The following is a 69,602-nucleotide window of genomic DNA, read 5'->3' on the forward strand; positions in this document are numbered from 1 at the left end:
GTCATCTGGTTCAGCCTCTAGCTGAAAGCAGGGCCAGCTCAGAAGCTACAGCACAGTGGGGAGAGCTTGTCTCCAGATACTATTTTATAGAGCAGCCTAGATGTGACTGTGAGCTGCAGCTATCGCAGTACAGTGGAACATGAGAGAGCTTTAACCTTGCAACTCTGCAGAACTGGGGTGGCAGGCAGAGACCAGAAGCTGTCTTAGCACTCAAGTTGTCTTCCAGCAGCGCATCAGAGCACTCTACAGCAGTCTGTGTGACAAGAAGCCAAGTGCATTCCTTCTATGAACCACAAGGAAGAGGATTTCAACCCTTGGGTTTGGGCCACAGTAAACATGCATGGTGGGCAGCTGCAGGCATTACTTAGGAGTTCATCCCTGTAATAGACTTTGTTAATCTAACTACAGCGATCAAGTAATACTGAACATATTCCATATACCCATAGGGTGTATGTTAGATTAATAGGATTACCTGCTGCTGCTGGTAATACCATGCTGGTTTTATTTAGTACTTCTCCAGTGAACAGAAGGTACTTTTTAAAGGTGGGTATATATTTCTTAATCCCAGAAAGGGAAATAAAAGCACAGAGTCCATAATAAAGCCATTGAAGTGATAGCAATATCCCCACTTGCATGCTCTAACACTGCATGTTTAAGCCACACAACCTTCTCATAAGGTCCCAAAAATTACAGTGTCCTTATTGTCTTTTAGAGCCTATGGTCACGAATGACCATTTTATGTTCTGTGTGTACAAACAACACATATGTTTAAAATATTCTGATAAAATAATTGACTAAGTATAATGCTTTCTCTTTCTCCTTTGAAAGATCTTTTAGGGTCACAGCCAATTCCTGTGACTCCCAGTTTTAGATATTATTCTTCTAATATTAATAAGGTCATTAGTACTACTGGAACCCTGAAAACATCCTGTATTACCTCCTATCTCCTCTGTGACTCATAACAACACCCACTCACAGTAGCTTTCAACAAAGAAGAAAACTAATTCAGTGCCCACCTACTTTGGGCAACAACCTCTAAACCAGAGTAGCACAGACTTCATCCCACCCAATATTAGCATGTAGTTCAACATGTACTCTAAACAAAAGAGCGAAGTCAGTCATCAGAGGCCTCTAGAGAAGATGAGGAAGTCAAGATACCTCTAGGGTGCATTTTGTCCCACTTAGCCCAGACACCTATTTTAGCATGAATCTCTTTCTGGAGATGTTTCTCCCTACACAGTACACCTAGATACAACTAGCACAGTACAACTAGATGCCTGCTAGCAGATGAAGTCTGTTAAATGCATTTGCTTTTTCTGTATTGGCAGTTTGTGACCTACATGCAACACCAGGTGAGACGCAGCCTATGTCTGCTGCAAGCAGAGCCACAACTGCTAACCGTACCTCTGGTGTGAGGCAGAGAAACCAACACCTGACACGCAGCCCTCTAAAATCCAAAGTCCTCCCACAAACCTGAATTTTAGTTTTCCATTATTGCATTTATAAAATCCCCTTCAGCTTTATCAAATATCTCCAATACTTTAAAATATTTTCCTAATCGTTTCTTTGGCAAATCCATCTCCAGCCATCACAAGGCAGAAATACATTTGGTTCTATGATGATTTATACGTAAGAACTAAGAACTGGAAGCAGCACCAGAAGCCTATGCTACAACACAAGCTCTTTTGTAAAGGAAATTGGGAAATGTAGCTCCCTTCCCTTCCCTCTTCCGTTCCCCCTTTCCTTTTTCCTCTTTCTGCTCCTTTTTCCTTTTCCCTTTCCTTCCCCCTTCCCTTCCCTTCCCTTCCTGCAGTTTGGTACTCATGCTACAAAGGACATCGTTACATGTTCAGAAGAAAGAAGAGATCAGTTTGACTTGTTATACTTTTGAGAAGAGGAAAGACACGAGACAGCTTACAATTGTCCTTTCAGGAGAAGACAGGACTGGCATGCGGTTTCCTAAACAATTAGTGAATGAAAGCTCTGGTTTCATTAGAGACAAGATTTTGTTTTAAACCTAATTGTTGTAACTTTAGGCACACATTTCCACTTCCAAAATCTTGTGCTAGGAGAATAGACATTAGTTAGGGAAAAGATCATTCATTTCACTGACATCTAATTGATATGGGGGGCTTTACAGTGAGGATAGGAAACTGCTGAGTGTTTCATGGTGACAAATACAGCAAAGCATAGCAGAATTACCAGCCCCAGTATCAGGGTCAGGCGTCAGACTGGAACCTGGCTGGTATCCCTCATAAGCGGCCAGTGCTCCTGTTGGCTCAGATGGCTGCTGCTGCTGAGAAAGCAGCCACAACACATACAGGAGAGGTGAGCCTGGAAGAGCATCACTTCCAAACCTGCAGCCTGCAGCTGCACCTTGGCTTCCGAGCAACGCAGTGCCTGCTTCCATGCCTGGACTGAGAGAGTGGTGAAGGTGGAAGAGAGATTAAAGCAACGCAAGCATCAGCTACTTCACTGCCTTGAACATATTTGACTCAAAATCTCTACTCTTGCTTATGTACTACCTCTTGCATTGTCCCTTTCTCTGAAGCAGATGACTCAATTCCAATTTAATATTAATCATTTCTTGGAAAAAATTTTAGCAGCTGCTTCACATTTATGCTTTTTTTTTTTTTTTTTTTTCCTCCCTGGCATTAGGGAATGCAAAGACTTACAAAAGTTTAGAAGGAAGTTTCAGGATTAAAATAATGTTTAATTAGCAGCTCGTCATCTTTCAGGTGCACAACACAAAGCAAATGATAAGAATCGTGTTCAAGAATGATTACTGTTATCCCCATCTTACACAGAAATGAGGTGAATTAAATCATCTGTCTAATGACACAGTGTGAGATTCTAGATCTGTGCTATACCAACTAGGTCATACTTAGAAAGATGTGATTTTAAAAGATCCTGTATTTCCTACTGGAGGGAGAGTTACTACATCAGTCCATAAAACAGCTAATTCTCTCTTCTAACTCCTCATTGCTTCTGTTTAAAGGACTGCTGGCAAGTGGCAGGATGAAAGAATCGGAGTCAAGGAAGCCAGCATGCTCTGTGGGAGCAGAAAGAATTAAAGTATATCAGGAAGGATTCAAACATGAACAACCTGCTCATGGCGATGCCTCCCAAGTGCCTTCTTCACATCTGAGTCCAAAAGCTGAGTCTCCTTTTAGAGGATATATATTCAAAACCAAGTAAAATTCTTGTCCAAATTATTAAGTAGCAGCATATGACCAACATGACATGCTTTCAGTTTGTTGTGAGGCTTCTGGGGAGTGAAGCTAATTAACAAAGCACAATTTTCCTCAGCTCATTAAATAGCATTGCTCACAGTTCAGTGCATAATTCAAGTCAGCTTTCTGCAGTTCCTTCTGCACGTGGTTAATGACATCACCAGGACATTCCTGCTGTGTTGGTGGTCTTGAAGACCTGATCCAACCACATGTATCAAGCTAATGGAGATTTGTATTTTTTTAATTAAAGACTGATCTCTAGAACCGTTCCTATAACAGACAAGGCAGTGACACCTGTAAGAAATTGGCTTTCTTTCTTTTTCCAAAGCAAGTCTTCTCCTTTGGCAACAGCCAAGGAAGAATAAAATTGATATATCATTATTAACCACGCTAACACACCACTGTTTTTTCATGTCTATTTTTTAAAGGCTGCTGTTGAATCACTCAAACTATGAGTACCTGCTTCTCTTCAGAATTCATCTGAAAAAAGTAACATCCTGTCCCAAATACTTAACATCCAACTTAATAATAACTAAACATTAAATTAATGGTCAACCAAAACTCAACAGCTGATCCTGATTTATCATCCTCAAAGCCCTCTCACAATACCCTGCTTGTACAGTTGTGATAGCAAATCTAAATCCTACTAACTCGTTATTTGCAAAAGAAAAGCAAATGAATCTCCACTGCAGAGAATGTGCGGCAATGGCAAATACTAAACTCATCACTCTTTATGGGATTTTTTAATCAGCAAGTAAACTTATTTGTGGAGCAGTATAACATACTTTGTTACAAAACATGCTTCCTTAAGCAGGGAAAGGATATTAAGTCATGTAAGGCATAAATTATTTAACTTAAGGTAAAGAGATAAGAAAGGGAAAAGAAAAAAAATAAAAGGAGGAACAAGTTCTTCTAGTCTGCAAAGCTAAACCATGTGAGGTGTCCTGAGGTAATGACTGTACCTGAGGAATGAGATCACACTGGCTTTTACCTGTTCAAGCTTCAGTTAGAGCTAGACTGACCAGGAGTAGAAACAAACGTACCTTAGCGTTTTGAGGAGTAACAAAACTACATCAGCTTGGGTGCTAATAAAAACAAAGCTTCTAGAAGCTCTTTGTGGCTCATTCATCAACACTATCTCAAGGTATACTGAGGAAATGAAGCTGTTAAGCATCTCCCAAATCCATGTTTCTAGTTGGCCCAGCTGGCATGGTTGTATTCTGTATCTGCTTTCATTGCATGTCATTACCCCTTCAACATTATCCATGGGAGAAGGTAAAGTACTTCTGTGCTTGTACATACCTTATCCAAAGGGGATTTGATTGAGAACTTAGACCTTCAAATGTTGATCTTGTAGAGGTTTAAGAAGCAATAACCATAAAACCTTACAGCAACCATTAACTGCATTAAAACTAGTAGGCTTATCTTAGAAATGCAGGAGGAGAGCCCTGAAAATCCACCTGTCCACATTCATCACAGAAAGCACAAATGTGCCTTGGTAGTGACTATTAGCTGCTAGCTCTACTCGGCATTAAAACTTCTTGCAAAGTATCTGTTATTAATTACATCAAATACTTTTAGATTTGGGGAGCCTGATTTTCAAGGACAAGAATTTGAATAGCCAGCCAGATTTCATATGTGAAGAAGTAAGCTTAAATTCTTGAACGTATTATATAAATATATATATATATTTGCATTGATAGTCACAAAATTGAGGAATTTCTCATCACCTGAAGCCTCTTCTTTCTAGTGAAACTGGGTACAAGAGAAACCTGCTGTTGATCACTAAATGGTAGCCGAGGGAAAGAATTTATTCAAGTGTGCTCTACAGTTACTGTTTAAAGAGCACCTGTTTACACAGATTGTTCCTTCCTCAAATAGGAGCTAAAGGCTTACTTATTAGCATCTCAACCTGGTAGGTAGAGCTGGCTGTAAAAGAAAAAATATGTGGTACTCCTTGCAAGCAGCAGAACAGGTTTAAGTTTGCTGCTCTGTAGTTTAATCAGTTCAGTATGTTTACAGCAATAGTTTGCTTTGCAGGTACTTCAAATAGCATTTTGTTCTTGAGATGCACATAACCCAGTGAGATAACTGCATCTGTGCCATTATCACGGTGCTAGTTTGTATAAATGATTTCTGGATATTTTGATATTTCTATTGGAATGCTGCGTGAGTGGGGGTATGTACAGAAACATACAATTTTTCTAGTAAATATGAAGTTTTTGTGGAGAATATTGTGGAGATAAAATCAAGTTTAAAAAAGCACAGTATTTATTTTTCTGTATTGCATAGTTAAAATTCTGGCCACGTAGATTGAGAAGTATATTCTAGAACTATGCAACAAGCTTGTGGACATCAGCAGTCACAACTTAACGTTCTACATCTTACTATCCTTGCTATAGGATTTCACTGACCATCCCAAATTTACACCTTCTAAAGAAGCTGGATAACTTTAAAAATATTTGGCCCTGGTCTAACTTCTATAAGGGAAAAAGAAACCTAGGTAAGTGAAGTATGTAGCTAATGATTTACTTCAATTAAATATATATGTATATAAGAGTTAACTGAGTTCAGCTTCTAGCTTGTTTTTCAAATACCACTACTATTGTTTGCATCCCAAATGTTTGATTTCTATTAATTTATTTGTACTCTCAGTGTTTTACCATCTTCTCTTCTGGTCTTTGCAGATTTACCTTACTTCATACACATTTCAGAATGCTGCATTTTGATCATATGATTCTTCTTGTAGCATCCTGCTATTGGCCCATCTGTCACTTCAAAAATAAGCATGTTAACTTCAAAGGTCTAATGGACTAATTCATCATAGCCACTACCCAGACCTTTCTCTTTTATCCTTGATCCTCTAGGCTGGTATCCTACCAAAGCTATTACATTTCTTTGTTTGAACAACCACCTTTGAGAAACATTCCCCCTTTGCATATGGGAGTAGGCCATTCACAAAACCCCCACTGTTCTCTTTCAAATCCCTCCTTTTTCCTCATTATGATGCCTGCACAAAATTTTACTATTGGTCAACTGGTAAGCTACAACAGTTAGATCTACTGTACCAACTAATATGATTGTATATTTACTGCCTACCACAGCTGCTCTTGTATGTATTAATCAGTCAACCTCTGAGGCAAAGCGTTTTCCGTGCATAAAGACTAAGGGTTTCAAATAAGGAGAGTACTAAACATACAGTATGAAATATCATACATCGTACAGCCACTGCTACAGCGACACAACAAGTAACTTGGTAGCTTGAACTATACCTTGCTTCATAGAGTACTGTATCACAAGCTGCATTTTGTAGGGCTGGTCCACACGCTGAATATCTAAAGCTGCTTTTCAATCTGAAAAGAAACTTGCTTGTTCTTCATTTTGATGACTGTTAATGGACATTCCTCCAGGCTACACGTAGTTGTTTATCAATTAGACTCAATTTATATTATCCACTTCTGTTTCACCTGCTGGAAATGTTACTTAATGCCAAGTTCATCTCCTTGATGGTTGACCTAGGTGATCGTTGTGGTCTTTTCCAACCTTAACAATCCAACGATTCCTTGCTAGGAACCACTGAAGAGGTCTTAAAGCTACTGATGTATTTGTGCTGCCTGATTTCTGTTGTGCCAAGGATGGGAACTCCCTCACGATGAGCAAGGAATTTTTATCCCTTTCGGCTCTGCAGATGAACGTGTTTGAACGTAGCAGTAGAGAACATAGTGAGGAATCCCACAGCAAACTGGTGGGAAAATCTATTAGAGAATAAACAGCAAAATGACTCAGCACAAGCAGTGCCAGCTGGAAAAATGGTGGAACAGTTGTGGCAGGGGCAGAGCTGCTGTTAGGTGTGGACTTGGGGCCTGAAGGGTCTGTTGTGATGGGAGGAGGTAGGAAAAAGGCGTAAGCCCAACATTCTCTATTTCCAGTAAACTGGGTCAGTCAATAACTCATTTTCCTTGGGTACTTCCATCATGTTTGGTCACTTCCTCCTATATCATTAAGTCCTGCAGTGAAAGACAAGCAGTGTGTCTTTCTGGGTCACTGTGTGAATTGCTCTGCTTGCTCTTTAGCATTTTCTCAGTTTAACTGCTTGGTTTTATGACCTTGACCACAGCCTTTAATGAGAGCACGTAGGTCTGCCACGACAGGAATTACGGATCTGAGGTGGCAGAAGCCATTTGCCTCTAGATACGCTTACATAAACCACCTCAAAATCTTTCCAAACCCTCAAGGAACGTCTAGACCGCGTTATGTCCCCAAACACGCATTTCCTTGTCGCACAGGAACCAGCTCTTTCTCGCTCCCCCTGCCCCCAAACCGACAGACAAGATGGTGGCCACGGCCGCCTCAGCCTCTCCTCAGCATGGCCGACCTCCGTGCGCACGCGCAGAGGCGGCCCCCGAGCAGGTGGCGGCCCCGTGCCGAGTGCGCCTGCGCAGAAGGCAGTCCGCAGCGCCCCCGCAGGTGCACCTTGTCGCTGCGCGCACGCGCAGAAGAGCCCTACAGGTGCCCCCTCCCCCTGTGCTATATCTGAGTACGCCGCGGATCGCACGTATAAGCGGTCGCTGTACTCCTTCTGACTCCCGCGGATCCTTCCGCCGACACCGCAGACGGCACTTAGCGCTTATGGCTCAGCCCGCCTGACGTAGAGGTAGAAACGTCATGGCGCGTCACGGCCTCAAAAATGTTTGTTTTCCCGTTTAGCCTCATCTTCGGGCTATTTGTGAACGTGGGTGTCTCGAAGGACTCTTTCACTCGAAGCTCGGCGGAAGGATATTTCTTTATTTAACCGCCATAAGCTGAACTAACATTTCGAGGCGGGGCCAACGGCGCGGACACCGCCTCTCCGGTCCAATCACAGCGGGAGGCTTGCCGTTAGCTCCGCCCCCCCGGAGCGGAAGAACCAATGGGAGCGAGAGAGGGAGCGGCGGGGGCTGGCTGAGGGGTGTGTGCGCCAGCGCGGGGCGGCGGAGCGGCGCCGGGCGCAGCGGCTGTTGCCGGGGGCGGAGGGGAAGCGGCGCGTTCTCGGGACCCGGGCGCCGTGTGGCCGGGCTGAGGGCGGGGGGCGGCAGGTGAGAGGGGGAGGGTAAAGCTGGAAGAGGAGGAGGAGGGGAAGGAGGAGGTCGGCGTTGTTTGTGTGTGCGCTGGGGAGGAGGGGGGGTTTGGGGAGAGGCACCCGGAAGGCGCTCGGCCCGGCCGCCTCCTTCAGCTGCCGCCCCGCTCCGGCTGCTGGGAACAAAGGGGCGGCGGGGCTGGGTCGGGCCGACCGGCATTGCTTCCCTCCTCCCGCCGAAACAACAGTTCACGGCTCCGCGGGCGCGGCGGCGTTCCGAAGGGCGCCGAGGGCTCCGCGCGGAGGCGGGCGGGTGGGCGGCGAACCCCGCGTAGGGCCTGAGGGCCGCCCTTCTGCCGGCCGCCCCGAGGGAAGCCTCCCGATGAGCTAAAATGGTGCTGAGGCTCGAGGGGAGCTGGTCGCTGCTGGTCGGGAAGCGCTTCCTCAGCCTGGCCGGGGAGGACGACGGGCCCTGGGACACGGAGCGCGTGGCGGAATGGCCGTGGCAGGCGGGCAGGATCCGGGCGGTCTCGCACACCGACATCTCCAAACAGGACCTGAAGGTAACGGGGCGCCGCAAGGGGGTGGGGGCTGGAGGCGCCGGTGTTCGTGTAGCTCCGTACCTCGCACATACATCTACGGGCTGCGTGTTCTCGTGAGCCCTTCGTGATGAGCTGCCCCGGCTGACTGCTCGAGACACGTGCGGCGCTGGCTGAAGGCCCCGCCGCGCTCCGCTGTTGCCGGAAGTTCCCCGACTGGCGCTGCTCGCCTCCACGGCACGGTGACAACTTCTGCACCGCGCTTGCTTTGCTTGGCCTTTATTCTGTCCATCTCCCAGCCGTGATTTAAGACCTTGTCAGCTGTAAACGATTCGATTTCTCTCCAGGCTGGAGTTATCCAAACGTTTTTTTTTTTTTTCCCCCTTTTTTTTTTTTTTTTTTAATTTGAATTTATGAAATCCACGCGTGGCCTTGGAGGCTCCTCATGCTCTTCTTGCTTCGTATTAATGGTTGCTGATGGCGTTTTTCTGTGCGCTATCAGTTATTGCAGGCTTCGTGTAACTCATTAACTGTACGTTCAGGGTGGAAACCAGCAGGCTTTGACAACTTGAAGCTCTCAAGAGGCTCTTTGTCAGCTGTAGCCAGGAAAACTATCCAACCGTGTCTGAATCACTGCTGTAGGATACAAACTGTTTGCTAGGGACAAGACTCCCTTACAGTAAGAGAATCTTGTGTTACTCTTGTTTCTGTAAGGGACTTAGGCAGGAAACACTTGCACTTTTCCAGGCAAGAGGGCAACCTTTGCCTTTCTAACTCTTGAATGCCCAAACTTTGGGATGTGTTTTGGAAGCCTCGCGTTGTTGGTTGCTGAGCTTCTGTCAGGTGTCTGCAGCAGGGCTTTCCCCATGGATGGCTGTCCCCGAATTGGGGTGAGGAGGAGGAATTGCTGCAGAAAGCTCTTAAGGACCTTCTCTGGGACTTGAAGGAGGGGCAGATGCTGCTGGAGTTGTTAATGCTTTTCTCTGTGCTGTGGAGTTGGTAGAGGTTTTGGTAGCAGTGATTAACTTTGTGTGTTCTCCAGTAAAAGTGTTAAAGAAGCTGTGAAGTAGCTGATGGAGCCACGAGGAACTTTTTGGTACCAAAAATAAGTGCTGCTGCCTTTCTTGTATTGCAGCCCTGTGGTAGAGGACTGTAGGGGAAGACCCGAAGTAGTGATGGATTGAATAAAACTATCTAAAGGAGTAGAAGTAGATAATATTTCAAATCTTGCTTCTCATGTAACGTTAGGAAGCATTAGCTATAGAAATGGAGGATGGTTAATTACTTCCTACAACAATTTCTCAGCTGTATTTTCCTGTTTGTGCAGTATTCATTCTGCACACAGAACAAGCCATTCTGGTTCTGGGAGTTGTGCTGTTTGCTTATCTCGTTCACCATTTCCGTGAACTTGAAAATAAGTAAATTTATTTCTGTGCCCATTAGTCTTACAACTCCTGGGTGTGATAATGCCATTTGGTGTGCATGCTTCTACTTGTTTAGCTTTCCTGTAAGGGAAGAAGCAAAAGGGGAAGTCTCCAGGAGTTAGGCAGTTATACTTTGAGTATCATAGAATGGCCTGGGTGGAAAAGGACCACAATGCTCACCCAGTTCCAACCCCCTGCTATGTGCAGGGTCACCAACCAGCAGACCAGGCTGCCCAGAGCCACGTCCAGCCTGGCCTTGAATGCCTCAGGGATGGGGCATCCACAGCCTCCTTGGGCAACCTGTTCCAGTGCATCACCACCCTCTGTGTGAAAAACTTCCTCCTAATATCCAACCCAAACCTCCCCTGTCTCAGTTTAAAACCATTCCCCCTTGTCCTATCACCATCCACCCTTGTGGATAGGATAGCCATTCCCCCTCCTGTTTATATGCTCCCTTCAAGTAAACCACTTAAATGATGTATTTAAGATAGTGATGCTTGATGGAAACAGGGACACATACTTCTGAAGGTACAGTTCTCTAAGTTCCTTTAGTCAGGTGGAGGTTTATCTGTGCAGTTTCTCCTCAATCTTTTGGTCGTCTCCACTTGTTCTTATGAAAGAACAGTGATGCCACTGTTGAAATTGATCAGACTCTCCGTGTTTTTGTCATGCAGTGACAGCTGCTTTCCTCTTGAGCAGTTCATATTTATGCTTCAGAGATTTGTAGAGGTAAACACCAATTAAAAGCAGGCAGGAAATGACCTTCTTCACACTACTTACTACTTGGTGTCCTTCAGTGGCATGCTGTTACTTGTGCTCTCAAAACTTGTGCTGAAGTTATTCTTTGGGATTTGCTCGTAAAACATTTCTGGAAAAACAGGTTGTCTTTGTGAATAGTTTGTGGAAAAGGCTGTAGGATGCAGTCCTTGTTTGTTTGCTTTTTTTCCCCCCTGACTTAAACACGGGTGACAGAGCTAACACAGTTACCTGAACTTGACCAGCAGAGGCCTGTTTGAGATGGGAAGGTTGTAGAGTTAATAGGAATATTAATGCTTTATGTGACACTGATGATGACAAACCAGTTAACTACACTTACAAAATATTAAGTGAGTCTAGGATGACAGTGATGATAGAGTATCAGTAGAGATGATAGAGGAAGGCAACACTGATGCTTTCATTTAAATGATTTTTTTTAGAAGAAATTGTTCATCGTTTCTACCTTGCATGTGCTCGAATATTAAGGAGGTTAGTCACTCTTCTGCTTTATTCCCTTTCTGTAGATTTGTGTAGAATTTGATGATGAGTCATGGGAAAAAAGAAGATGGATAGAAGTCTACAGTCCCAAAATGAAGGTATTCCTTGTGGAGCAAAAGCTGGTATTGGCAGAAAGAAGATCTCATGGCGGTTCTATATCACCTGTCCAGTGGCCTGCAATGGCAAGTACACAGCTGGCCTTACTTTGGTTCTGCTCTTCCATCTTCTGAGGATAGTTGTGCCTGTTACAAGTGTGAATTTCTCAAGTGCAGTATGATTTGTGTTGTAAAGCCTTACGTGTAATGTGCAGGGAGACTGAAGCTCTTAGTACACAGCTAGGCAGAGCTCATAAGCATTTCTAAGTTGGTTTGTTTTGTCTAGGGATAAAGGGATGAATTTTCATGGTTTTACTTCCCTCCCAAACTTCTGTTTTGTAGAGTGTGAATCCCTTCTCCCTCTAGCTATGCATTTCCTGAAATTGTGGTTAAGAATAGAGAGAAAAAGGCAAAGAACAGATTTGTAAGGATAGCCTGTGTTTTTTATCTTAAATCATTGCTTTACTTTGCTTGAAGTACTGCTAATTCTTGAATGATTTCTGATCTGAGACAAAAGTAATGTGAATAACTCTTATATAATGGCTGACTGCCACAGATCACTTGTGAGATCAGGGTTTTTGTACTCATAAAAACGAAAGCTGCACTGTCCAAGCCAGAAATCTAAGCTTCCTGCAGCTGCCGTGCATGGCTGGTTATGCAGATCAGCCAGTAGAGGTGAAAAGAGTTTTTCTTGGTTAATGTATTCCACCAGTATAGTTTTACTTGACTGCTTTGGACATTGCTACTCTTAGAAGTAGCTGTGAACTAAATGAGGATGGAGACCTGCCCAACTTCTATTATGCTGAAGTTGTAGTCCATATTTCATGCTCTTAACTTTGCCTGGTATGAGGGATGTAGCATAATTTCTATTGCTGCTTTAGCTGAGGTTTGTCTTAAGCAGAGCTAATCCAAGCAGACATCAGTGGGAAGTACAGAGTGGGAGAGGAAGTGGAGTAATGACTCCTTGGCATTCTTTTCTTTGCCTCACAGTATTAGTATTTCTACTAATAGATTTGCTGATAGGACGTTGTGATGACCTGCTTATTTCTGTGCATCTAAGCTGTGCTGTCTGGGTACTCACCCATCTTTGTTTTATGCATGAGGTTTCCTTCACTGATGTGTTTAAAGGATCAATTCATGCCATGTGCATGTTAGAAGCTCACTGGAGGAGCCATGTAGAATAAAGTAAAGCACAACATTGAAACTTGCCTTGGCAAAGACTTTTTTTCCTCCCTTTCTCATTAAACAGGGAAGGAATGAAAGAATCACAAGAGCAAATCACAAAAAGGGAAATTATTTTGATAAATCTTGATTGCAGCAGTTGAATCAAGTATGTGATAAAGTGTCTTACTGAGAGTTGGAATAGCTCTGTACAACTCCTGTACTGCCCAGCTGCTCCTGGAACAACTCCTTGCCAACAACTGGAGCAACATCTTTTTTTTTCCCCCTCTGCAATGGTGTGTAAATGTACTTTCTGCACAGGGAGGAGTTGCTCTTGCTGCCTCTGGTGTTGTACCCACTCAGAGCTGTTAACTGAAGGCTAGACAGAGCTTAACCTTGCACAGGTTCATCAGGAAGAGTTCAGAAGTTTTCCAAAAGAAGTTGCTGTTTCATGGCTGTTTTTGAAGCTTGTGGTGTACCTGAAAACGTCGTTGTACTGAGCAGTGTGTACCTGTGAGGCTATCTAAGTTGTCACATATGCCTGCGTTAAGACTTGAGTACATTGTCAATGTTGTGTGAGCTTTGAGGACTGAAATGTGAGCCCAGCAGCAAGCTGCATTGGTCTGCTGGTTATTCCCCCGCTCTGCCATGCAGAGATGTGAGACCTGAACAGGGAAATGGACGCAAAACTAAATTTATTTCAATTAAAATGCATGAGAAATGAGACCTTACTCTGCTGCTTAGAAAATGTTTCTCACTTTTGTAGACTTACAAATCCTTAGTGGACAAAGCCGGTTTGGGACCAATGGTTTCCATACGCTATCTTGGTGAAGAGAAATGTGTTTTTCTTTCTAAAGACCTTCTGACACCCATTCAGGTAACTTTGTATGGCATTATAAAAATAGAGTCTAAATCTCTTTGCCTTGGTGTTTAAGATATCTGAAGTTAATGTATCCTAAATGCAGACTTTAGACAGGTGAGAACTTGGAGAAGATATCTATTGCCATAACTCTTAGATATCCGTTCTGAATGTGATGTGCGTGTCCAGGACACAGGCATTTAAGGCAGCTGAGAAGCAGTGTGCTGGGGCAGTCATTCAGCTCAGGTGACAGCACTTGCATCATGTTGATGATAGGGGTTAGCATGGAATATTTCCTTTTGTCTTCTGAAAGTGGCTGCTGTAGCTGTGACAAGAATTGCAGACATGTCTGGAATAAATCGTACTGCTTAATGGAAACACATGACTTCTAATCCTAAACAACTGTGGAGGCAGGCAGGATGTAAATGGGATGGTTGAATTATAATACCTTTATTGAGCACCCAGAGAACTTGTTAGTGGAAGTTAGGCAGAGACAGGTTGAAACAATTGCCCCACGTGACTGGCTGGTAAGGCATTCTGAGGAATAATATCTGCTGCTGATAAAGGATTTAACCTGCTGTAGAAAGCTGCTCCTATGACCTGTGAACAGCGTGAATGAAATGAGTGATAGGTGTCCCACATTGAGACTGCTGATAGTGCCACTGTTAATGTTCAACTACTTGGACCTGTTGGCAGCCAGCAAGTAGAATGTATTCTGAGAAACTAGCACAGGAATCACTTACATTTAAGTTACAGATGTGTTACGTGGGAGCCTCATCTCAGTACTGTAGTGGAGAAAGCTGCTTTTCTGGCTTCTTAAATAACAGCTCTTTGTCTGCTGGCTCCTGAGGCTTCTGCTGCTTACAAACACCACAGCACTGCTTCAGACAAAACAGTGTAATCCTTCTGTATTGGTGCTCTGAGCCGTTGTTAATAACTTGCTCTCCGCTTCTCCTTAGGAGTCAATTCTAACTAGGAGAATCATGTTGTCAAAGAGTTCAGATTAAAAAATAAAAATAAAAAAACCTAATGTAAAACATAGGAATTCATAATTATGAACAATTTAGGCACAGCTGCCTCTGCTTTCATTCTTAGGAAATTTTCTAATGTCTCATGAAGCACTGGGTCCTGGTGTTATCATAACACAAATTGAAACAAAACTTGAAATAGTTGCCCTTATGTCTGTTTAGAAAATATGTATTTGCTGCTTCTAAGAACTTAATCCTAAACTTAAAAATAAAATTGGTTTAATTGAACTTAGTGCTTATTAGCAAGGCAGTAAAACAAACCAGGTGATGTGTGCTTCTATGAACTGAGCTGGGAACTGAAGGAACACGCAGTAATGAGAAACTTGTTGGGTCTAGATGAACGGGTGGTGCCTTTATCTAAATACTCACAACTTCTTGTTAATCAGAGGCATTATTCTCAATACTAACTTACACGTTTTGCTTCTAAATAGGATGTGGAGAGTTCCAGGCTTCCTCTGAAGGACGATCAAACTGTCAATGAAGAAATTCAAGCCTTAGTTAAGAAACACCTAGATGAAACACGCTTGGTGCAAGGTATGAGTGTGCTCTGTAGCAGGGAGATTTGTCAGTAAGTAATGAAGACAAGAGGGAGATCTTTGTGCTGATGGTATAAACCATAGTTATCTGTTCTAGGGATGAAAGCTTTAAAAAAGTTTAAAAAAAAAAAAAAAAGTTGCACTTTACATTGGAGCAATGAATGTGAAACATGAAGCATTATGGAAATTTCACTACTGGGTATTTCCATTGTAGGAATGAGTACAGAATTTAAACGTGGGCAGATGACCTCACGCTTGTGGAAGAGATATCAAATGTGCAGCAATTCCTTCTGAAATGAATTACTGCGTGTTGCTCGTTGTTTTCAAGGAGCTTGATTTCTTTTTTTTTTTTCTTTTTTTTCCCCAAACATCAAAAGCTTTACATAGAGAGAGACAGACTGCTCTTATACTCAAGTTTAAGCTGTTGGGTTTAGTTTTGTTGGCCTCGTTCTTACTGGTTCATGCAAGTGTCTTTTTAGTCATCAACTGGAAGGCATTTCTTGCATGCATGTTTTTGGCAAGGAAGGTATTAAGTCTAGAGTCCTCATTCTCAGTGCTTTAAAGAGGAGAAAATTCCTCATCTGATAAATTCTAATTTCCTTATCTACTCACTTGTCTCACTATTTGAAATTTGGAGGTCTTGGCTCCAGCTGCGTGTCTGAAGCTCCACAAAGCTTAATTGTCCTATCCAAAGGCAGCACATACTTGGAATGTAGTTTTATCATGGCTTTTTTTCCCCCCCCCCTCAGTGATGTGGAAGGTGTCTCTAAGTTCTCAGTTTGTTTTCCTTAAATCTAGCATACAGTACTGTTGGTTAGTTCATGTTGGAACCTGGATAACGTGCTGGTCTTCATGCACCTTCATTCTGAGGCATGTTGGATGTTTTCATTTGTTTATTGGTTTTTTCCTCTGATTTCTAAGGTGGAAAAAATATCATTGGTTCAAAGATTAGAATTTATAGCCTGGATCCGTCTACCCAGTGGTTCACAGCAGTTGTGGTGAATGGTAATCCTGCTACAAGAACTCTAGAAGTCAACTGTCAGGAGGTAAGAACCAGCTGATGTGGTTACAAACAGAGATGGGTCAAGGGTGCAGTCTTTAGTTTATACAGCCATCAGGAGCATTTTAATTTCTGTCCTTAATACATTAAGCCAAAATGAAGTGGAAGTCACTATAGTGCAGGGGCTTTTGTTACTCCAAAGTGTTTCTGTGCTACTTCATGCTGCTGGCACAACTTTCAAATAAGTGGCTATCTACACAAAAGGAGACCTGGAAGTTGTATATGAAGAGCAAGACAAACGTGATCCTTTTTCCTTTGCTGTGCACAGTGCTCTGAAGCACCAGTTTACATGCATGCTTTCAAGCTGAAGCACTATCACTGTATGTTGTTAAATTTAGCTTGACATTCATGGAATCCAAAAATGAAGTATTTAAGCTTCATCTGTACCACAGCATCTGAAATAAACGCTTTCAAACGATAACTTCCATCTCTAACTGGCTCTGTGTTTTTTTTGTTCCTTTTCAAGATTCCAGCTTTAAAGACTCTTGATCCAGAGTTAATTCACGTGGAAATAATATATGACAATAATGGAAAATGTGGTAAGAGCAGTTATTGTTTGTACTGCAGAGGCAAGTAGCATGCTTGTGCTAAAATAGATCATGTTAATGTCATGCCAATGTTGATCACCTTCTATTCCAGATAAATCCAAAAGAATTGGGGGTGTGAAAAGGAAATCAGAAAATAGTGGAAGTGTTGATGCCAAACACACCAAGTCTTCTCCTGAGGTAATGTCTTACAGCATTGTGTACAGCTGTGTTACATAACGCAGTCACGTAACTTCTCAGAACAGTCTTAAATAAGGATTAAGTGGAAAAGTTAAATAATAGACGTGATCCCTTGGAGGATGTGTTGAGTTTATTGAAACTTGTCCAGGCACGGGTCAAATATCTTGCCTTGTGGTAATCAGAGAAGTTGTTACTAAGCCTTGAAGTTCAGGTTTTCTTTTTTCTTAAACTGTGTTTTGCTCCTTCCTTGTGCTTAAATGTTAGCCTGCCTAGTCATGTATTCTGTAGTGTGATTAAACACAGGGTGGTTCTCAAGTGCATAACTTTTGTTTTTCATGTTCAGTCTTTTAACTGCTTTATTCTTAAATCCAAAACCTGTGCCTACACTTGCATGCTCTGAGGATTCAAGGTACACAAGCAGCACTCTGGAAGAATGTTGCTTTGGGACCAGGAGGGAATGTGGCCACTCTTCTAGTACTTGTATGTCTGCATTTATTTCTCTTGTGAGTGATCTGGGAGTTCTTAAAAAACAAAACAAAAACAACCAAGAAACCAAAGCCCTCTCAATGGGCCAAAAGAAGATCTGGGTAACTTAAGTATAGAAATGTAAATGAAAAAAATAATGGCTTGGCCACAGAACTTCTAACTTAACCTGTAATTTTGTCTGAGTGTTTCAGACCAAAATTGTATTTTAGACTTGGCTATGGAAGAGCTTATGGAACCTCTCGAGGTGATGGTAGGGGTGGCTTTTTTCTTTTTTGTTGGTTGCTTGTAAATTTTGATTCTTAGCTTCTGTGTGCTCAGCCCTGTGCTGAGACAACTATCTGGGTTTGGTTGATGTCTGGATATCATTAATAGAAATCTGTAACAGCTTCACAAGGAAGCAGCAGGAGGTAACAATGTGAGACAAGATTGCTCTATGAAAAGTGATCCAAGTGTGCAGCAAAAGTAGCTCACGTGCTGCAATTGTGCTCCTCTGCATAGCTCATGCTTGAGTACCTTTAGTGTCTCTCAGGCACCCAATTTGCCATTCTTTGGCTTATTCAGCCATTGAGCAGTTTGCTCAGTGCATACGAGGCCAGTTCTTATTTCATATTCCAAATGTACTGCAGAAAAGTTACCGTGATCTGAGTTCATGGCTTGTTTTTTTTGTAAAGCAATGCAGTTATTTGTTTAGTTGTAGTTTTCTAGTCTGCCTTCCAAGAACTGTTCCTTTATGACCTTTGTACTCTTTGGGAAATGTCTTGCAACTGTTTTCTCAAAATGGTGACAAGTGAGTGTACTCTAATAAGGAAGAAAAGCTGATTCCTGGTCTTCAGTGGAAAGGCTGTGATTGTGGGGTTGGTGAGCTGAAGCTATAGCTTTTTTATATTAAAAAAACCAAACAACTTAGTATGTGATTTCTAATGTGGAGTTAATAAATTCCAGAGGTTTTCTGTGAACTTGTTTATGTGTCTGACAGCTGTGTTATAGTAGAGCAGAAAGGAATTACTTTAGAGTTGATGGTAATGAGTCTGTAGTGTAATTTACAGCAGTAAGTTGAGTATGTGGGAGTGGAATATGGATGTCAGAACTGGGGAGGGAGCCCCATGGAAAACAAGTGCTTTGAAAGACTTGCTAATTTTGGTATTCCTGACGTATTTCTAAAAGAATTGTAGGCTTACAAAGCTGCTTACTTAATCTGCAGGGGAATTTGTCACTTAACGCTTTGTGGAATCCTGGTACAAAGATTTTTTTTATTTTATTTTTTTATTTTACACTGCAGGGAAGTTCACTTATGGGTTTTTGGTAATACTGTCAGACTGACTTCACAGTTTTCATTTTGGTCATTGAGGTCCATAGAGACCTCATTGTTGCCTTCCAGTAGTTGAAGGGAGCGTATGAACAGGAGAGGGAACGGCTGTTTATGAGGGTGGATGGTGATAGGACAAGGGGGAATGGTTTTAAACTGAGACAGGGGAGGTTTAGGGTAGATGGAAGGTGGAAGTTTTTCACACAGAGGGTGGTGAGGCACTGGAACAGGTTGCCCAAGGAGGTTATGGATGCCCCATCCCTGGAGGCATTCAAGGCCAGGCTGGATGTGGCTCTGGGCAGCCTGGTCTGCTGGTTGGTGACCCTGCACATAGCAGGGGGTTGGAACTGGATGAGCATTGTGGTCCTTCTCAACCCAGGCCATTCTATGATTCTCTAATTTTTCTCTGAGGTTTGCAGGTGAGCTCTGAAAGCCATTTCTGAATTCTGGTTACTGCTACCGACTTTGAAAGATCATTGCAGTGCTGGTTCTGAAGAAGAGCAGAGCTTTCTATTTCCTTGCCTTAATGTTACACCCACGTCTTACCCTTAAAGACTGTGGTGGTAGTTGCAGGGATCAGGGTGGGGGAGTGAATTAGCAGCAACAGTGTTTCACTGAACCTTTGAGATTTAAAAGGACGCTCAGTTATTTCCATCTAATGGACTGGGTGAGAAATGGCCTTCAAGCTTTTAAGCATTCTGAGAAGAGCATTAATGTACTTCTCTTTTTAAGCTTAACCTTGTAACATGATATTTATTTTGGTGGTGATGTTCTAAGTGTTCATAACTGTTAAAATCTCTCCTGCAGGTTTCTCAAAGTCAGGGACATGTGCACTCGGTACCAACAGTGTTTGGTGAGGCATTGCTGGGTTGTACTCCTGCTAATAAAGACCAAAGGCATCAAGGCTTGCCCCTGCCAGCTAACTGTCCTCCCAATCTTGGTGCAGAAACTCCTCAGGGGTAAGAAATCAGTTCATACTTCCATGGACTATTGTTCTTTCATAAGTAACTTAAGTTTGTAGCAGGATAAACATAGTTTGATTTTTAAGGCAGTGCAATAACTCTAGGTCTTTTGAAACACTGGAACAGCTTCAGCAGGTGTCCTGTAGGCTGGCTGTTTGCAGGTTAAGTATGGGTCCTCCATTATATTTTTTTGTTCAATACCAGTTAATGTTGGCCTTAAACTTGTTTGTTAGTTGTAGTAACCTGGAAGATGTCCCACTGGATTTAAAATCTTCCAATACTGAGTTTACTACTCCAAACTCTGCGCAGGTTTGAGCTGATCTGCCTTTCCATTATAAAACAAGCTCTAGGAATCATGTTGTCAATGCATGTTTCAACCAGGTGAATGTCTCAAATATAAAAGGCTTTATTTCATTTTCCAACCAGAGCTAGTGTGAGAACTGTGTTGCAGTGTAACAGTTTTTTTCTGAGCATGAACTCATCTAGCAGTATTTAAAGGTCAGAATATTGTACCCCTGCCTCCAGTTCCATCACAAAGATTAACATGTATGGTAGAAGTGGTGTGGTAGGAGGAGTAAGTGTTGTGCATTAGCTTTGCAAGAAGTGATATTGGTTTGCAGAAAGCATGACTTTGCATCTGATCTCTTTGTGTGGGAACACTTTTACTGTCTCAGTACAGATGTAGGGCCCCCCCAGCCACTGTCCCTGCTGAAGTTTCTTGAGCATGACGTGCAAGTGGGAGGCACTTGGTTATACAGCTGTTACATGTTAAAAATGAGAAAGTAACTGTAGTTGTGGAAGAAGTAGTGGAGTAGCTACTGTAGCTAAACTGGAATGGGATCTACAGGTAGATAAAGCTTGAGCATTTGATCGCAGCACTTACAATAATAAAAAGAAGAAATCGAACGTGAACGTTGAACTTTGCACAAAGTTTTACACCTTTGACTATCAGAGGTACATGATTAAATTTCTGTCAAGATTAGTGTTGAGAAACAGATGCCTTGGTTTGTCTGACACCCTTGTCAAAGTATTCCATCTTGTCTCTCAGCACATGCAGACGGAGCGTACCAGAAGTCCATCCCTCTTGTCTTAATGCTGGAACAAAACCACTGAAGGAAAATCTGACGCTCTTTCCTAAAGTGACGTATATAACTAAGGAACAAACACAAAATATTAATGATCAAAATGGTAAATATACCTCTCTGATATCTTCACGATCTTCATCTTTGAGTGATTCAACTAACGGAAAAGAAACCGGTCTGAAAAATATGAGCGAACCTCCTCTGAAGCCCACGACAAACTTTTCTAAAGAGTGCATTCCTGCAAAACCACTGCAACATCTTAACTCCTCCCTAGCAATACCGAGGGTCAATAGCTCTGTGGAACTGCAGAGGACTTTAGATTGCAGGCCCTCAACGTCAGATGCTCACCTTCTCCCTTTTGCTGAGGCTGGAGTTAAATCACACAGTGGTTGTAACAGCCAAAAAGGAAACAAGGTGGATGAACACGTAGACATGGAGTTTTTTGTTAGGAGAAATTCAAATGAGGCTTTTTATGAGAGGAATGAAAATGAAAGCTTTTGGAGTGGGAGTACCAAGATCCAGGATAATGGTAGGTGTTTTTTAAACTTCCTGTCATTTGAAGATATCCCTGTTTCTGAGTAAATCAGTGCAAGTATCTTCTTTGTAACATGGGCAAAAATAGCAATTTTAATTTTGTTGGAGGGTGTTTTGGAATGTAAGTCATTTATGGGTAAAATTGAGAAAAATGTTCTTGCTAGATGGGGAGAAAAAACAGAATTGTTACAAAGCTTGCAAGGATAGAATGGCAAAACAGATTACGTGAGCAAGCATTACATGCCTTCTGTTTGGAAGGCAGATGCTGATGGCGTAAGGAGACTGCTTTACAAAACTGAGGACTGCTGCTAAAAATGTGTTATGGGAGATGGGTGCTGTTCTCAATGCAGCTTTAATCAAGAAGGGCCTTCATTCAATAACTGTTCTCAAACAAAATTGAAGAGCTGCCTTGTTTCTGTGTTATCTGTGGCCCAGTTCCATTTGTTTTCTTCATGAGCAGAATGGGGAAGGCTGTGGTTATTTATGGAGCTGGGTTCCTGGTGGTGTGTCTGTGTAGCTGTTAGTTTTGGGTTTGAGGACTCTTCCCTACACACCCATCTCTTTGTTTTCAATCTCATGTTGACTACCATGTGCTGTTCTCTAACTGGCATAGATGAACAGCCAGGCAAGCAGTCACTGAGCCCTGCTAGGTTTCACATGCAGTGTGGGAGGAAGGGAGATGCTTGCTATCTGTCATAGTAAAGTGCTGAAATCCATTGCACTTTGAGTGGGAGAAACAGGCTAAAAAAGAGCCTGGTTGTACTTCTGTCTTCATACTTTTGATTCATGCCCTGGTCAGCTCCACGGACAGGTTCTCAAACCCTGGTAGTTGATGTGCTTTCACTGAAAGCAGGCACACCTTCAAAAGTTTGCTGTGGAAAGGTGAATGCATCTGTTAAATTTTTTGGGTCCCTGCACTATGCCTCCACTGGAACAACGCCTTGAGAAAGTTCCTGCTGACTGCAAATATTCTACAATTACTTCCTTTTAACATAATGGGGAACATATAAGAAAGGTTGTTTCTCACTTGAAGATATTTGCTTGCATATTTATATAACAAACTGATTAGTACAGCTTGTGTAATGCTCACTGCTCTTCCCTACAGTAATAGTTCGCAAGTCCATTTTAGCAGATGCCTCGAAAGTGAAGAAGCTGCAGCAGAGTGGAGAAGCATTTGTACAGGATGGCTCCTGCAATAACATTGCACCTCACTTGCACAAATGCAGGGAATGTCGCTTGGACAGCTACCGAAAGAACAAAGACCAGAAAGATTCCACTGTCTTTTGTCGATTCTTTCACTTTAGAAGGTAGGAACAGTATTGAGTGTATGCAGACCTCGGTGTTCTTTTAATGTGAACAACAAGATGCTTGTTGGGATTAGGTGTCTGACCTCTATTCTTACTTTTCTGGAAGGAGTGCTGCTGAGTTTTCACTGTTAGCTTTAACATTTATCTTCTTTTTCCAGGCCAGATGTAAACCAGCTCTATGCTCAACGCAGCCTTATGTAGATCTCTGGTTTAAAACTACTGGATGTCAGTGTGTAGCTATCAGGCCATAAGCCTAGTATCCCCAACCAATGAAAAGTTCCCTGTGTTTTTCTAGCACTTAAAAATTTTATAACTGCTTCATTTGAGTAGAAAATATTTTGGCAGAACTTTGAGCTGTTTATTTGGCTGTTCTGGGCTGAAAGCCAGTTGGGATAACTTGAGTGTAGTTTGAACGCTTCAGCTTGATAGCACTGGGAGGTTAGACTCTGTCTCCCAGCATTTAGCAGTTGCAAGTGTGAAATGTTAGACGTATTCTGCAGTTACAGAGGAGCTACAACAAGCGACCATGGGCTTTCAGTGTAGAGAACTAAAACAGCAGCAATAGTTTGTTGTGTTGCTTCATCTTTTTATTCTGCCTTACACTTGAGTGTTGTGCCATTTCTGTCATCAGTGTGCACAGTGGATTTTAAGGAGGGCAGGCAGGGGGACTTTGAGGAAAGCACAGTGACCGCTGGGTGCTGTTGGCACGTTTCAACCCTGATGTGCAGCTTCCCCTTGTCCCTGTGAGCCTGATATCGAGCTGAACAGTCAAGGTCCCTGGATATTTTCTCTTTAAGACAAATAAAGAACCATTTCAGAAAGCTTTTGAAATGCTACTTGAAGCGTATCTGTAAGCCCAGGGTGGATGTTGTCAAACACTGTGGTTTGACAGCTTGTAACACGTCCTTTCTTCTGTGCTGGAGTAGTGTAAACTTTTCCATGAACTACTTGGTCCAGATGTTGTGTCTTGGGGTAGGTATGACATCAGTTGAAGCAAGCATCAGAATGCCTGAATCCTTTAGTTCACAAGTCAGTGCCAGTGGAACTGTCCTTGTTTATTGAACTTGTGAAATCTTCAAAGTCTGCAAATGGCTGAGTTTTGTGATAATGGCTGCCAGCATCTTTTCTTGCCACTCCTGGTGGTGTTGTGAGCAGGGTGTTGTCATCATATGTCAAAAGGTTCCTGAAAATGTGAACGTAACTCTAACTTTTCTCATTTAATAAGCCTCTAACAATGCAGGTCTCCTCCAGACTGCCAGAATTGCTCCATAGCATGTGTCTTATTCAAGCTTTGCTGTAGGAGGTGCATTGGTTCTTTGAAATCTTGTTGGCAGCTACATTAGTAGTTTTGTAAATGTTACTTAAGAACACAATGTATTCATATTCTCTTCACTGTATTTATATTCTCTTCTGTGAGTTGTGGCTTGTTCTAGATGAAGCTTTTATTGTCACTTCCTTTGCATACGATCCTTAATAGAAATGCAATTTTCAAATGGTGTTGACCTGATAATTTTTGCATGAATAAAAATATCCCTAAGAAATGTACCTTACTATCTCGACCCAAACCACCAGTTTCTTTAGTAATGCTTTTTAAACAGGCAGTATCTTAAGCATGCCTAGCATTTATGACAATTATGTTTAGCCATGTTCTCTGCAACCATTGTGTTAGCTATTGACACATGGTGTCCGTGTTTGCAGTGTAGGCATTGACTCGTGGGAGGAAATACAAACTCATGGAACATCTGAGGTGATGGCTCTTTCTTCCCTGCTCATTTCACAGGCTGCAGTTCAATAAGCATGGGATACTGCGTGAGGAGGGCTTCTTAACTCCCAATAAGTATGATCCTGAGGCTATTAGCCTGTGGCTGCCTTTATCCAAAAATGTTGTTGGCCTGGATCTGGACACAGCGAAGTATATCCTGGCCAACATTGGAGACCACTTTTGTCAGCTGGTGATATCTGAAAAGGAAGTTATGTCTACAATTGAACCACACAGTAAGATCAATTTGTATTACATCACCCCTACCTTAATAACTCCATGTGAAACTTTAGGCTTTTGACTTGTGTGAAAATCAGTTGTAAGCATTTGGAAATGTCATTGATGTCTTCAGTGTTGCCCTCTGTTCTCAGAGGAAGGTTAAGATCTAGCATGAACTAGTTCTAACAGCTCTTTCTTTATGGAAGGGAACATAATTCTTTCATATCTGTCAGAATAATTCTCAATTTATAGCTACATATCCTGTTGAAGGGGAAGTGCATTTCTCTTATGAAATGAAGTGTCTTAAATGAACAGAAAAGCTAAAGTAACAGGCAGCTGCCTGCCATCTATTTTTAATATGTGAGTGAAATTATGCTTTCCTCTTGATTTTGGTGGATTGCTTTGCTTTTACTTGTGCACCAGCCCCAACAATGCTACCTGTGAAGTGTAAAGAAAGAAATAATTCTTTCCCTCCACCCAAAAGCATTGGGTCAGTTTGCAATGGGCCTGTTTTAAGAAGCTCTGCACACAGCCCTGCTGGAGCTTGGCCAGAGAGGTATTACTGAGGGGGTAACTGACTGCAGAGCTCCATCAGTGCCAACAGGGCAAACCTTGCATGGTAGAACACAGGTTTTTGGCTGCAGCTGAACATGAGCCACTAAATGGGAGGCATTGTGAACTTGCATAACCACTTCTCAACATGGAATGGATCTTAAAATAACGGCGGTTTTGTTTTGGCTTGTAACTACATGACAGAAGCCATACAGCTTAGAAAGGTGCCTCCCAGTGTCTTCTGCATTCTGGGTAGTATTGACATAAGGATCACGTTGGTTTACCAGTCACTGCAAGGTTGTGAACGGAAGGAGAAAAGCTTAATTGGACTGACTACCTTTAAAAGCAGAAAGGAGGACTTGTTAAATGTTTCAGAAATGCTTGCTGTGAGGTCCTGCCCTGAACTACTTGGAATCTGCAAACTCTGTATTTCACTTCAGCTAGAAAACACTCAGGCCTGTGAAGCCGAAGTACGAAGAGCTAAAGAACGGTACAGGCTGGAATATGAAAACAACTTCAGAGGGTTGTAATTTTGTGAATTCCCCCTCAAAATTAAGAATGTGAGGTGTTTTTTATTAGCAGAGGAAGCATTTGTTAGCATACCTATAAAGTTCGCGTGTCAGTTCTGGAGTTGATTTCAAAGGAGCTGAATGTATTGAAATTCCCTCTGTGCTTGTTTATAACTGTGGCATAATTGTTGAAAAGTAAGGGAAGCTTACTTTGAAAGTTGTTGAAAGTAAGGGAACTCAATGTCATGAAAATGGAAATGTTTGTAATGCCCTGGGTAGGGAGGCAGTATTTTGGGGTGTAGATACTCTTTTGTTTGAACAGTTCAGCTCTTACCAACTTACCAACTTAGTTGGTGTAGGAGTTGAAGCTGTGGTAAGCTTCTCTTGGCGGAGTTCTGTTCAAATTACACCTTTTCCTAAGGGCTTTGGCTTTGACAACTGAGCTCTGCCAAAATGTAGGTTTGTTTGCTCAGATAGCCCTCCTTGAGGAGAGGTGTTTGAATGTTTTTGCACTCTGTAGAGCATCTTGGTGAGCTCCTTCTTTCTGGACCCCCAGGTATGAGGCAGGAAGAGTGAGTGTGAAGAAAGAGTTTGCTACTGTTTAGCAACAGAGGAGCTAATGCCAAAAAAGTCCTTTGAGTGAGACTGTGTTAGGTAGAGCCTGAAGGGAGGCAGTTGTAACAGAAAATGACTTGGGAGAGTGACTTGGAGAGTGGGAAGATGATATATTATGGGTATGTGATAACATAAACACCAGTGGTCAGTTGCACAAATAAGAACAACTGAGAAGGTAACTATTGTGAGAAGGTCTGATGCACACCTGTAAGATGTAGGAAACTTCTTAAAAGCCTGCTCTAGTGTTAAATGTGGAGGTTGGTGGCCCTGCATGCGGCAGGGGGTTGGAGATTCACGATCCTTGAGGTCCCTTCCAACCCTGGCCATTCTGGGGACAAATCCAAGCTGTTTGTAGCATGCTAAGTGTTGAGTCTGTCTTGCTAATAGCAACTTAGGGATTTCTTAGGACAGCTGTGGAATTTCCACTTGAGGGAATGTCAGCAGTATGCATGTTAATGTGGTCAGGTGCATATCAGGAATAATAGTGCTGCACAGAAAGTGAAATGATCTTGATAGTTTAGACTCTCCTGAATGTTCTTTCTAAACTGAGACAGGGGAGGCTTAGGTCAGATATTAGGAGGAAGTTTTTCACACACAGGCTGGTGAGGCACTGGAACAGGTTCCCCAAGGAGGCTGTGGATGCGCCATCCCTGGAGGCATCCAAGGCCAGGCTGGATGTGGCTCTGGGCAGCCTGGTCTGCTGGTTGGTGACCCTGCACATAGCAGGGGGTTGGAACTGGATGAGCACTGTGGTCCTTTTCAACCCAGGCCATTGTACGATTTGATTCTTCTTCTGAATCTATGACTGCAAAGACTTGGTTTGGGAGTTCAGTTGAGAACAAGGCTGAGCCTTTCTTACATGAAGCGATTCAACATTTAATTTGTTAATTAAAACTAACACTTGGCCTGTTGTGTCAATTCCCACAGGACAAGTAGCCTGGAAGCGTGCAGTGCGTGGAGTTCGAGAGATGTGTGATGTGTGTGACACCACCATCTTCAACCTGCACTGGGTCTGCTCAAAGTGTGGCTTCGGCGTGTGTGTGGACTGCTACAGGATGAGGAAAAAAGGCATACATGAAGGTGAGAGTGCATGTTGCTGCTTCAGGCAAGGGGAGAGTGGGAAGGACCTGTGTTGTGATGTGATGGTACAGCTGGCAACTCAAACACCACGTAATGACTGTGTTTTACAGATGATGACTCGGATACTTTCTCCTGGTTTAAATGTGTGAAGGGGCAGGAGCACGAACCGGAGAATCTAATGCCTACACAGATAATTCCTGGAAGAGGTATTTTAAGGATTTGATTGGGAGACTGATGGACAGTTGCAGCCTTTTGCTGTCTTTTCTATGTTATTGATATTAAACTAAGTGGCTTCTTGTTTTTGGTGTTTTTTTAGTTTTAAGGTTAACCAAAGTTTAATGGTATTGTCAACAGGTTTAAGTTCCTAAACTGGAGCAGCCTGTGTGCCTGCTACTTGTTTCATTATCTTGACCTTCACAAAGCAGTAGCAAAATGTAGTGTTTGAAGGTGAACTGTTATTTGCTGTTGTTTAGCTGAGTAGTATGCACAGCTTCTTTAAAACTAGCCGAATGTTCTAATTAATTAAGCTCATTAATTACTCTTTTCCCTTCAGCACTCTATGATGTTGGTGATATTGTTCACTCCGTAAGAACAAAATGGGGAATAAAGGCAAACTGCCCCTGTGCAAATAAACAGTTCAAGGCCCTGTCAAAGCCAACTCTAAAGGAGGATTCAAAACAGGTATTGCTGCATTGCCTCTCACTGCTGTCTGTGTAGCTGAAATACCCACATGTTGGTCTCAGTGTAGCCGTATTTGAAGCCAGTGGCAACTGACACAAGCACACCAGTCCTGACCACTGCTGGATTTTTGTTTGGTATTCACTTTTGGGGGAAGTCTTACTTGGTTCTTTTGACAACTGGTAACTGGATGAGTAACCTATTGAAAAATGTTAAAATGTTAGCGAGTTTGGCTGTTTCTCTATTTCCTCAGTCAAAACATAGGATTAGACTTCAAGTCCTCTCAGTCTTAACAACAGAGATGGGGTAATGGCTGGGAGTGCAGGCTAGCCCTTGTGTCCTGGAGGTGTAGCATGTATAGAATCATAGAATCATAGAATCACCAAGGTTGGAAAAGACCTTCAAGATCATCCAGTCCAACTGTTCACCTATTCCCAGTAGCTCCCACTAAACCATGTCCCTCAACACAACATCCAGCCTTTTATGTGCAGCACCTAAAAGAATGAGCAGGGTAGGAAAGTTCTGGAATGTATAAAAGAGCTGAATATGGATAAAGTGGCAAGGTCTGGAGCAGTATGGAGGAGCACTGCCTACTCTGCAGGAAAGTTCTTCTGGTAGGAAGTTTGTTGCTTATTTTATTAACAAGCAAAGAAACATCATAAAGTTTGGGTTTTCTTGGTGATTTTATTTCAGTAAGTAATTCTAATTGCTATGAGAAAATGAAGAAGGCTTTCATTTTGTGAATGGCAGTATGTAATTAGATGTATGTATTTTGGAAAGTAAAAAATACTGCAAGTTAATGGCCTAGTTTTGCAGCATTACAAAAATCAGTGTCTTTTACATATGCTTATTTATAAACTTATTTTGAGAATAAATACATTTTGAGTCCAAGAAGCAGGCTGAACTTGATTTTTGGCTGGTAATCCATGTAAGAGGTGTGGAATATTGTGGATATTAAGAGCAAGGAAGGTGGTTATGTAGTTCAAGTTAGCATACGACTGACCTAACTTGGGTCTTAGGTTCTTAGAATGTCCTCTATACCTCTTTCTCTGTAAAATGAGAATTTTGTTTTATGCTGTGACACATGGGAATAACTTATTTAATGAAGTTTGAGACTTGTGTTGTGTCGTGTTCAGGATTCTTACCAAGCATCAGTAGTCACTAAGATGTGAAATAAAGAATAAAGCAGTAATAAATGCATATAATGACTTCTTGTTTGGACAGTTTTGAGCAGGAAGGTGGAATATAGCCAGCCATGCAGAAATCCCAGGCCACAGAAGTCATTTTGGTTAGCCTGGCAACGTAGCAGCTCCAAATGAGTAACTCAGCTGCCTAAGAGATTGCTGAGGGTTCTGTGCATGGCTGCTTCTGGCCACAGCTGCACTCACATGCAGTTCTATTTTAAAGCTGGTAGATTTTTGCCACTTGAGGATAGAGATTTAGGTGCTCTATCTACATGTTTTAAACAAGCAAACTGGACCTCCAGCTTAGCCCTGAACATTATGGTTTTAAACTGAGGCAGGGGAGGTTTAGGTCAGATATTAGGAGGAAGTTTTTCACACAGAGGGTGGTGACGCACTGGAACAGGTTGCCCAAGGAGGCTGTGGATGCCCCATCCCTGCAGGCATCCAAGGCCAGGCTGGATGTGGCTCTGGGCAGCCTGGTCTGCTGGTTGGTGACCCTGCACATAGCAGGGGGTTGAAACTGGATGAGCACTGTGGTCCTTTTCAACCCAGGCCATTCTATGATAATCTACTACTAGAACACCAAGAAGCAGCTACTAAAATTGTATTTGGTTTCCAAAGCGATCCCAGAAAATCATCTGGGAAACTCAGCTTTCTTTGCTTATCATGAAGAGAGATGGACTCCGTAAGCTCTTGAAGTTGAGAAGTCGTGGTTTCTCCTGGATCTTTTCAGTACTAAGATGCAATGCTGACCTCTTGTGGAGATGAGGTTATTTAAAGGAGGGCAGCGCTTCCTTTATTCTATTTTGAAAGAACGTTGCTTGTTTTTCCTTGATTGGTGTGTTTTTATTTAATCAGGATCTCACTTTGTGCTTTTCAGAATTTGGCACCTGGAGAGAGGACCAGCCTTCAGCAAAACAACTTAGTCCTGAGCCCACAGGTCCCTGCACACGATCCTCCTGTCAAACCAGCAGCTGGAAGTAAACAAACTGCTTCAGTAAACACTTCTCCTTCATTAAGTTGGCTGTCAAATATAACAAGTGGAAATGTGAATAAAGAAAACAAAGGTATGTATAGAACTGGTGAGAAGCAAACCCTTCTGTGGCTGTTTGTTAGAAAAACATGTCCAGGGCCCAGCAGTATCTTTGAGGATGACACAGTGCCTACTGGAATGGAGTTCAGTGAGTCTATTGCAGAGCATATGCATACTGCACATACGTATGCATGTTCATATGTGTATATTTATGCGAGTATCTCATATGCTTTGGATTTGATTTGAAGGATGTTTCTTGTGGTTCAGATTCCTCCTCGCTGTATTTCTTCAAATGTTTTTCTTCCTCATTGCAGAGAAACTTCTCGTACCCATTTCCAAGAATGAAAACAAACCTCTTCAGACACTCCCTACCTTAGCTAAGCCTGCTGCAGCCCTGCAGACATTCAACAGTGCAATACTAACACCTGTGAGCAACAACAACACGGGTTTCCTGCGGAATCTCCTGAATTCTTCTGGAGGAAAGGTATGTGACATCTCTGCACTGGCTTGTGTTGATACCAGGCTTAGGCTGCTGTTCTGTGGCTGCAATCAGTTACCACAGGCATTTGTCACAGTAGCCAATACTTTGTTCTCCTTTGGAGGGAGAAAGGGTTTAATTCATTGTCTGTTGCAGTGCTTTTTAGAATAGTAATTCAGTAGTGCTTTCAGTCAGTCTTGCTTGAGTGAGGGGCTGGGAGGCAGGTGATGAAGCTGACAAATTTACTCAGCATAATGTCTGGCAGGTGCATTGATTAGCATCTAATCTCTAAAAGAACCATCAAGGAGCTTACAGAGGGATCTGAAACCTCCTTCTGTGGAGGGTGGGTGACTGACTTGTGCCTGGCCTGCACACCAATTCACTTCAGTTGCAAGAGCAGGTTACAGCCCAGGAACAGGTACAGCCCCAAAGAAATGGGATAAAATACTGTCCTTGGGGTCCCTTGGTGAAACTGCATTTCTGTCCTTTGATATAAAGGAAGTCTTCCTTCGTGCAGCATTCAGTGCCTTTCTGCAGTGCTGCTGAAATCGGAGTGGAACTGCGTGCTGCCAGAACGCTGCAGATGTTATCAGAAATGACACTGACCTTTAATGGCAGTGAATTTCTAGGCAGCAGCTGTTCTGCAGACCTCTGTTTCTCTGCACGATTGTGTGCTGACGTGAAAATGTTGGAAGTGGCAGATATATAAATTCATCAATATTAAGTACATCATCTTTGGATTGCGGAGGACACTGACAGAAAAACACACCAACTTTTTTGTTCTTTCTCTTTTTTTTTAATAAACCAGACAGACAATGGACTCAAGAGTACACCCAAAATCCTCGATGACATTTTTGCTTCCCTGGTGCAAAACAGAACTGTGACAGACATGCCTAAGAAGCCACAAGGACTGACTATAAAGCCTACAATAATGGGCTTTGACACGCCTCATTACTGGTTATGTGATAACCGCTTGCTGTGTCTTCAAGATCCCAACAATGAGAGTAATTGGAACGTCTTCAGAGAGTGCTGGAAGCAGGGACAGGTAGTGAACATCTCCTCTTGCCATTTTCTCATCGTGTGCTTTGATCTCTTACTTGAAAGGCAGGTGCAAACTTTCTGCAACCATAAGCAACACTGAAACTCCGTAATATGTAATACCTGAACACTGAAATCCTTAGCTAAAAAGATACAGATTATTTAAAATCAGTTCCCAAACACAGTGCTGAACTTATAGCTCTCTATTAAAAAAAAAATAAAATGCTGCTTTGGAGCTTGGAATAAGGAATGGACAAATGCATGGTGTGATTCCTGTATGGCAGAGCGTTCATCCTTTATAGTAGGATGTTTGCAGAGTGCCCGTGTTTCAATGTTTGGTACGTTTCATGGGTGGTTAGAATTAGAAGTTTTTGATGATTCTTTGGGGTGTCTTTTTCCTTACAGCCTGTAATGGTGTCAGGAGTGCATCACAAATTAAATGCAGACCTCTGGAGACCCGAGTCTTTCAGGAAAGAGTTTGGCCAACAGGAAGTAGACCTGGTTAACTGCAGGACCAATGAAATCATCACTGGCGCTACTGTAGGAGATTTCTGGGATGGGTTTGAAGATATTTCAAGTAAGCAGTGTGAATTTCTTTACAGTGGGTAAAATATTAAGCAATGGTAATCTTACTCTAGCATGACATTGCCATCCTTGAGCAGCACAGAGCAGAATAAAAGATGTTCCAGGCTTTGTCTCTGAAGAGAGTGTCTGCCCTGTGTTCTCACCAGGTGTGCTCAAGGGATGGTGGCGTTAGTGGAAATGTTGTCAGCTGTGTTGAGGACCATCTCTGAGCAGCATGTTTGGCTGCTTTTTTCTTTTGGGAAAGCATTCTGAACAAGTTGGGGATCTTAGCAAATTGGTTCACCTGTCGGCTTTAACCCACGCAGGTAAAACAAAAGGACCTGTGTGTGGTTGATACTCAGAAGGTAATTAGATCTTGCTGTTGAAACTTGTAGGTGTTCCTGAGGTTTGGGGAGGTGAGCATGAGGTTTGGCGTTTTTGCTTCTAGAAACAAACTTTTTCCAGAATTAATGCTTGCCTGGCAGCTGGAGGTCCTGCCTCATCTGTGTGATGGAAACTTTGGGGATTTGGTACTTGAGGCAGGAGGACTGGGAGCTGGAAGGCTTGTTCGTGCCTCTCATTTGTGTTACTTGAGCTCGGTTTTACCATTAGCTGCCCTCAGATGCAGGACGGTTGTCTGAGTTAAGCTGTGGTAGGTGCTTAGGGAGGGGAGCCACTGAAGTTCACACTGTACTTAATCCAAAAAGCTCTGCACTGTCACAGCACGCTTCTCAAGGCAGTAATACCTGACCGTGGTGTCAAGTGAACTGCGTGCCTTCGGTTCTGTGTGAACAGTTGCAGAGTGAACGTGGCTGTAAAATAAGATTGGGATTTCATGATGAGTTGCAGTGTGAGTGGTACAAGCTCTTATAAGCTGACATGTTAACATCTGACAATAGGCCGCCTGAGAACAGAAGAAGGAGAGCCAATGGTGTTGAAGCTTAAAGATTGGCCTCCAGGAGAAGATTTCAGAGATATGATGCCTTCTCGGTATGAATTTGCCAAGAAACTGTTTGTGTGCTGTGCTTCCAAAGCAATAAAATGTAGAAATACGGTTACATTTTGACAGCTGCTTCATCAAAAGCCGTTGATCACGGGGCCTAACACTGAACTGTGCTGTATTTCTTTAGGTTTGATGATTTGATGAAAAATATTCCACTGCCAGAGTACACTAGGAGAGGTGGAAAGCTCAACCTTGCCTCTCGACTTCCCAACTATTTTGTACGACCAGACCTGGGCCCTAAGATGTACAACGCCTACGGTAAGGAATGTGTCAGACTATGGCTCTTTCTGCCCGTGTATTTGAATCAGAATGGTTTGGCTTGGAAGAGACGTCTGAGCTCATCTGGTTCCAACCCCCTGCCTCTGCCCCACCTGCCTCTAGATGAGGTTACTCACAGCCCCATCCAGCCTGGCTTCTGGATCGAAGCTTGCTCTGAAAACAAAAAAATAGATTCTTCCTATGATAAGTTGTCATTCAAAAGACACTTCAAACATTAAGGCTCATCATGGCCACTAAAGAGATCCTGGCCTAAAAATGCTGTAGCAGCTGCTGAAGGAGAAACTGTTACTGAGAATTCTTTATTCAAAACTGCTGCAGAAACCCTCTGGTAACAGTAATGTGGTTTTCGTGTATCACACAGGCAGGGTGGAGGTGCAGGCTGATGTTTGTTAGCTTGTGAACTTAACAGTTGGCAAAATACAAAGGTGATGCTGCAAAGTCCTAGGAAAAAAAAGAAACTGCTGCCTGGAGGAATTTGCTGATGAAAGTAAAAGCTGCCTGGGCTTTTTGGGTAGCTCTGCTTAGAGTAGCAGAAGATTTCTCTTTATCTCACTAATGTAGTGGGTGCTTTTTTTCAGGCTTAATAACACCAGAAGATAGAAAATATGGCACAACAAATCTCCACTTGGATGTGTCTGATGCAGCCAATGTTATGGTGTATGTGGGGATCCCCAAAGGTCAGGCTGATCAAGAAGAAGGTGAAGTTTTTTCTCTTGTTCTGGAGGAACTGTTTCCCTCCAAGAAAGCTGTGGTCCAGATGTGGTTGGTGGAAAGGTCTCTGTAGTGTAACTGCTTGTGTTTTCTCTTAACAGAAGTGCTGAAGACCATACAAGATGGAGATTCTGATGAGCTGACAATTAAGCGTTTCACTGAAAGTCGAGAAAAACCTGGAGCTCTGTGGCACATCTACGCTGCTAAGGACACAGAGAAGATCCGGGAGTTCCTCAAAAAGGTGGGCTGCTCCTTCTTAAAAACTGTTTTACTGCCCATGCAGACTTGTAAACACAAATCCTTGGGCTTTTTTTTTTTTTTTTGACCTTCTTCCTGTTCCAGTTTCAACACAAACACAGTTTAGACCCTTAACCATGTGCATGAGGTGGTCTTTGGAAATGTTGGTCACGTCATTTATGAAGTCTCCCTTCTTTCATGTTCTTACACTGTTTTTCTTTCCATAGCTTTCAGGTTTAGACTGAGGGAGAAAGGAAGGTTTTTCATGTGGCTTCCATGGGAGGGAAAGGGTCTGAGGAAGGAAAGAGGTGATACTGCATCAAAAAGGGCTCCTTTCACTATTTACCACAGGTGGTCAAGAGTTCCTGGTAGTTCCAGAAATGGGACTTTTTTTCACTAAAAGTAAAAATGTCAATGTTTAAAAGAATAAATGGAATGGTCTGAACAGCTGTTGGCCTTGTCGGCCTGAGCACTGTCTTAGACAACAGCTTGGAGGAGCTACAGCCAATTTGGTTAAGATTTTGTTTTTTGTTAATACTGTATCTGATAAAACTTGCTAGTGAATTTTATAAGCAGCTGTGATTTGATTCTTAGTCTCTTGTAGCATACTTCCCTGCAGGCCTGAGACTTTCTGCAGCTTCTCTCAGGATAGAACCAAGGCGTTCATCTCCTTTTAAATGAACTCCTAAGATTCAGACATCTGGTCCCCACATCCTCCTGCCCCTCAGTTTTCCTGTATGAAGTCCTCATGCCTCCCTGACTAGTAACTTCTGGAGCTCTTGTTAGCAGGCTCTGTTTTGGTCAGCAAGCACAGTGCGTAGTGCAGGCCTCAGGGCAGGCACCTGCTGCATTTGGCACTCGGTCTTGTCCAGTTACGTGCTAGAGTAGTGTAAGAGAAATGATCTCACGTATGACAAGTTCCTGTTGTGAGCATGGGTCACTTTGACCCCGTTTCTTCTTTCCTGTGTACGTTGGAATGATTTTAATGTACCATATCCACCTTTGCAGCATGTTTGTGAAGCAAGTGGAAATGAAGTGATGTAGCCTTGACAAACAAGAACTGAGTAAAGAATCCAAATCTTGCGTATAACTCTTGTATCTGATCACGTGGTGCAAGCTGCTCGGTGTGGAATGCATGCACATGCAACACCGTGCACATCTTGGTCATCCTGCAGGACTGGTGTGTTGTAACAAGCCTCTTTCCCTACTTTTCAGGTTGCTGAAGAACAAGGTCAAGAAAATCCTGTAGATCACGATCCCATTCATGATCAAAGTTGGTACTTGGATCGATCTCTAAGAAAACGCCTTCACCAGGAGTATGGAGTTCAAGGCTGGGCTATTGTACAGTTTCTAGGAGATGTAGTTTTCATTCCAGCAGGAGCTCCGCACCAGGCAAGGACCAGTGGCACTGTTTGCAGCCCGACCACTTGGGCAGACTTTGCATACATGGCTAATGCTTGTTTGTTCTCTCCAGGTTCATAATTTGTACAGTTGTATTAAAGTTGCAGAAGACTTTGTATCCCCAGAGCACGTCAAGCATTGCTTCTGGCTCACTCAGGAATTTAGGTATCTGTCACATACGCATACAAACCATGAAGATAAATTGCAGGTATGTTTCCTGTGCTCAAGGAGAGCCTCGTCCCTTTTCTCCCTTTAAAAAACAAAAACCCTCACCAAATCCCTGCAGATTGAGCCATCCATACAACCTTTCCAGTTCTGATTGGGTTGCACTGGACCTTGGAAAAACTGTTTTTAATGTTACACGTGTTGAGTGCTTTAGAGGAGGCCTTCTGACAGTGCTCTGAAGCATTACCTCCTGTTTGTGCTGTTCTTCCTCTGGTTGAACCCACAGTAATGTGAGGCTGCTGCATTTCAGCTAACCCCCGTTAGCACTGCGCCTCGCTTTCACAGCTCAGTGATGTAAGTGGGGCTCTGGCAGAGAAGCACCTCTGTGCTCGTGGGTGCAGAGAAGGTGGGAATCTGCAGCTGTGTGTCAGGGCCTTCTGATCTGCCCTACCCACGCTGCTTGGCTGTCAAACTGAACGCCTTCTTTTCCTCCCTAGGTGAAGAATGTCATATACCACGCTGTTAAAGATGCAGTTGGGATATTGAGAGCGAACGAATCCAGCCTTAGCAGATCTTAAAGTAGAAAGCCTTAACACACACTATGAAAACAGAAGCGCTGGCAGCTGTTTTAACTACTCAGTCAGGACCTCTGTGGACTTTGAGATTATATGAATGTTACCTCATCTTCCTTTCAGCAGTACCAGAGGATTGTGGTACTATGTTCTGTGTATTCTTCCAATGTTTACAAACCTGATATGTATATGTAGTAATATGTATGGACTGTGGCATACTGTGAATGCTCAGTTGCAATAGAACTTTATATGGAGTTGCTCTCCAAACTGTACAAAATACCTCCTATAGAACTGTCGGGAATTATTCCAAACTACTCATTTGAAAACTATTATCTGAGACATTGTAAAGCTCCATTTTTAAAACTTATTTCAGGGTGGGAGGAAATACGGAGTCACCCAACTAATAACCAATTTATGTTAACTAAGAATGCGGTTCTGTAACTTCACATTAACATAGAACTAGCATTTAAAGTAGCTTTAAGCTATTGTATAGTAACATAGAGATGGAGATTAACCATCTTTAGGTAAATGTATTTAAATTTCTAAACGTTAAAAGAAACTTTTAATCAAATGTCTTCTGTTTGAAACTGATCTTTAATTTGAACTTACGTTTGATTCTCTGGTTTTTAACACTGAATGGTCTACATAAAATTCTTCTATTTCAGATACTGTTCCTTGCCCAGCTTCTTCAGTTGACTCTTTAAAAAGCAATGAATTTGATGCAGTGCTTTGAAATGCAAAAGTAAATTGTGTATCATATTGTTCATAGACTTTTTTTAAAGTATCTGAAAGCTCTGTATTTAATTCAGTGATCTGTTTGTAGCCTTTTTTGGATACCACAATGTGGCCTAGGTAGATTATTGCTTCTCAGCTGCTACTGTGGTCTGCATTGAATGAGTTCTGCAGCTTCCGTCTTAAAAAGCACACTGCTCTAAAATTACTTAGATTGAAGACACCACAAATTGTAAAAACAAGCAGAGGAGAAATGCATCTGTCATCTACCAAGATAAGCTAAAATAAAATCAGCTTTTCTATTCCAGCACTGAAACACAAAGGACAGCAGTTGAGCTGAGCCAGGTCCAGGGCAGCTTTGTGAGCCAGAAGTCGTTGTGAACTCAATGTCAACTCCTCTGGGAGCAGCCATGAGGCACAGGGGGTCAGTGCAGGCACTGTCATGTAGCTCAGTGTGCACAGATGTTCCCATTCACTGAACTCCTGCTGCTGCCCTGACGTCTGCTGAACACCTCTCTGTTCAGTGAGAACTTCCCTCCATCTTTGCTTGCTGAGGTCTCTAGCTGGCAGAAAACACCTGAGCTAGAGCAGCCACTGCTCTGTCTGCCTCCTGCAGCGAGAAACACCATGTTCACTTGTCACTTTGTGTTTGAAGCAATGAAGAACCCTTCAAGCCAAGGCTGTGTTTCAGATGAGTATTCGTTCTTGCGAGTTTCAAGTAAATGAAATAAAGCAGCTTAATTGCCTTTCTTGGATCTGGGTGGAAGATGTGTGGGGAGCTGGCATGCAGTATCCTAGCACCCAGGGAGTGTAATGAGTCACACTGATTTTACACACAGACATGTGCACATACAGCTGAGACCCGTTTGTTGAAGATAGATTTTGGATTTCCTTACTACTGCTGTTACATAATCTTGTCTTACCCCACCTATCAACTACTGCCAGTCACTGACTTTCCAGGTGTTTTTCCTTTCTGAGCTGTGAAGATGATAAGAAACAAATTGCCCTCAGTCAGCTCTTGTTTGCTTTGCAGCAGAAAAGGAGCACTTGAGTTTCATTGCTCAAAGCTGGGCCCCAACCAGAAGCATTGGGGCTGCTGTGGGCTGTGCCTCTGTTTGCCTCCAGCATGAAAGTGAACAGCACTTGGCTCCTCCTTGCTTCGTCAGCTGGGACTGGAAGCTGTTGGGCAGCTCCCAGCTCTGAGTGCCTTCTCTGAACACAGTCTTAACTTTCTTCAGTAAGTCTGCCTTAAAATTAGAGACTGCTTACTTTGCCTGTGAGGCTCCGTGCTCCTGACCTGTTGGAACAGAGGCAGCATGGCAGTGCGTGCTGCCTCTGCTGCATCGAGATGAGTTTTGCCTGAAGTTTCCCTTTGGGAGGAGGCATCCTGTGCTGGGGATTCAAACTCCAACAATGTGCCTCTTAAACAGCAGCTAACTTCACAACCACGGAAGTACCTGGTAGGTTGTGATGATGTTCAGACAGCTGCAGGTGACTTCACCTTTCAGTGTTAAGATGCCACGTATGGGATGGAGTTCTGAGCATTTGTCAGTACTCTTTACAACAAAATTAATGAAAACTGAAGATGGAGGGGCTTCTTTTCGAGCTCAGGGGGCTAATTGGAATGTCTTTTTATGAAATTTCAGAGCAAGGAACTGAGGTGGCACAAATGGCAATAGCAGGTTCAAATAAAATTGTTCTCTGTGAGCAGGCGCTCCTTCAGCCTCCAGCAAGAACTGTTACAGCAGTGCAGCCACCTTCCTCACAGTATCTTCAAGCTGCTCTAAGGAACCTTGGATCCACCCCCCCCCCCCCCACCACCACAACGAGATGAATTCCAGCAGCCATCCTTGTTTATATTGTGACTGCAGTGACTGCACCAGTGTCAGATGAAGCTCACAGCTGCTGGCCTGTAACACTGCTGTACTCTGTTACTGGGTTTGGATGAGCAGAGTGGGTAACAGATGCTGCTGCTCAGCAGTGTTGGGCCACAACTGCTCTCCCTGGGGGCTCTGTGGGTACCAGGTTTCATTTCATAGATCTTCAGTTAGCTGCGTTTTTCACTATTTGGACAGGATCTGTTGTGATCTGCACCCAGCCACAGGCAGAAGAGCTGCCACTATGCTAAGCACAGTGCGGGTGCCACAGCTTGCCTTTCATTTCTGCCACCTCCTTTCTCATCATTTTCATGCTGTTTATGCTTATTTGTTCAAGTTGTTGCTTCTTCCTGTGCCTACCTCCTCTTCTGGCTCTGTCCAGGCTTTCTTTTTATTTAACAGCTGCTCCTGCATGAAAGCTTTTCTTTAGCTTTGTAAACCCAAAAGGGAGCTGTGAAAGGCGAAAAATCTGGAGAGGTGCAAATGAGCAGCTGTGTCCATGCATCACTTCAAGAGCAGCTTTAATAAAATCTGGAGTCAGTCAGTCAGTCAAAGACCTCACACCACAGAAGGTTTTGGTAGCTGATTAAGCCAAAGTGCTGTTTAGCTTCAAGGAGCATCCTTCCCTAAGAACGTACTTCAAGACCTGATATCTGAAAACACATCACGTTACAGACCTTTGCCCTTTCACCATCATCTCCCACCTGAGACAGGCTGAAAGAAAAGGGGAAAATAATCTCTTGAGACTGCAGCCCCCAAGAAGAAGTGTATATTACAGTAGTTTCTTGGAGAATACAGGACTCAGGCAGAAAAAAATATATTACATAAAATATTTGCACATGTTAAGTGTTGCATTTTGAAGATAGAACATCCCATAGTGGAACAAAGGCAAACTGTACATTTCCTCCTTAGCTACGCAGCGTAGCCAATCGTGACTGCATTGCTTCAATGTCTTCCTCCTCGTCAACAGCAGCAGCTGCTCCCATGGGTTCTGGCTCTGGCAGAGCATCTGTGACTTTACTAGGTGCTTTACCCAAGGCTCCTGTGAACAACATAAAGAGAGCCCTTAGTGAGCATTAAGTTGTAATTTAATAATCAGCAGCTCTTAGGTACAGGTGTTTCAATAATTCTGCCAGCCACTGTCAAGTAACACCCAACAGCTGTCTGACTTTACAGGCCCTCATGGCTGGGGCAGTTGGATTCATTGGGCTCCTGGTGGCCCACAGAGACTCACCAGCTGTAATTTCAAACAGAATTTTGTCAATTTCCATCTCTGCTTCCTCCTCCATTTCATCCTCATCCTCCATACTTTCGAAGGTGTCCTCCAGCATCTCCTCTATGATACCAGCCTAACAGGAACAAGAAGACAGCAGGTGATGCCCTTGGAAACTGGAGAGCAGTCATTTCCCAGTCTGAGTTTCCCAGTCTGATGCCCATCCAGGACATCCAATCACTGCTCAAGCTTTTCTGAATAAGACTGGCTGTACTCAGATGTACATTCTGAGCCTGTATCTGTACAACTGGAGCTCAGGAACAGCAGTAAGGAACGAGGATTAAAGATGCATGTTCTCACATTCACACCCTGCAGCTGTTATTCACTTTTGTTGTACGCTGAAAGTTGAAAGATGCTACAGCATCTCCAAACCAGCTTAATGCAAGTTTGCATCACAGAGGCATCTGTACTTCACGTGCTTCAGTCACAAAGCCTAAACTACATGACAGGCTGTAAAATTTGTGTCTGACATAAGCTTCCCTTCTTTCCCATCTGCATGTAAAAATACTTCCCTACAGGGCCTGGCACCACATGGCCAAAGCCTTCTGGTGTATAATGGTAAAATGGTTCAGAAGTTGCACAGTGCTTCAGCTCACTGGACAACCACCCCCTGCTCACTCACGCCTGATCTGTGTTACAGATCTTACCTTCATCATCTCTTTGGACAATTCTCTCATGGTCGCCTGGATTTCAGGGATTTTCACTAAACTCTGCATAGCTTTCATGACTTCTGTGCTCTTCTGCAACGAGCCTGCTACTCTGAGGACAGCTGTGAAGGAGAGGCATAGAATAACTTGAATGATCCCTGTGTCACCGAAAGGAAGGAAATTATATCCTTCCTGTGCAGATAAAAACTTGCATTTAGGCAATTTAAAATAAATGTACAGCCTGCAACACAAACCCCAGACTGAATTCTACATTCATTCTCATTGCTTGGTCAGCACGTCAGAACATTCATAGTACAGTGAAGATGCCAGCAGCAGGAACACGGAGGCTGCCCTGCATCTTTCCTTTTAGAGGAAATCCCAATCTGCAGGAATGGCCCCAGCCTCTCTGCTGACTGAGCTACGTGGGGAGTCACGTCTGACTTTTGAAATGTTAAGTTTCAGTAGCTTACTAACCTGGAGTTTGGGGACTTGCCTCCTTGTTGCCAGTTCACTGCAATGTCACATCACATAGATGCAATCTACTCGTGGATCTCAGTCCTCATCAACCCCAGAGAGGAGGATTAGGCCCGAGTGCTGCTGATGTTCACTCAAAGCTGTGTGTTTATGCTGTGCTGGTACATGGCACTGATGGGAGCTAAGCGCCCATCATGGCTGGATGTGGGGACTCAGAACTGCAGCAGCCAGATCCCTCAGGACCAGGTACAGGAAGAATTTCTCCAGGTCCTGAAAGCCCCCCAGCATCAGCTCCCTTTAATAAGAGGAGCCTGCTTCTAAATTCCATCTCACTCAACTCATCCTACAGATGACCTTCTGAAAATGGAAATTTAGCCCTTGTCTCTGGAGCTGGGGGGAGTCATTGCACTGGGGCTTAGAAGTTCTTACCAAGCTGGTTCTTCATCCCCATGAGAACAGAGTTCATGTGAGCTTTGGAGGCATAGAGTTTGCTTACAGCCTTCCTAGAGCGGATCAGTTCCTTGGCCAGGATCACACACACATCCTTCTGCCCCTTTTTGGCAGCATCCTTTATCGACCGTTTCACCTTTTCCTCTTCTCTCTGAATATCTGAAGTACAGAAGAAGATGCACAGCCAATAGTTACAGACTGCTATGGACTTGGAAGAAAAAAAAAAAGTCATTTGCTGGCGTGTATTTTCAAAGAAAATAATTGTTCAGGTTCTGGGAAGGCAAACCAAAGAGAGCAAATAGCAGAGTAATAACACACAGCTCTCTGCTTTTCAAGACATCTCCAAAAGCGTCATGAATGCAAGAGCAAAATAACCATTAAGAAAAGGAAGGAACTCCCATTTCTGTGTGCTCTTTAGGACACTGCGTATCCCCAGAGCTTCTACATGGGAAGTGCCACACTGCACCAAGGCCATTCGTTAAGTCAGTCTGGGGGAAGTTCTGGATAAGTGAAATTCATCCACCAGATGGGACACGGGTACATTAGGTCTCTGCAAAACACTTCAGGTTACGTAGAACATTTTACTTGTAGAACTTCAGAATGATGACATTTCTGTACGACAGAATTTATTTCCACGTTATTTCTCTATTCCAGATGCACTAACTACCCTGGTTTATTTGATTTCAGCCCCTTCCCCTACCATGAGAAGAGAAGGTTCCAGGGAGACCTCATTGTGGCCTTCAAGTACTTGAAGGGAGCATCTAGATAAGCTGGGCTGAAGTGAACGGGATGAAGTTCAACAAGGCCAAGTGTCAGGTCCTGCACTTTGGCCACAACAACCCCATGCAGCATTATAGGACTGGGGATGAGTGACTGGATGAGTGTGAAGAGGAAAGGGACCTGGGGGTATTGATTGATGCTTGGCTGAACATGAGCCGACAGTGTGCCCAGGTGGCCAAGAGGGCCAACGGCATCCTGGCCTGCATTAGAAATAGTGTGGGCAGCAGGAGCAGGGAGGTGATCATCCCCCTGTACTCAGCACTGGTGAGGCCGCACCTCGAGTGCTGTGTTCAGTTTTGGGCTCCTCACTACAGGAAAGATATTGAGGCCCTGGAGAGCATCCAGAGAAGGGCAACGAAACTGGTGAGGGGTCTGGAGCACAAACCTTATGAGGAGCGGCTGAGGGAGCTGGGATTGTTCAGTCTGGAGGAGACCTCATTGCACTCTATAACTTCCTGAACAGAGTTCATGGTGAAGAGGGGTTTGGCCTCTTCTCCCAGGCAACGAGCAGGACCCAGGGAAATGGCCGCAAGTTGAACCAGGTTTAGTTTGGACATGAGGAAAAACTTTTTCTCTCAGAGAGTGGTCAGCCATCCCAGAGAGCCTAGGATGGGTGCCCAGGGAGGTGGTGGAGTCGCCATCCCTGGCTGTGTTCAAGAGGCGTCTGGATGAGGAGCTGCAAGATATGGTTTAGTGCTTGTGGTAGCAGTGGCAATGAGAAGACGGTTGGACTAGATGATCTTATAGGTAATTTCCAACCTTGTGATTTTATGATTCTATGTAAACAGGAGGGGAACGGCTGTTTATGAGGGAGGATAGTGATAGAACAAGGGGGAATGGTTTTAAACTGAGACAGGGGAGGTTTAGGTCAGATATTAGGAGGAAGTTTTTCACACAGAGGGTGGTGAGGCACTGGAACAGGTTGCCCAAGGAGGCTGCAGATGCCCCATCCCTGCAGGCATTCAAGGCCAGGCTGGATGTGGCTCTGGGCAGCCTGGTCTGCTGGTTGGTGACCCTGCACACAGCAGGGGGTTGGTACTGGATGAGCATTGTGGTCCTTTTCAACCCAGGCCATTCTATGACAAGGAAGGCAGGGACACAAAAGAAAAGCCAGAAGGACGCACCTCTGATCTGTCTGTCAATGACTCTCATTTCTTTCCTTATCTTCAGGGACCATTCGTTCACCTCAAAATGAGAAAGCGCGAGAGTTAGCTGGACTCCAGCTGTAAAGGGACGCTGTCCTGCACGCTTCCCCCCAACGCAACCACTCGCACCAAATCGCAGCGCCCATCGCAGCCATCGCCGCTGACCGCAGCCCCTCGCACGGCGCTCGGTGCCTCGCACTCCGCTCCGGTTCCACACAGCAGCACGACTGGACACAAGCGTTCAGGAAGCGGCCGCTGCCCGCGAGGCCGAGGAGTCGAGTCGCAGCCCTGGGGCTCGGCGCCGGACCCCCCGCTGCCACGGCAACGGCCCGCGCCGCCTCCCGGTCCCGCACCCCTACTCCCGCCGCCCGAAGCGGTCCCGCCGGGCGCTCACCAGCTCCTTGGGCGGTTTCTCGGGGGTCTTGCCGAAGAGGCCCATGGCGGAACCGGCCCGCCCGGCGCCGCCTTTCCCGCCCCGCCCGCTGACGGGGCCTTGCGGCGCACGGCCCTCTGCGCATGCGCCGATGGCCGCCGCCCTGCCTCGTTGCGCATGCGCGCGCCTCCGCCCTGCGCGCCGCCGTGAGGGAGGGGCGTAATCCGATTGGCCACGCCCCCTTACCGCGTCAGCCCCGCCCCCCGTGCCGCTCCTGTGGCACCAGAGTAATCGCGGCGTTTAAAGGTTGCAGAGGCTCGGGAGCACAGAAGTGCTGTTAACTTCATCTCACTGCGATGACTTACAATCATACTTACCCTTGCCGACCCTGCACACAGCAGGTGGTTGAAACTAGATGTTCATTGTGGTCCTTTTCAATCCAGGCCATTCTATGGTTCTACAGTGCTGTGACTGTTTTCCAGTTCCCACAGAAAGCCGTTTTAATCGTAGTCACAAAATGGACAGTCCACCTTTGTCTTTTTTTCCCTTATTCAAAACCTAGGGCAGCATGAAAACAGATCTGAGGATGCTTTGGAAAGGAGAGCTCTCCTCTGGGATCAGAGAGCAGGAAAAGCAGCGTAGGAAAGCAGCTGTCACTGAACGAGGGGTCAGCAGCCCCGCGACTGAGGACTGGGACCAGTGCTGGCAGCAGGCAGCCAGCAGGGCCATGCAAACTCACAGTGCAACTGCCAGTCTTGCTCTAGGCCTGGCCTTTTCTCTGCTCCCCGCTTTTACTGTTTGGGGGTAGACTGAGATCCTGTGCTCACAGTAAGCTCCCTTTGGATGCCTCTGCAGACACGACACAAGCGTTTCCTAATATGAAGGCACAACACTGCTTTCTCTTTCCTGCAGGGACCGCCAGGACAGCTGCTGTGGATTTTGAAGCAGATGCATCCAGCAGGATCTGGATCACAGCAATTAATGTAACGCGGGTTCACAGGCACAGGGGGACAAACCCTTCAGTCATTCCCATCCACTGTCCGTAATTATCTGCACATATGGAAGTGCCCTCGGTGGCTCTTTTGCTAATTAAGCAGCACTTTCTGTCATTTATCAGAAGAATTGGATCAGGAGAGCAAGCGAGGTCATTAAATCAGCTGGAACAGGTGTGCACAGCAGTTCACAAAAGCAGCTGACCCAGCGCCCAGCAGCGCTGCCTGGCACGGGCTGTGTGCTGGGGTTGGCTTTCCAGCAGCACGCGGTGCCCTGAGGACACGGCGCCGTACCAACGTGCCCTCGTGGTGCTCAGCAAACCACGCAAGAGCTGTGCAGCAATACAGGCAGGCTGGGAGCTGCTTACAGTAAGCACATGTGTGCTTACAGCACTCAGCGCGATGGTGCTTCACACACTGCAAGCTGACACGCTCTGTGCCCTCATTGTGCCTCCCACCGCTCCACCTCGGTAACGAGGGATGAAGGACATGAACCGACAGCCCTCTGCCGCAATAAAAACACTTTCTGCAGTACAACAGGGCTGGTGACGCCCCTTCTACCTCCTGACCTCAGCGCTGCGATAGGATATGAGAAAAGAAGCACTGCTCAAAACAGCTCTTCTGATGACTAGGAGTGTCCTCCTGCGATGACACCTGCTGATGGGAGGTGTGAAACATTTGGTGACAGAACAAACGTGTCCAGGTCCCCTGCATGGATAAAACAGTGCCAAATGGCTTTGTGAGCACTCACGTCCCATATGTCTCTAGAGGCACAGTAAAGAGATGGATCAGAACTGCAACTGGCACCTGCATTTATGCTTTTCACTGCCTTTGTTAATTGTCCTCCTTTTGTACCACATGGGCAAGAACTGGGGAGGAGACAAAGCAAAATTTCCTCACTGAATTTGCAGTCAGCTGATTCCTGAAAGGCACAGCCAAAGCTGCACTTTCTTACTGAAATACAAAGAAACCAGACCCCATTTCTCATGGCATCAAACAGCTGTTGCTCTTCTCCAGGCAACCAGAAATCACTGCAGAACACCAACACCTGGAATCTGGAATGTTCTGCCTTAACAGGGTGCTCGAGTCACTCCAAGGCATTCTCCCCCTTCATGATGGTTTGCTTTGAGACTGGAGACCATGAAGCCTTCATAGATGTCTGCAGATGAGATACTGGAGAGACAGGTTGTAAGGAAGAGGGTCTGAGAAAGCAATTTGTGATCAATTAGGAAACCCCTGATCAACCAGAGAACCTCAGTGAGACACCACTGCCTTCTGCTCGGCCGGTGGTTCATTGAATCACAGAATCCTTCGAGTTGGAAGGGACTTCTGAAGGCCACCTATTCCAACTCTTCTGCAATGCACAGGGACACCACAGCTACCTTCACAGTACAGAAATGAATTCCAGCATCCCTAGGAGATGATTTATTAGTCACAAAAGTTGTGTTATATTTTTATTGTCTTCACAGATAAATCAGACCAGCAAGACATCTGTAACTATACACACAAAATATTTATCAAAACAATTAACATTACAAATCTCCTTTTAAAATAATTTATTTCACGTATCTCTTTTTAAACGGCACTGTCTTATAACGTACATTATTCAACAAGGATGTGCTGAACAGACTCTAAAATAAGAAACACTTAAATTAAGCAATCATCTCCGGTTAGAATTTAGATTCCCCCCCTATCCTCACTTGTAAACGTTTGCTGGGATACGCTTCTGGTGGAGGTTTGATTTTGTGCTTACAAAAACAGCGTCGAGTTTCAGGATGATGAAAAGAAAGAAGTTATTGTACGGTAAGAATGCATTCAGTTCAACACACAAGGCAACCAAATAACTCTGCCATTAACGTTAGATCGTGTATATTTTAGTTCACTGCACTAACATTTAAACTAAAACTTCAAACCACGTAATCTTTTAAGTGACTAACATTGAAAAGGCAAGCAGTAATATCCTGAAAGCTGACACAGGACACGGACGCACGGCTAAGACGGGGCATCGTTGGACAAAGGCTGTGGTTGCATGTATGGCTGCTTTTTTTTGTAAGAAGCCCACCTGCAGACGGGGCAGCAGTGCCTTCCGCCCGCCAGCCACATCACAATGCAATTCTGGTGGAACACGTGGCCGCACGGCAAGCCCATGAGCAGGCAGCCCCTCTCGAAGTTTTCGAGGCACACCACGCATTCCGTGCAGTGCAGCATCTCAGGGGGCCACGCTGACCAATCCGGCTCGTCTGCGGTGCTGTACGACCCGTACGACCTCGCTTTCCGTCCACAAGGCTCCCTGTGACAACATGGACTGGCACACGAACAGCTGTCGGCACGGCAGCGAGGCTCTCCTGCCCTGGGCCTATGAAATGTATTTGGCTCGTCCTCCTCCGAGATGTCTTTTTCACTGCTGAACACCTCTCTGTTCTCACTGTCAGAGTCACTTTCGCTGTCTTGGAGGGATTCCAGCGTTTCGTCCGAATGGATGCCGAGGCATTTAAACCTCCACATTGGTAAGTTTTTGATATAATCTGTTGGTATCAGAGGGTGAAGCCAGAGATCGGGGAAGGCCAAACGCTCCAGGAACAGATCTGGGTCTTCGTCCCAATCCGAGTCAAAAGGGAAGTGTTGAAAGGAAGCAATAGGGTGAAACAAGTAGCTGGTGTACCAGTCCCACAGGCTTGAGAGCCACTCCAGATTGTTAGCATTGACTTCATCGTTGTTGTTATTGCGTCTTCTCTTCTTCTCAAAGTAATCAATCAGCAAACCATGGCCAAGGTACGTGCTGAGGAAGAGCGCTGGGTGCGAAGAGTAGAACATCCAGTCGGCTCTTACCCAAGAAGCCAATGTAGTTGTGTTAGAGTACCTGAAGAGTTTTAAACTGTACTCGTAAAAGCTGTCTAAGTAAGGTAGTTGCAAAAAACCCAACACGGGTAGCCAGGAAATAATTAGGAGTGAATTATACGTCCCTAAAGTGCTTATAAGAACCACAAATCGCTTTATAGTAGCGCCTTGCGTAATGAACAGGTCCATCCAAGCCATCAGATTAACCAAAACTAAGCTTAAAACAAATAAATCATTAACTTCTGGTTGCAACGAGCGCAAAAAGGAATCCATGGCACGCAGTGATATAAATTCACCAGCATTACTTCCATACCTGTAAATCCCTTCAGGAGTCCTAAGTATGTAGGATGGTGTCTTGTAGATACCAATTTCTGCCATGTAACTTTTATTGTCCCAGTTTTCCACGTTCACAAAAATAAACTCTACTCTCCCGGTAAACTTTACACTTAGTGCAGAGAAGAAGGCTGGAGGCTGGTCGAGGCTGGCAAACAGGTATATTTTCACACGGTACTGGTCACTTCTGTTCCACTCTTCTCTTAAATGTTCAGAGTTGTAAATGGTTTTGATCCGAGAAGCAGCGTGGGCTGTGATCCATTTGAAAATGTGCTCCACTTCAATTTTGCGCCCGCTGTATTCTTTAAGCATTACTTTTCCCTTGGAGGTGCTGGTCTGTGGAACTGACATAATGAGGGTGGATTTCAGCCAGCCCCTCCTCCTGCAGTATCTGCAAAGAAAATGGCAAGTTAGATGATGGAGCTGCATACTCCTGCAGCTGCAGTCCTTACATCTCCTTAATGAGCCCAAAAATTAGACACGGTGAGCACCGGGGAGTTCTTACAGATAACAGCATGAAATACAGGCATCCAATCATCTCTGACAGACAGCACTTACTCTTACAACACATCTGTTATCTCTTTTATCCATCTTTTCTGTCTTTGTTATCTATCTTACAAGAAAGCCGTAAGCGGATATGCATGTGTCAGATGCTGAAAGAGGAACAGTGCTCATTTTCATTGGTTATTGTAACAAGGCCACACATTACACAGCATCACACAGAATCACAGAATGGCCAGGGTTGGAAGGGACCTCAAGGATCGTGAATCTCCAACCCCCTGCCACATGCAGGGCCACCTACCTCCCCATTTAATACTGGACCATTAAAGTCACCTTGCCTTGGAACTGGCTTTGAGAAGAAGGCAAGTGGACTTTTTTCTCTACACCACAGTGCTTTGGTAGTACAGCTATTTTTCATAGGCATTCTGACCAAAAAAAATAACCATCACAATGCAGGTCAATGTCCTGCAGCTTTCAGATAACTTCTCCCAGTGCTTCCTTCAACCTAGTTTTGCCAGTCAGCAGCAGGGTGAATTTGACAGGACGCTGGCATGTTAACAGCAGATTCAATAAAGTGAGAAGGCTGTGCACTTCTTACTGGGGCCATTTTGGAAGAATGCAGGCAGGCCAACTGGTGTGGTGAGAGCTCACCATAAAACTAGCAGAGGCTGAGATGGGATGAACTCATGAGGATTCTATGATAAAATTGAGGCTAATTAGGAGCTATGCAAAGAGAAACACTGCCAAAGTTTCAAGATGCTCAGGTATCAATGCTTTTACTATATAAGATTATTTCTCTAAACACTGTGAAGTCTAAGAATCTTCCCTTCCAATTAACTTTGCAATTTCTGTAAACATTTAGCATTTGAGATACATGCATAATCCCCAGACCAAAATTCTAGACAAGATTTCCTGTCATGTGAAGCAAATGCTTCCAGCACAACGCCATTAAACGACTGCTTTTGCAGCAGCACAGGATTATTAATAGCTTCTTTGACTCTGCTTTTCTTCCTCATTTGAAATCGTATGTAAACAACAGAGAATCCTGCACAGCGCGCCGTCTGCTGACAAAGGGTGTGTTCATGTCCATATGGAAGCATGCACGTATTTGTCAAGGAACAGGACAGCAATAATCCTGAGAAGTAGGAACTGCTTTGAAGCTTTGCGCTCACCTGTGTTTCTCCTTTCCAGATAGCAAAAAAGCATCTCTGCAACCCAAAGCTCTCTTATATGAGCTATATTCAGCTGCATTCTAAGCAAGCAGTTCCTGTCCATGAGTGCCCTAAGGCCAGATTCTTCTACTCATTCTCTACCACTGCTGTATGATGCTCTACACAGTCTCATCATGTATTTCCCCCACAGTGCTTTAGGAAGCTGCAGACCTGTGTTTATGATGCTGATAAATAATGCAGCAGAGAATTCTGAAGAGACTTTAGCAAAGATATAAATAAAAGCACCTTCTATCACAGCTGCTTTTACAACGCAGGAAGCCCAGCTGCCGGAATACAGCTCAGCCTTAAACATTCTGGATAATCCTTAAGGAATATACCTGGGGTCACTGGAACAGTTGAAAGTGCCAGTACGTATGCCGAATCTCGATACTTTCTTCACCATTTTCTCCCAGTGGACTTTACCCACCAGTGGACTTCTGTCGTTTGCTATGACCTATTGCCAAAAAAAGATAATAATTCAGTTATCACAGTAAGTTGGCTTTCCAAAATAAAGAGCAAATTTCATGAAAAGAGAGATCTGGTCACTCGATATCATCTTCCCCTTCCCTTAGACAATGCAATAGGACCATAGAACACAGGTGCACCAAGTGTCTTTGGTGACACTCTAAGACAGAAATACTCTTTGTGCAGAGAGGCAGAAAAGCACACTGTCATTTAAACTTACAGCATACCAAAGAAACACTGTCTCAAAGCAGGCAAAACGCATGTAAGTAGAGTGTGTGGACCTGATATCAGTTTATTCTGCCATCAACCACCTCTGAGCAGTGGAAACTAGTAATTAAACTCTCAGATAATAACCCAAAATCTTCTGCCAGTGACTCAGCCCATGAGGTTATGTGACTGCTCCACCAACTCCCATGTCCCACCTGCAATTCCAAGATGGTAATTCACTGTGATAGATCCCAAGGTCTAATTTGCCATGCTGTATTAAAGAAGTACTTCTGGTTACCTACATGTAAGCTTCTACAGGATAAGGACTGATAACTGCACAGGGAAGGGGAAAAAAAGGAGAACCTGCCTGCCTGCTGCTGGCAGCTAATGCTGAATGACATGCCTGATCATGTGTTATTCCATGAGCTGTCACAGTTTCTATTTTAGAAATGCCTCACATGCTTCCACAAGCTGACTGGCAACCACTTGAAACACGTTTTTAAACCAAGTTTTGAAACTTCTATTTGTTAGGCATTTGTTTACCCACCATTAAACTGCTCCCAGTCGTTTCTAGGCTTCATAACCTGAAACGTCAGCTCTCCTCCCTAAGTCAGGCTGCCAGCATGATGAAGAGCTCACTGTGTACAGGCTGAGACACTGGGCTGGAAAGCATGCCCAGCATTTGAGACTCAAAAATGTATCTGCTTTGTGCTAAATAGCATCCACTCAGAAACTGAAAATAAACGGGTTTACTGCACCGGATGTCCTATATGGAGACACGAAGCTGTACTGAAGCTACAGATTGCACTGCTCAGTGCGTTTAAATAAAATCACAGTTGAAGATTGAGATGGGAATCCTTCCAGCCCTTCTCAGAACACACACATCACGTAGCTTGCCTGCCCATGGGCTGGCTAAGTGTAACCTCCAGGCACCCAGACAACCAGCTGGGGACACTGCTGTATTATTGAGGCTTCTTCACATCACCTGCTGGGTATTTTCAATTTCTTTCTTCTGTATACTTGAAGCCAAAGAGACCACATTCCTAAAGACAACTTGAGACATTTATATCAGTAAATCCCCAACGCTACTACAGCACAATAAAGGCACCTGACATAGTGAGGAGTCATTACATTTTATTAAGGAGTTCTGAAATAAACGTTGGAAAGTGTATTACTCTCTGGGCCAACTGCTAAGAGATGCTTCTCACTACACCACACTACAGTACGCACTGCCAGCGCCCAGAGAACACGAGGCACTGCAGACAGGTCACCAGCATGTCTCTGTGTTTGTCACACTGGCTGTTGGTACTGCCTGATTTTCAGGCTAGGTTAATAGCAGATTCCCTGTTCATTGCAGGGGAGTTGGACTAGATAGCATTCAGAGGTCCCTTCCATCTCTAAGGATTGTCTGATTCTAACTCCCATCCTATCAAAGTCTGTGCTGTTGGAGAAAGTTACTTTGGAAGACAACGGTAGAGTTGACAACTTTTGTTTCATAACCAAATAGAGAGAACTTTCCTATGGTTTTGCACACTTTGCAACATGCTTTGAGCTCATGCTTTTTTTATGTCTTCATTACCAAAAAACAACACGACCAAAGATGACTGTTGCAGCTGTTCCTCGTAGGCAACACCCACTGACAGCATTGGGAGTTCACTGCACAGAGGCACTTTGGAAAGCAATCACAGAATCATAAAGGTTGAAAAAAACCTCTAAGCTCACTGAGTTCAACCCACCCCCGCCAACAAGCCAAGTCCCTCAGTGCCACATCTATGTACTTGTTGAGCACCTCCAGGGACGGTGACTCCACCGCCTCCCAGGGCAGCTGTGCCAATGCATCACTGCTCTTTCTAACAAGAACCTTCTCCTAACATCCATCCTGAACCTCCCCTGGTGCACCTTGAGGCTGCTCCCTCTCATCCTATCACTGTTACCTGTTTGAAGGGGCCAACTCCCACTTTGCTCCAACCTCCTTGCAGGGAGTTGCAGAGAGCGATGAGGTCCCACCTGAGCCTCCTCTTCTCCACAATGAACGATCCCAGCTCCCTCAGCTGCTCCCCATAAAATGTGTGCTCCAGACCCCTCACAGCTCCACTGCCCTTCTCTGGACACTCCAGGGCCTCCACATCCTTTTTGCAGAGAGGGGCCCAACACTGAACACAGTACTCCATCATCTCTGCGGAAGAGGGTGCCAACTACAGGGTAAGTAACCACGATGCAATCCAGTCTAAAGATAACTTACAAACACTTCTAACAGATCTTATTTAAGAAGTGTGAATTTTCATCAGATGAGACAGTTAGCTGATAAGAACTGTGGCTCAGGAGAGCAGGTAAATGAATGCACAAGAGGTCTGCAAGTTCTTCGAGGCATCAAAGAAATCCAAATTTTGTATTGAAAGCAAGGGGGAAAAGTTGTCTCAAAAATGAACTTAGTGCTCTGCCTCTGTTATCAGATGAAGAGAAGACGGCTGGCTGGGGACTGGCTAGCATGTTTATGGCACCTGAAGCTGGAAACAAAACTCAAATAATATCATACACTTCAAATCAGACTGAGCAGAACTGCAGTACAGTGAGCACACAATTACAGATCCACCTGCAAACATTTCTTGTAAAACCACCGTCACGGTGCTTTGCATTCTGATGGGAAGTTAGTTACTATTTTTAAGAGCAAATGAAAAACTCATCCCGCTACTTTGATCTCAACAAATTGCAGAGCAAATTTTAAAGGCACAGAGATGATTGAATTTCCCATCCCCTTCAGCATGGAATCCTAGAATTGCTCAGGTTGGAATTACTGAAGTTGTATCATTCCTGTTAGGATGAGAGTTAAAAAAACGAATCCTCTCCTGGAGACAATGAACTGGATTTAAAGACAAAGGAAAGGCAGTCATCTTTTCCCAATTTGGTACAGCATTAGCAATGTGCTGCATGGGAAGCTTGCAGGTGAAATGGGGATCAGTTTTTGTAACGTAAAAAAAATAAAATAATCAGAAAGTAAATCAGAAATTGGCTGAGGCAAGAAAATATCAGAATGCCAGAAAGGTATTAACAGAGTTCTTAATGGATTTCTCTCAGAGATCTGGTCAGTGTATGTCCCTATTACTGCCCTTCCTGCAGAAAGCCCAAAGCCCTTCACAGCTGACACAGCTGGGGAGCACGGGGAAAAAAGAGGATTGTAATGCCATACAAACCTCATAAAGCAGAGTGTCAGGAATGAAATTGAAATCAATAGCAAACAGGACACTGGGCGTTCATCAGGTAGAAAGCAGAGCGGGATGTGAAGCGTGGGGCTGCAGCTGATCCAGCAGGGCTGTATGGCATCAATAGTAACTGGCTGTGAGATAAGCAAGCTCTAGGAAATACCACACCTGGCAAAAACAAACTGCTTGACTGATTCCATGCACTGGGAGTAGCAGGGTAGGCATTTGGAGTCACTGGAATTGAAGGGCAATGTCAATTCAAGCACAATCAGAACAAATTAGCCATGAATACCCTTAGGCCTGAAGTCAAGGCACATTTCCAAGATGAATGGAACAGTCAACAGGAGTACCACACACAGACAATCTATTTTAAAGAGAGAGCAAGGTATTTTATAAACATTACTCCACAGCCTAGCAGAGGTGAATTCACTAATCAAGAAGGTCCCTTCTGGCCATCTGTTCCACTCCGACTGGAGAAATCAAGAGAAAGCTCATAGGAAAAAAAAAACAGGTATATTTTATGGGATCAGCCAGCACTACTGGGAAACTGACATTTACAGGAATACAAGCCCTTCAAGCTCTTCTTGTTATTAGCTGCATTCACGTTCTGCAAAATATCACCTGTCAGAGTGACAAATAATACAAAGAAGATAATCCAATTAATCCATTAATCATCTTAATGGGCTAAAAGCATCCAACAGGATCAAAGTTACCCTGCCATTTGACAATCCTACAGCATGGAATACATCTGGTACCTACTGTACACATCACCCAGGCCAGAGGACTGGATCTGAACTCCTGCTCTTCCTCTTCATGTCAATGTCAATTTGCATGAGTGGAACAATCAGTGTGGCAGAAGAAACTGGAGAGGTTTTGGCCCTCATTGGACTCTATCTATCTACCAGCTTTATCTGGAGACTCAGACATGAGTTTCTTCAAACACATCAAAAGGTCAGGAGACTCCCAAACAACTGCTGTGAAATACTGCAGGTAAGTTAAGCTACCAAGATGTGCAAAGCAAAGATGGAAAGTCTGCACCTTGGAGAACTCAATTTTTATGTCGTGCAACTGAGTTTTCTTTTTCACTTTCCACTATACAACCACATACCTAAAAAGATGGATTTCAGATATCACATGAAAACAAACAAAACAAAAAGCACAGAATTGCAGTCACAGAATCACCAAGGTTGGAAAAGACCTCCAAGATCACCCAGTCCAACCACACACCCATCACCAATATTTCCCACTAAGCCACGACCCTCAGAGCAGCAGCTGAACATTTCCTGCACACTTCTGGGTTGGTGACTCCACCACCTCCCTGCGCTGCCCATTCCAGCACCTGACCACTTTTTCAGAGAAGTTTTTCCTAACATCCAACCTGAATCTCCCCTGGTGCAACTTGAAGCCAATAGAAAATACGAATCAAGGGACACAGGGGCCGTGTCACTTTGGAAGTACCAACACTGTGATGACTTCAGCAGGCAGTTGTGTGAGTAGCTTTTGCATTGGAAGAGTTCTCCTGACTCTCAATTAGACAGAAAAGTCCCATGGACATAAACAGGTGACGCCAATTAAGAACCTAATTAATAAGATCATTTTGATCTGTAAGTTAAAATAGCCAGGGTTATGACATTAAAGAAGCAGACAGACTTTAAGAACAAATACCCCAGAGAAAGAAACATACATGTTTTGAAAAATACAACAATGTCAGTGAGACATTTCTTAGAATCACAGAACGGCCTGGGCTGAAAAGGACCACAGTGATCATCCAGTTCCAACCCCCTGCTATGTGCAGGGTCACCAACCAGCAGACCAGGCTGCCCAGAGCCACATCCAACCTGGCCTTGAATGCCTCCAGGGATGGGGCATCCACAGCCTCCTTGGGCAACCTGTTCCAGTGCATCACCAGCCTCTGTGTGAAAAACTTCCTCCTAATATCTGACCTAAACCTCCCCTGCCTCAGTTTAAAACCATTCCCCCTTGTCCTGTCACTATCCACCCTTGTGAACAGTTGTTTGCTTAATCCAATTTGCTTAATCCAAAAGGAAAGTCCTTCAGGTAGATGCACAGACACCACAGTGACCACTGCATAACTTTCACTGATGCAGCTGCACCGTAACTTCCCAGCCTGGTCATTCCCAGCCATTGTTAAGTATTTTTCTAAATTATTCTATGAAACTTTAAGAAGATAAGTACCAGGAAAAGTTGTAATGGCTACCAAAGAGACTCCAGGAAACATTTGCTGTAGCAAAATGCAGAGATTCCTGTTCTGGTAGCCCAGCAGCGTTTGAGCACAACACAGAGGCTTCATTTGAGCACTCTCCTATTTTCTGTTCATTGAAATCAGATATTGCTCAATCTCTTTTACACCACTATGCAGAGATTTCAAAGCCAGCCTTTCTAACAAGGAGCGATCTCAGTAAGTTTTGAAGCTCACCCACCATGGAGACTATTCAAACATCACAAGGCACGAGAAGGAAAGTCAGACACTGAAAATGAAGAACAAACAACACTTTGTGGTGCTTCAGCACTCATTATTTTAACCAATTCCAGCTCCTTTAGTTATTTTCTGTTCCTCCTCTGATAGTTAAGACGTACAAAGAAAAGAAACGTACTAACCACTTGATGTGTAAAAACTATTGCAAGATGGAGGAAAGAGCTTCCATGCAGCAAACCGCAGTATGTTCAAAGATACAGACCCTGAAGACCTGTGACAGGCAGCTCTGTAAAGAGGACATTTTAAAATCACTCCTTAAATCTAGTTATTACCCAGTCCAATGGCCTCAGAAACCCACAGTAACCTCAGCAACACTCCAGAGAAAAACATCCTGACAGATTATTTACTTTGCTACTCAACAACCCTTGTGCTTCGGTCCTTTGATTAAGAGCCACTCTACTTGTATTTGTTACACTGCACCAGAGATGGGAATACTAAGAAAAAAAGGGAACAAAATAGAAAGGCATAATGGAGATGACACAAGAGAAGCTCAGAGATGCACATGTGTTTTCTACATTATTATTTTTGGGTTTTTTTGTGATGGAAAAATATTCACGTTGGCAGCATCTCTGAGCCATTACGGCATATGAGCGTGTGCCATTAAAGGAAGAGAAAGCTATCCAAATGAAAGCACCAAGGGAAGCTCCAACATTATCCAAGCTGGAAGGTAGCCAAGACACCAGGTGTCAGGCACACCTGCTCATACAAGCACACAACGTTCTGAATACACACAAATAGTCAAAACTCGGTTTTACAGCCTGGCCACAAAGACAGCTTCAAGTACCCATCAAGACAGGGCACTGGGGAGCTGTAACAGATTAAATCGCAAGGAAGAACAAAACCTGGGAATTGAAGAGCCATCATCACCCTCTGCACACAGACACATCCAGGCAGTCCCCCCAGGAGCAGTCAGCAAGGCAATCTCTGCATGAAGGAACTCAGGCCGCCAAGCTGGAAAGACCTGCATGATTTTGCCAAAAGCAAAACCCATTTCTGAGTTATTTAAGGCAGTGGTAAGGTCACACGTGTGTGAGAGCTGTCAGCACGGCTCACCAATCTCCAGTCTGAGATATCCAGAATCACAGAGGACCAGGAACTCAGTCAGGGTGCCTGCAGTGGGTAAGTGAGCAAAGGCAGCCTCATAGCTCTGCACAGAGCACGTATGCTCTATGGAAGCATCCACAAAGATATAAAAGCTGAAAAACACTCGTCTATTAATTCAGCTTCCTATGTGTCTGACATAGTTGGGGTTTTTTTTGGTCATCAACTGTTACATTACTATCTTTCCACAGATAAAACAGTAGAGATATTGGGACAAGTCACAGAAATACACCTAATTAAAACTGATCTGGTGTGTTACTTACTAGAAGCATGGGAAAATGGGAAAATGCCTATTTAGGATGTTCCTGAATGCATTCAAGGCCAGGCTGGATGTGGCTCTGGGCAGCCTGGTCTGGTGGTTGGCGACCCTGCACATAGCAGGGGTTGAAACTGGATGATGATTGTGGTCGTTTTCAACCCAGGGCACTCCATGATTCTATGATGATCCACGAATGTCTGCACCTTCATTCATTCCAAGACATCTCACACACAGTTTATTATTCTGCACTGTGCTGATGAAACTGAATTTCCACACAGTCTCTCTGTGCCAAGGACTCACAACTAGTTCACAATCCATCTCTGTGGATTAAAGATGTCTGGTTTTTGTTTTTTGTTATTTGCTTTTTTTTTTAAACTAGTCTTTTCCAAGAAAGAAACGATGAGAAATTTGGTTAAAATAGGTAAAGACAGAAGAGTGCATCCGTCAGAGCACATAACAATTAACTACCTGGAAATTACATGTAGTTTTTCAAGGCAGGCAAGCTGTTCTACCCACCAATCTGAACAGCTCTGTTGAGTCCTCTCCACATGCAGGGGCTGAAAATGAATGAGCTGTTATAATGAATTAGCAAAGAGATGCAGGCACTGTGAGAACTATCACATTTCAGCTGATGGTGTTCTACACCCTTGGCCGGATAAGAAGGCTCTCCAAAAGGATACTGAAAGCTAAAATGGGGTATCCTATGGTAAATGATCCTGAAGGGCTACTGGAAAAAATGGCACAAACATTGAACAACGTATTTTAAATGAGCTAAGTGCTTACACCTAATTTCCTTCTAATGAGAACAAGCAGTCACCTGGCAAATTTGAAAAGGCAAATATGAAAATTACTCTGCATACACACAAAAGCAAATCAAAACAGAAGAAAGATCACCAAAACTCCACACAAACACCCCTCACTCTGTGATTACACCACTTGAACATGAAGCTCGGATGCAGAACAGACTGGGATGGAAGAGGCATGTGGACATGGCACTAAGGGACGTGGCTTATTGCTGGCACATGGCAGGGCAGGCAGTTGGCTGGACTGGTCATATTGGTCATCTTGAAGATCTATTCCAACTGAGACAGTGCTGTTATTTTCCACTCACAGTCACATCTTTCGCATCTCTCCCAGCCATGCTGGCTGGTACACATGTTCGTCCTGCTGCCTCAAAGCCAAGAATGAAGTTCTCCTTGCTTCTTTCTAACACCATGTTACCAAAGGTCTTTTTTTAAACAAAAGAAAAGCATAAATTTAGATTTTAACTTCATTCAAAGATTTATTTATTTTTTTTAAAAAAGATCTTTTTATGGATCTTTTATCAGATGTTTTTAAAAAGCCTTAATGGCTACGTACACTGTTGGATGTGACAGGCTTGTAGAGGCTAACCAGAGAGCATTAAGGCATAGCAGAGCCTGGAAAAGCAAGAATGTTGAGTTACTCCTCTGCCAATAAACCAAGCAGCACCATTCTCTGCTCCAGAAGCTACCATTCATCCTTCCTGCTCGCCAGAGAAGTGCATAACAGCAGCTGGCAAGCAAGAAGAAAAACATAAAAGGAAAGGTGATGAGATCATGAGCTAATAAGAGAGAGAATATGCTGCTGTCTGGGGCTCTACGAAAGCCCCATAGAGGAACATGGGACACTTGCTAGCAGCTACACTTGTAAACAAACTACTGCTGTACCACTGAACCTCAATTCTTTGCATGTGGGTTTCCAGAACACGGAACATAGCCACAAAACACTTGGTTTCCCTGCATACGGTCTCTGACTTTTTCCAGGTTTGCCTTGCCAGCTCGAAACGATAAATTCACCTCTGAATTGATCAGACACATCAAAAAATAATCGTAGTTTCCTCATTTTGCTCACATTCTCTGCAGACAGTGCATGCTACTACATTACCAGCTTGTGCCACCCAGAAATCTCACTTACATGCACTGGAAAATTAAAATCATCTTCTGAGTCTTCATCTTCTGATACATCATCACGACTGTCTCCCAAACCCAACTCAACCAACACAGCCCAACTCAGCACTGCGTGAGCTGAGCCAGAACCATTCCTCTCCCTCCACTGCTTTCCCAGCCTGTGTGGAACAGATTCAGGGTCAGGAAAGAACCTGGAGCTCCTTTCTGCTTCCCAGCCGGCAGCAACAACAGAGCAGACCATTCCTCCCTTCTCTGTGGTCACTGAACCTCTACATAAAGCATCCTCGGTCTTGCACTGTCCCCTGCCTAAGCTCTGAGCTGAGCAGCTGTTTCACAGTATGCTGAAAGGTAAAGGAGAATGGGAGAGCAATCAGGAGTTGGAACTGTTAGGTGGTAACAGGAAGATTTGCAGGGAAAAAGCACATGAAAAGAGCATGGAAAAACCTGTGAAAGGACACAAAGAATCCAGTGCAGAAGTGAAGTAATTGTAGCAAGGGAAACAAATGAAAACACAGTGATGAAAACTTGAGGGAAGGCAAAAATGAAAGAAAGAAATTTGATATCTTGAGTGGTTTTCATTGCGGAGAAAGAGACCAACAGCATTCAGCAAGTAAATTATTCAGTAAATTTCAATAATGTTTCTTTCCACAGCTATTGTGACCAACTGAATAGCTGTGCAAATATTTCCAAGATGATGACAACATTCATCACATCTGAGATATCAAAATGCAGCCTGACTGACTGGCTATTATGAAGCTGGCTGAAAATATATTACCATTAAAATTCAGCAAACAACTGACAACAGAACTGCCACATTTTACTCTTTTGAACTGTATGGAGAAGAGTTTTTTCACATCATACTCACATTTGTCAGTTAGCTGAGAGACAGTAAGCACAGTGCCACTCAACAGCCCTCTCTCTGCTTGAAGGATTCCCTTCTGTACGATTTAAACCTGAAATTTGGACTCAACGTTCATTTCCAAAATGCCATTGCCATTTTGACTACGCAGGTAATCCTTCACCTCGTTGTCTATTTCAGAGGTGGAAATAGCATAGCTCTAGTAACAGAAAGTCATTAAATCCTGGTAATCAATTGAAATAGAAAACATGAAAGTAGGAGATCAGACAAACCGCTCACTGCAGGAAGGAGAGCTGTCAGGTAAACAATGATTATCTGGGGGAAAAGTCTGACTGCCCAGTGTGGCTGGTCCCAGGAAACTTTTGCCTAAAAAGATCTCTTATCAATGGAGAAGTTGATGAAGGAAAGTATTTTTTCACATTTTTAATCTAGACTACTTATCTTATGTTCTCATATGTTATCAAGAGCGATGATAAATTGTTCCAGAGCCTCATCTGCAGAAGCCTAAATGTTTTCTTGTTCTCATGCAGCCCTGGGGAAGCTCGCTGTAAATCAATGGGCCCACAAGGTTTGGGGAAAGGCAAACTTGAAGCTTCCAGAACATACTGTGCAAACAGGCTGCTGGATCAGAAAGCTGCACTTCTCTCATTTGTGAAGAGGTAAGAGAGACTGCTAAAGTGCTCTGAGCCCCTTAAATAAATAGACACTTAAACCAATTGGGTCTGAGCATGTAATAAAAGAAGAGCAAGACCAGAGGCACTGCTCCTGTGCCAGCTGGGAGCATATATACCTAATGCACTTACTTCACACTATACACAAACTTGCACAGTACCAGGGCCAACTACTTGCACAGTCTTCGTGCTAAAATGTGTGCTGCTCTGCTTGTCTGCTGGCTGTAAAGCATCTGCCTTCAAAAAGCAATCCACTCAGCAACAGGTTTTCTTCTTCTCTGTATAGGAATCTGTCACTTCCAGTCTTGCTCAATTTTTAGATCAGATTTGCTCCTTGTGATCTCCCTGATGTGGTTTATCTCTGCCATCACCTCCCTGTTGCACATTTTTCTTCTAGTTAACCACCCTCAAAAATTTCTTGCTCAAAACTCACTTTGAATGTGATACATAAAAATACACGATAAAATATCCATACCTGTACCAGCCAGATCCCGTCTTTTGTATCTTCCACAAGCTCATAGAAATGCATTTCACCACTAAAGTTTGTACTTGAAACTGACTCAGAGGCTTCTTCCTCCTTGAGGGCAGAATAAAGTTCCCCTTCCATAAGGTCACCTGAAGAAGAAGCAATTGGAGACATTCTGTTAAAACATCATGACAGATTACTTAATAGCAGCAAATTCTAATAGTAACAGTGAGTCTATTTCAGAGAGCAGCAGTTTCACTGGGTAGATTTTAAATGGGTGCTCAAAACCCTTGTCAGTAGGAAGGCGACTGAAGTTATTTTAGTTCCATCCATAGGGACCTGACTATGAACAATCTGACAACGCTTCTGATTACACAGACATACCACACATGAGAGTGAATGAACATCTCCTGAGCCTCCCTATCTGAAAACAACAGCATCTCAGTGGCAGGCAGCAATCTGAATTCACGTATCTTGACTTGCATTTCACGGGACAGTAATTCTGGAGCAAACAAATTCTCAGCACTGATCATTCAAACAGCATTTCAATCAGAAATACGGTACCTAAAAACATGCTGAGTGTCCCACAAGAAGCAAAAATCCAACACAGAACAATTCAGCTGTTGGGTTCTGTTTACAAAGTTGTGAATTAGTTCTCATCAACTCCATCCTAGCGAGAAAAGGGGCTCGTGGTGAAATCATTTGATGTTTCCCCCACAACCTCATTTCCTCCCCATGATTTGTTCTGCCATCATTACTAACATTCTTAATAACAACTGGTATTGTTGCAACTAATATGTTCAACTTGAAGAAATGAAGTCTTGCCTGAAGAGGCTACTTCCTACAAAATGAGGGGGGAAAAGAAGTGCTGTTACAGCAGAAACACTTGAGAGCTTTCAAAAAGTATTCATGGAATTCAAACTTCAAAATTAGAGAAAAATTCTGCAAAGCCTATTGGCACTAGAATTGTTTCCATGACATTTTAAGTCAGTTAATACAGTTTGTTTGGCGTTAAACACTTCCCTGCAGCATTTGCAGCCCAAACATAATGACATCATGAAAGTACGTGACAGCCAAAGAGCGAAAGTGATTGGAAACAAAACCGAAGTTGCTTCCTGGTGCCTACTGGTGAAGCAGGAAAGTGAATAAACAACATAAATAAACAACAAACAATACAAGCAAATTAGATTTAGCTGCCCAGCTTTAACATCAATTATTAAAGCCAGTTAGCATTTTGTGGCTCTGACCTCCCTGTATTCATCCAAACCCTTTTCTTTATTTCTGTCTGGTTCCCTTACCGAGCACCAGGATTTTTCTCTCTCTAACAGCAGCCCTTTGCCCCGTGATTTACAAGCAGCAATGTCCTGCTTGGCTGGCACTACGCTGATTACATCAGCCCACCTCCAGCCCTTTGGGCCACTTCCCTTTGGGCCACCATCTGTACTTTCCATGCACTCCTGCAGCTCTGCCCACTCTCAGCGCTGCCAGGCGCCCCACAGCCCCCCACTTCCATGGGTCTGTACCAACTTCTGCAGCACTTTTCCACGCACAGCACCCACTGATCCCACAGCTCTGCTTCCCTCATCCCCGTCCCGATGACACCTCCCAGCAAACAAGCGATCCGTAGGGAAAGGGATGCAGAGAATAAGCCAGCCCCCACTAAATAATAAATAGCAACCCGTCAGCCTGTGTATCTTTGGATTCTTTCCTCCTCGAATTCTTTCCTCCTCGTTTTTCACGGCCGATGACATTCGCTTTCAGCCGAGCGCAGGGAGCCCAGCGCTGCGCTGCACACCCGAAAGCAAAAACCCCCTCCCGGCGGGAAACCATTTCTTGACAGCCTGGCCGAGGCCTTCCGAACGCCGCCCGCCCGTGCCTCCCCCCATAGCCGCCCCACCGACAGCCGAGCTCGGGGCACTCAGGGGTCACGCCGGGCCCGCGCCGGGCGCGCTGACGCAGCGCGGAGCGTCGTGCCGCCGTCGGTGCCGCCGTCCGACCGCCGCCCGGGGCTCCCGCCGCAGCACCGCGATGCCCTTGGCCGGAGCTGCCGCCTTAGGCCCGAGGGGAGGGAGGGGAGGGAGGAGGGAAGCGGCCCTACCTGACTTCTCCACCAGCTCCCGGACATCCTTCTTCTCGGGCAGCCCCGAGTGCCCCAAGCCGCGGCACTCCAGGATGGTCCGCAGCTTCCTGAAGCTCAGCGCCACCGGGTCCACCAGCTGCGTGGCGAAGAAGCCGGTCTCGTACCACACCACGGCCTCGAACACCCTGGCCAGGACGAAGAGCACCAGGAAATACAGCAGCAAGAAGCACAGCTTCAGCCACATCTTTCCCGGCGGGCGGGCGGGCGGGCTGACGGACGGACGGGCTGTAGAAGCCGGGGGGGCCGGCGCTGCCCCGCGGCTGGCGGCGCTGAGGCGGCGCGGGGCTGTCAGCGCGGCGGGGCTGCGCGCCCCCCGCCTCCCTCCCGCCGCTGTCCCCGCCCCGGCGGAGCCGCGGCCGCCGGCGGAGACATAACAAGTGACGTGTGCGGGCGGGCGGGGACCGGCGGAGGGAGGGAGCGAGCGAGCGAGCGGGGCCGCGCTCGGCCTGCCCTCCGCCCGCTCTCCGCCCGCTACTCGGGACCGCGGAGGTTCGCACAGCCCCGGCCCCGCCGCCCCTTGCCGGCTGACGGCAGCGCTCTCACCGCGCACGGTAGAGCGCCGGAGGCCTGCCGACCGAATGGGCTGCGCCGTAAATAAAGAGGTTGTGCCTGCCCTAGGCATCAGCTTTGGACCCGATTGCTGTGGTTGCTATAAAATAAACCTAAGAAAACACCAAGAACGGGCAAACGGCAACCCAGCCTGACGTTTTTCATTAGGAGAAAGGTGTTCATGCAGACAGAACTGAAGTGCATGGACAGTTCACAGGATCATAGAAGCATTGAGGTTGGAAAAGAGCTCAGATCACCAAGTCCTACCACCAACCCATCCCCACCATGCCCACCAGCCATGTCCCTCAACGCCGCATCCCCAGGCTCCTGAACATCTCCATCAACGGTTTGACAGCAACCCAGTGGGACTGCTTGATCATAGGATCACACTGTAGAACGGCCTGGGTTGAACAGGATCATAATGATCTTCTAGTTTCAACCCCCCTGCTATGCACAAGGTCGCCAACCAACGTAGACCAGACCACTTCACTGGGGTTCTGCACAAGAAGTGTGAGAAAGGCTGTAAAGAGGTGATTTAGCGTGCTTCAAAACACACTGCAGTCACACTTGGTCTTTGAGATGAAGGCTCTCCTCTGAAGGGAACTCAGCATCGCCTCTGTAGGTTTAGTTATTTTAAGAAACCACAGTTTGCATTAAAATTGCCAACTCATACACAAACACAGAAATAGCACAGCTTCATTTAAAGAATACTGACAACCCCTCAGAGCACACATGCTTAAGTAATTCTGCACTAAGGCATAAAAATCGAATTTTAACATAAATATTGACCTGTAAAAAGCATCTAAATGGCCACAGTCTTCAGAGCAGTTAAAAAACAGTTAGAGGGTTCTTACATGTTGATTTGAAGGGGTAAAAAGCACTAACCATTACACCCACATCAACCACTGTAAAAAATGAAATACGAACGCTGTTCTTGTGCTCCACCTGCCTTATCCCACGCGTCCTTATGCCTGGGCATCCTGGATGCAGGTTCAGCCCATGTTGTCCTGTTTAGCTTTGCAGGTGACTGCACAGCCACGATGGCCTCTTTGAGAACGGCTATGCTTTCTATCGCAGTGGGCTCGTTTTGTTTCTGGAAAGGGGAAGAGAGATTGCAGAAATACCTGCTCACAAACTAAGTCCTCATGGGCTTCTAAATGTTCTGTGTTGTACTGGGAGCCGCACTATTCTTTATTCCTCTTAATTGTAATGTGGTACAGTAAAGATTAGAGGAGGGAAGAATGGACTGCACCAGAGCTGCTGCTGTTGCTCAGCTGAATGAATATAAAGGGGTTTCAGCAGCTCAGTCTGATTTGGAGTGAGCTTGCACAGAAGGTACTGGAGGAAAAAGCGACAGAGCTTGTAGGGCAGGCTGCAGCCCTCTCCTTCACAGTCACTCAATTTTTTTAAATCCCCTTCAAGGACCCATCTCCCTGATGAGAAAGTGTCTGTGGCACAGCATCAGTAAGATTAATCCTTTCCCCTTGGCAAAAACAAAACCGTGAGTGGCTTTGTTATTGCAGTTGGCAGAGCTAAGGGATTTTCAATAAAAAGCACATTTAATGTCACCTGTCGCTAGGACCAGAGGTAGGCTCCCCTGGAGTGCTGAGAACACACTGCAAGACCACATTTCTTTTTCTAAAGTTTCACAGAGACCCTTTACTTTCGTCATGCATACAAGAAGCTGCCCCATTTCCCTGCTCTCCCTGTTTCCTCCCTGTATCTTTTGGCTGTGTGCTGAGCTGAGGGATGCCCTGCTTCCTCCAGCTGGAAAGCACCTAGCATTAATTAAGGCTACGCTCACAGCTCAACTATTTGCAACACCAACTGCTGGGGAGGCTGTCACTAGTATGTTATTTCCTACTGCTCATGGGCTGAGTTAAATGAATTCTTAACATTCCCCAGTGGTAATTGATGATGAGTCCCCTGCAGATACTAAGCTAATCATCTGCCAAAACTCAAAACCCTGGAGTAATTTTCAAGAAAGTAAAACTATTGTTTCAAACCGCTACCCAACACATACGCACCCCAAACAATCCGAAGCAAAGCAACTGTGAGCACAGCAGTACAAAGACTACAGAAATGTGAGGGAGAGGGAAAAATGCAAGTGAAAAGGAGGGCAGGGATGGGTATGAGCAAGAACCACAGGCGATGGGTTAGCCAAAGGCCTGGGGGACAAGAGGGATAACACTAGGAAGCTGCACAGCGGGCTTGGGGCCTCTGTGCTGAAATACTGGTTCTGCAAAGATTTGTTTTGAGCAGCACCAAGGGCTGCACTTGTACAAACCTGAGGAGCATTCGCATATCCACCGAATTTTGTTTTTTTTCTCCCTCCCTCCAACTCATGTTTAATATGCTGAGAAAGAATTCCTAGGTGAATACTGTCTTTACATCTTTAGTTTACAAACCTGATGTGGTATTTTCTAGATGCGGCTGACATTTGTTGGTTTCTAGCTGTAACTCAGAATGTCTTTGACATGTCACCTGCAAACAAATTCTCAGAGAGTTATAATTAGCTGGAAAATTTGAATACCATAGCAGTGAATTAAAAATTCATTTGGGGTGAAGACAAACAAGACATGCGCTGACATTTTAAAGACCTTCGGGTTAACTCAACATAATTAGCAATATTAAACAGTCATCAGACAGACAGTTCTGTGCTCACTGAGCAAATATTACGGATGTAATGAGAACTAAATATGTAAATTCCACCTTTAAACAAAAACCCAAAGCAGAGATCTGCTTCTACACCATCTTGGTTAAAAGAGTATTTTACTTGGATTTCTGAGAGAATGAGACCAAATCTTGAGAACTGAGACAGACATCTTTTCTTGTCAGACAGCCAAATCTGAAGACTCTGCTGCCCATTGATAAATGGCAAGGATTCCCTCTCCTCCTTCATTGTTTCCTGTGAGCAGCTGCTGGCTGGGCACCCTGGGAATACAGACAGTAATCCACCTTCTATACCCAGCCATCTACTGGGAACATTAAGACAAGTATTGTCATTTTTTAAGTCAATACAACTGAAGACTGAAAATCTTAATTCCATTCCTTATCGTGTTAAAATATTATTACCCCCTTTTTCTTGGACAGTCTTAATATTGCCACATAGCAAGATCAGTCAACTAACATTTAAGCTACTAGAAACCCAGTTTTACCATGAGTCAGCCAACTCTGTCAATATAATTGGCAGGAGTTTAGTAACATATAGTCTTCTTAGATTACATTTTAAACAACATGGGTGCATCTCAACAAATTTTTATGTGTGCTATAAAATATTATTTAACCAATCTTAATTAAATAAACCAGCAAGCCTCTATTAGAGTGTCAAAACAAAATGGCAGCAGCCAGACAGCACTATTTTACCTAGAAGGATTTTAAATTCAAAAATGTTTGCTGCAAGTGGCCAAAAAGGAAGTAGATTTAACACACAGGTATTCTGCAATAGATTGGCCAATATTTGACACTTCAGATAAAGCTCTGGTTATTCAGGTGAAGCAAGCCTGACGTGAGCCAGCAGTGAATCACAGCAGTTCCGGTGGGACCGGATCTCCAGAGGTCACAAAGTCCAATCTCCTGCTGGAGGCAGGGACAGCTGGGATATCAGACCAGGCTGCAGGCTGCACCGGGCTTTAGGCAGGCTGGAGTTTTACTCTTTGATCTGATAGACAATCTTTCCTCTCCTGTGAGAATTGCTTGTAAGCACACAACAGTTAACAGCGCAGAAAGGTACATGAATCAAGGCCAAACAGCATACAAGAGCAGAATACATGAATTAAATCTTGAATTGCCTTTTTTTTTTTTTTCTAGGTATTGGTATTTTCTTTACTGTAACAGTAAGAAATCTTATACTGCCCCTAGAGAAGACAGATTCTGTTTGATGACTATATATATGTTTGACAATATGTGTGTATATACATACACTTGACTCTATTTGTATTTGACTATATATATTTATATATGTATGTCTAAGTCAGGAGATCTTGCTTGAATGTGCTAACAGATGTCAGAGGTGACCATGGTGGTAAAGAACCTAACAAATTAAACCAAGATACTAATGACATAAGCCCAAGGCATTTGCATGTCTTTGAACATCATATATGAGTACAGAAAGAGCAGGAATACAAAAGCAGCAGTTTGGGCCTGAATTTGACAAAATGACTGTGACTTGTATGCACCTACATTGAGAATAATCTCTGCTTTCGTGTCTTATCTCAGCAGCATGGCCACAGATGAAGCAACAAGATACATGGTTTGAGCTTTGGCAGTTGCCTACAGGAAAAGGACCTAGGGTCTTGGTGGACAGCAGGGTGGCCATGAGCCACCATTGCGTCTTTGTGGCCAAGGAGCCCAATGGTCCTTTTAATGTGCATTAAAAAGCGTGAAAAACTTGAACAAGAAAACCTCTGCACTAACGTGCAGGAACTTCTATACAGTGAGGGTGATGGAGAAGTGGAACAGGCTGCCCAGAGAGGCTGTGGAGTTTCCTATGGAGATACTGAAGAGCCATCAGGGTGCCCACATGTGTGACCTGTTGTATGGAACTGCTTTAGCAGCAGCTTTAACTCAGTGATCTCTTGAGGTCGCTTCCAACCTCCTTGATTCTGTGACTGGGAGCTGGACTCTGTGATCCTTGTGACTGCGTGCTTCTGTGCTCCAAATTCAGACCAGAGTTTTCTCAACTGATTCTAACAGGACAGAAACACACGGTGACACCTGCCTGGGGCTGCCATATCCAAGTACTGAAGTGCCAAGGGGGAATTCAAGCAAAAAATATTTATTTCGGCTGTTCTTTTTTAACCAAGCGCTCCGCAGGGGGGTTAATCCCCTCAGCCCACAACCCCACAAGTACCGCCCGCCTGCCCGAGGCCCGACAGCACACAGAGCAGCCTCCTCCGCGCCCCGCCCCC

At 44.3% G+C, this 69,602-nt stretch overlaps 3 protein-coding genes across 6 annotated transcripts; 1 reads left to right on the forward strand and 2 right to left on the reverse strand.

Annotated features, from left to right (window-relative positions):
* The first annotated feature begins 8,602 nt into the window (after window positions 1-8,602).
* KDM3A (lysine demethylase 3A) lies at window positions 8,603-38,202 on the forward strand. 2 transcript variants are annotated; one of them, XM_042870981.1, is made up of 25 exons: window positions 8,603-8,852; window positions 11,533-11,688; window positions 13,529-13,639; window positions 15,081-15,183; window positions 16,107-16,231; window positions 16,712-16,784; window positions 16,885-16,970; window positions 19,570-19,721; window positions 20,773-21,335; window positions 22,446-22,647; window positions 24,428-24,642; window positions 27,229-27,381; window positions 27,492-27,587; window positions 27,935-28,062; window positions 30,124-30,310; window positions 30,591-30,760; window positions 31,563-31,799; window positions 32,198-32,369; window positions 33,256-33,346; window positions 33,487-33,617; window positions 34,217-34,336; window positions 34,451-34,590; window positions 35,802-35,978; window positions 36,061-36,195; window positions 36,650-38,202. In XM_042870981.1, the coding sequence occupies exons 1-25, from the start codon at window positions 8,682-8,684 to the stop codon at window positions 36,728-36,730; spliced, it is 3,975 nt and encodes a 1,324-aa protein (XP_042726915.1). In that variant the 5' UTR covers window positions 8,603-8,681; the 3' UTR covers window positions 36,731-38,202. The 2 variants fall into 2 exon arrangements, with proteins under 2 accessions (XP_042726915.1, XP_042726916.1); XM_042870982.1 differs by having other exon boundaries at window positions 20,773-20,912.
* A 1,635-nt stretch (window positions 38,203-39,837) lies between these two features.
* On the reverse strand, window positions 39,838-44,602 carry LOC122179784 (charged multivesicular body protein 3). The gene is made up of 6 exons (XM_042870883.1): window positions 44,497-44,602; window positions 44,082-44,142; window positions 42,157-42,336; window positions 41,254-41,375; window positions 40,568-40,682; window positions 39,838-40,375 (listed from the first exon to the last, which is right to left on the reverse strand). The coding sequence occupies exons 1-6, from the start codon at window positions 44,539-44,541 to the stop codon at window positions 40,242-40,244; spliced, it is 657 nt and encodes a 218-aa protein (XP_042726817.1). The 5' UTR covers window positions 44,542-44,602; the 3' UTR covers window positions 39,838-40,241.
* Window positions 44,603-46,888: 2,286 nt separating this feature from the next.
* Window positions 46,889-64,345, reverse strand: RNF103 (ring finger protein 103). 3 transcript variants are annotated; one of them, XM_042870882.1, is made up of 5 exons: window positions 64,102-64,345; window positions 62,013-62,152; window positions 50,689-50,804; window positions 48,619-49,029; window positions 46,889-48,327 (listed from the first exon to the last, which is right to left on the reverse strand). In XM_042870882.1, exons 1-5 carry the CDS (start codon window positions 64,325-64,327, stop codon window positions 47,460-47,462), a joined length of 1,761 nt encoding a protein of 586 aa, XP_042726816.1. In that variant the 5' UTR covers window positions 64,328-64,345; the 3' UTR covers window positions 46,889-47,459. The 3 variants fall into 3 exon arrangements, with proteins under 3 accessions (XP_042726816.1, XP_042726814.1, XP_042726815.1); XM_042870880.1 differs by having other exon boundaries at window positions 46,889-49,029; XM_042870881.1 differs by lacking the exon at window positions 64,102-64,345 and adding an exon at window positions 63,682-63,836 and having other exon boundaries at window positions 46,889-49,029.
* Window positions 64,346-69,602: the final 5,257 nt, after the last annotated feature.

The sequence above is a fragment of the Lagopus leucura genome, unplaced genomic scaffold (assembly GCF_019238085.1).
Source record: "Lagopus leucura isolate 7727_CA_CO unplaced genomic scaffold, USGS_WTPT01 Super-Scaffold_100004, whole genome shotgun sequence".
In the NCBI taxonomy this organism is placed as follows: Eukaryota; Metazoa; Chordata; class Aves; order Galliformes; family Phasianidae; genus Lagopus; species Lagopus leucura.

What these genes read in the sequence shown, in the direction of transcription:
- LOC122179784 (XM_042870883.1), bottom strand. Translation starts at nt 44,541, where the DNA reads ATGGGCCTCTTCGGCAAGACCCCCGAGAAACCGCCCAAGGAGCTG. An exon ending in AGAAACCGCCCAAGGAGCTG is followed by an intron (nt 44,143 to 44,496) that starts GTGAGCGCCCGG and finishes TCTCATTTTGAG; the next exon opens with GTGAACGAATGGTCCCTGAA. An exon ending in GGGGATGAAGAACCAGCTTG is followed by an intron (nt 41,376 to 42,156) that starts GTAAGAACTTCT and finishes TCTCCTTCACAG; the next exon opens with CTGTCCTCAGAGTAGCAGGC.
- RNF103 (XM_042870880.1), bottom strand. Translation starts at nt 64,327, where the DNA reads ATGTGGCTGAAGCTGTGCTTCTTGCTGCTGTATTTCCTGGTGCTCTTC. An exon ending in GGAGCTGGTGGAGAAGTCAG is followed by an intron (nt 62,153 to 64,101) that starts GTAGGGCCGCTT and finishes CTTCTTCTTCAG; the next exon opens with GTGACCTTATGGAAGGGGAA. An exon ending in AACTGTTCCAGTGACCCCAG is followed by an intron (nt 49,030 to 50,688) that starts GTATATTCCTTA and finishes TTTTCTTTGCAG; the next exon opens with ATACTGCAGGAGGAGGGGCT.
- KDM3A (XM_042870981.1), top strand. Translation starts at nt 8,682, where the DNA reads ATGGTGCTGAGGCTCGAGGGGAGCTGGTCGCTGCTGGTCGGGAAGCGC. An exon ending in TAGAAGTCAACTGTCAGGAG is followed by an intron (nt 16,232 to 16,711) that starts GTAAGAACCAGC and finishes TTCCTTTTCAAG; the next exon opens with ATTCCAGCTTTAAAGACTCT. An exon ending in AGTGCTGGAAGCAGGGACAG is followed by an intron (nt 31,800 to 32,197) that starts GTAGTGAACATC and finishes TTTTCCTTACAG; the next exon opens with CCTGTAATGGTGTCAGGAGT.